This window comes from Sceloporus occidentalis, unplaced genomic scaffold (genome assembly GCF_023333645.1).
Source record: "Sceloporus occidentalis isolate IW3139 unplaced genomic scaffold, rSceOcc1.0.p SCAF_2, whole genome shotgun sequence".
Classification (NCBI taxonomy): Eukaryota; Metazoa; Chordata; class Lepidosauria; order Squamata; family Phrynosomatidae; genus Sceloporus; species Sceloporus occidentalis.
The window spans coordinates 59,150,832-59,222,920 of NW_028316982.1; the positions used below are offsets into that span (position 1 = coordinate 59,150,832).

General features: G+C 43.8%; 1 protein-coding gene across 4 annotated transcripts; it reads left to right on the plus strand.

Moving 5' to 3' along the window:
- The first annotated feature begins 1,893 nt into the window (after window positions 1–1,893).
- On the plus strand, window positions 1,894–58,961 carry CRTAC1 (cartilage acidic protein 1). Of its 4 annotated transcripts, XM_089509638.1 has the most exons (16): window positions 1,894–2,056; window positions 10,770–10,972; window positions 21,933–22,129; window positions 25,138–25,268; window positions 25,862–26,018; window positions 27,148–27,282; window positions 28,193–28,338; window positions 28,807–28,943; window positions 29,653–29,735; window positions 31,450–31,550; window positions 31,701–31,869; window positions 33,008–33,156; window positions 42,986–43,028; window positions 43,276–43,419; window positions 56,878–57,003; window positions 58,574–58,961. In XM_089509638.1, exons 1-16 carry the CDS (start codon window positions 2,000–2,002, stop codon window positions 58,702–58,704), a joined length of 2,109 nt encoding a protein of 702 aa, XP_089365764.1. In that variant the 5' UTR covers window positions 1,894–1,999; the 3' UTR covers window positions 58,705–58,961. The 4 variants fall into 4 exon arrangements, with proteins under 4 accessions (XP_089365764.1, XP_089365766.1, XP_089365765.1 ...); XM_089509640.1 differs by lacking the exons at window positions 56,878–57,003; window positions 58,574–58,961 and adding an exon at window positions 45,264–45,587; XM_089509639.1 differs by lacking the exons at window positions 56,878–57,003; window positions 58,574–58,961 and adding an exon at window positions 44,689–45,257.
- The last annotated feature ends 13,128 nt before the right edge of the window (window positions 58,962–72,089 follow it).

The window sequence follows — 72,089 nt, forward strand, 5'->3', positions numbered from 1 at the left end:
AAAAAGTTCCTGATAGGACACACTATTCTTTATTCCCCCCCCCCCCATATTCAAAGCCCCCCTCCCCACCAGCAGCTTCTTGAAATGGCGACTATCTCCCCTTTCCATCTTTGCCGAAACTTGTGAGGGCAGCAGTAGACGCAGCTGGCCAAGAGGCCACCAGATGGAAAGATGGGACCTCACAAATCCAATCCATGCTAGTTCACAACTTGTGTCCTAAACCTTGTATGGGGGGTTATTTGAGACAGAGCAGTGGTTCTCAACCTTCCTAATGCTGTGACCCTTTAATACAGTTACTCATGTTGTGGTGACCCCCCAACCATAAAATTGTGGTGTCTCGGTTTCTAAGACTATTGGAAATATGTGTTTTCTGATGGTCTTAGGCGACCCCTGTGAAAGGGTTGTTTGGCCCCCAAAGGGGTTGCAACCCGAGAACTGCTGAGATAGAGGGTATAAGAAGGTTGATTGAAGGTATGTGCAAGTAGGTTTGAGGGAAGAGGGGAAAAGGGAGTGGAAAGAGAGAAAGGAAAGGAGAAAGGAAAGGAAAGGCTGGTGGGTACAAGAAAGAAGAACAGGAAAATACAAGAGAATAGAGGGACTTTGTGAGTAGCTGATGAGAAAAGAAGGAAAGAAGGCCATTAATGGACACAGGCGCAATTACAGAGGAAAGAAGAATGACTGTAAATTAGAACAATGAATTAAGACTACTGGAAAGGGGAAAGCATGGTTAATATAACATTGTTTGTTTGTTTCTCCCTTTGTCTTTGCCTGTGATGAATTCATTTGTACTTCTTAATCTCCCAATAATAATAAAATTAACAATAATAAAATTGTATCTCTATCCCGCCTCTCCAACAGGATCGAGGCAGCTTACAACAACAACAATAAATTCATGATCTCCAATCCACACTGCACAGATCCTCCAGTTCGACACCGCTTCAACTGCCTTGGCTCAAGGCTAGGGAATCCTGGGGATGGTAGTTTTCTTGTGGCACCAGAGCGCTCTCTCTCTCTCTCTCTGACCGAGGAGGCGAAATGTCTCACCGTTCTCACAATCCCCTATCGATCAATCAAAGCGGTCTCAGACTGGGTTATTTCTGCAGTGCGGATCGGAGCCGCAGCCTCGAGCGAAGCCTGATCCGAGGGATTTGAAGGGAGAAGGCGAAGAAAGGGAGACAGTGAAGGAAAGAAAGAGGCGTTGCCCGACAATCCAGACTGAGAAATTCTGTACGAACTACGAAAGAAATGGGAGGAAGGAGGGAGGCAAAGAGAAAGAGAAAGAATGCACAGTCAAGCGATGCCTTCGCCCTCCTCCTCCTCCCCCAGCCCCCCTCCTTGGGATGCCTCCCTGACTGAGCCCGGCCGCGGGGGGATGGGTCCCATTCCTTGGTCCTTCTCTCGCTCCAAAGCATCTTCCATCTTCCTCATCATCTCCTCTGGGAAGGATGGAGGACGGACAAAGCAGCTGTGAGCATCCTTGCTTAGCCAGGGGCAGCGCTCTGGACTGGAAAGCGTCTTCACTGTGGGAGGAACCCGGTTTGAGAGCGGCTGAAGTGTTTTCGGCTGCGTGCGTGGAATTCTGGGAATGGGAGTGGGTTGTAACTGCCCTGGAGTGGTCCCCCAACCCATTCCCATTCCCAGAATTCCACGAAAACACTTCAACCGCTCCCGAACCCGGGTTATTCCCGCAGTGCGGACGCCTCCTTTGGCCCCGCGCACTCTTCCCCTGCAATTCCAGGTAGTAAATCAGTGCCACGCGGCTCCACCTCCGGGGCTGGCCATTGGCTGCCCGCCTGGCTCTGGCCTCCCTGATTGGCCGCCTCCCGGGCACAAGGCTGCATTTAAAGAGCAGCCCCCGACGCCGGAGAAGAAGAAGGAGAAAAAGAAGGGAAGGGGAGGAAGAAGAAGAAGAAGAAGAAGGGGCTCTCCTCCTCCTCCTCGGCTGGAGAGGGAAGGCCATCGGCGCCAGGGACCGGGGCTGCCCGCCCTCCGGCCAGGGATGGTGCCTGGGCAGCAGGCAAGCATGGCCTCCCCTTGGCCTTCCCCCCTTTGCCCGGTGAGTAGCCTGTGCTGGACCAAGCACTGCCCGATGCCAAGACCGGCGGCGGGCAAAGTTTCCCAAAGAGGCTGGAGACTTCGGGGGAAGCTGGAAGTTGGGACTCGGGAGGGAGCGGAGCGGACGGGAGGGGGGTCCGGACCCAGGTCCAGGGAGAAAGAGAGACCTCCACCTCCCCTCCTCCTTTTCCTCCTGCTCCTCATTCTCTTTCCTCTTCCCCATCCTCTTCCTCCTCTTCCCTCTTTTTTTCTTCTTATTCCTCCGCTTCTTCCTCATCCTCTTTCTCCCCCTTCTTCCTCTTTCTTCTTCCTCTTCCCCTTCCTCCTTCCCTTCCTCCCTTTCCCCCTTCCTCTTCCACCTCTTCTCCCTTCTTCTTCTTCTTGCTCTTCCTCCTCTTCCCTGTCTTTCTCTTCTTCCTCTTTCCCCTTCCTCCTCTTCTTCGTCCTCTTCCTTCTTCATCTTCCTCCTTCCTCTGGGTCGGGGCGGGCGAAACTGGTGTGGACGGAGCCCCTGGGGCCTGGAGTTCGGAGGCGAGAAGGGCGGCCAGGGCTGAGGATGCCCGGGAACCAAGGAAGCGGAGAGAAAGTGGGCATCAGAGAAGGAGGAGGCGGCGGGTGCGGAAGGGATGTTCCCGGAGAGATGGCCTTTCGGGGCGCCCAGCTTTTCCATTTGGGGCTCTGCTGAGAAAGGGAAGCCGGGAGTTGCAGAGGGCTCCTTGCCTTCCCCTTGCAGACCTGCCCCCAGCCTCGCTAGAGGAAGATGCCAGCCTGCTCTCTCTGGGTGTCCCAAGGGTGGCAAGGTCCCTTTGCTCTTAAGGTGACTCCTTGTTTCCATCTGACTCCGCCGGCGGCAGTGGAGGCTGCTGCTGCTATATTGGCTTTGCCCCAGGTTTGCTTGGGCTGGCTTTCCCCCCTGCAGTGTGGCCCAGGGAGGGCAAGGGTGCCAAGGGTCTGGAGTACAACTCCATGGGTCCCACTGCTGCCTCCTGGCCTGGTTCTGACTCTCACAGCTTTTGCAAGGAAGGGAGACCCACTTGCCTGCAGCAGTGATGCAGGTTCTGGGATGGTGCTCCAAGAAGACACTTTCTGTTAGTAAGGTGGCATCAGGAGAGCAAAAATTGAAAACAGTCACAAGCCTAAGGGGCATGTCTCTTGGACCCCTGACTCCTACCTCTGATCATGCCCCTCTTTTTGCCTTGCTGAGGAGTTTGTTTGCACTCAGAGTGTATGCGCTAGCCTCACTTGGGAAGACTGTTGGGTGCCTTCGAGCTTTGCGATGTTCCCAGGCTATTTTGATGGTACCACACTTCATTGGCTCCACTGTTGTGAGATCACTCACTGAGCAGGACGTGGGCATGCATTTGGATAATGGCACTGTGAGCTAGTGATGTCACTAGTCCACAGTAGTGCAGGAAATGTTATGTCACTGTGAGGGCTGGAGGGATAGATCTTATGTGGGAGATGGCAACACTGCTGGCACTGTAACACCATGGAGGATAAATAGCAGGAGGTGTGCATAAGCAACTGCTTGCCGGCATATGACACTGATACAATTAAGTTTAAGCATCTGCTGAGTGTAGTTATCTAGAAATTAGCTATCATTGCTACGTCCCCCTGAATGGAATGGGAGAATTAGTTTGAGGCAGCCTTCTCAATATCTTCACAGTTGTTCATTCACTTGGAGAGGAGGAAATTACAATCAGAGCTGGGGAAAGTTATAAGTTCAGACCAAGCTGCCCAGAATCCCCCAGTCAGGCTGATGAATTCTGGGATTTGTAATCCAAAACATAACACACACAAACTCCAGGATTAATACATTCTGATGCAAACTCTGCTATCTTCCCACCATGTGGAAAAAGTTTTGTTGTCCCACAGAGGACCATCTGCCTCTCCTGCAGACCTCTAACGATCTCTGTAGGTGTTCTAGATTATGGCCACTTCTAATGTATACATGGGTACAAACTGCAGTATAATCAACCACACCCTTCAGATGCATGAAGAGAATGGAATGCACAGCATAAATCAGGTGCTTTCTCCTTTGTCCAAGTTGGAAATAAAGCTCGGAAATAATAAGTTTTCATCCACCTGGTGCACTAGCACCGTTTTATTACTATCTTCATTTAGAGTTACAAGAACTGGGCTCAGGCAAATTGCACCACATGTGAAGCATAAGCATCCGCCCAACATGCTGCATGGGGCAAACTCACAGCGATGCGAGCACAGAATTACCATCTTTGCACACATTGCTTTCTTTGTCCAAGAGGTGGCTGATTTACTGAAATAGAAAATGGTGGTGCACTCAGAGTCATGGAGGGGACTTCCATCAATGTCAGTGGCCAGAACAAGATGGCGACAAAGTATTTTCTTGCACTTGTTAAGGCATCAGAAAAAGTGAATCCATACCATGGAGTCCTAGTCAGAGCTTGCCAAGGTAACTAACACTGTTTTGGAGCTTTGTTTAGATTAGGGATACATTGCCCTTAAAGCTGGGTTATGGCTTACCCAGTCTCTACATTCTATCCTTGGAGCTGACCAAGAGGGACAGAGGAAAGGAACAAACAACCCAGTGTTGAGCAGATAAGGCCTTGCTTAAATTCTGATTCCTCGTTTTTGTACATTTTCTTCAGTCTGTGAACAGGAGGCCCACCCCAGGTTTAGGGAAGGCTCCTCTGCCCTTACCATACTGACATTTTGCTGCCTCTCCTCCCTTCACTTCAGTGAATTCAGTGGGCAGCATATCAAACTTAGAGGGACCAGATTCCTGCTGCAAGATTCCGGACCTAAGGCTGGAGGGTGGGATCTTGAAAAGAGAAGATGCCTGGAGACATCTTTCACTTTTGATTCTTTGAGTCTCCCATTCACTGTTCTTCTTTGAAAGCTCTTTAGTTAGTAAAATGAAAAGAGTAAAATCAGTGTGCCTCCTTTCTTCTGACTCTTTACACAATTCATGCTGGCTAAAGAGTTTCATGTAGGAATGGTGGGGTGGAATTCTTAGGTGTGATCATGACACATAATTTTGTTTTTGGTGCAGGCATTTCCCAGAAAGTTGTATCCAGCTGTGGGCTGGTAGTGTGTACACGCAGTGGGAAAGAGAGGACCCCAAATTATGGGTGACATCATAATGAACTTCCCCGTTCCTCAGTTCCTCAACATGGAAGAACCTTTTCTGTAAAGACATTGAAATATTGATAAGTAACCTTTGTGCCAGAAGTGGAGCAATGAGATCCTGCAAGCTGCAGTGGAAAATCTAAGAGCCCCCAGGTGGAAAAGAAGGGGTTACAGACATACAGCTATCTCCCTGACTGCTTGTGCACAGGTGGACGCTCTGTGGATGCTCCAAGTCTGTGTGTGTGTGGTTTAGGAAGGCAACTTAATTAATGGCCATTTCCCTAATGATCTATCTAGAAATGCTCACTGATGTATGGGTTTAATTAGCCCAAGCCAAACACTGAGAGCCCGATGGGTGGAACACACTGTCTCTGTCGCCAGACACCTGTAACAGTCCTCTGTTTATGGAAACCTGTTTAATGATAACTTAATGTGGGCCTAAACCAGAGGATGGTGTCAGCATCCAAACTGTGTGTTCCCTTTGATGGATGGCTTCAGTGTGGCTGAACATATGGGGGGATGCATTATGTTTTTGCACCTTCTGACTAATTCTCAGGCCTAAAGGAATCTATACACTCATCCCTCCACATTTGCTAGGGTTAGGGGCTCAGGACCCCCATGAATGTGGAGAAACCACAAATAACAAAAACATGATGTTTTTACCTGAAAGAACACCTCTCTAGGACTCTCTAAGTCTTCCAGTGCAACTCTGTGGTCAACATCTGCCAGACATTGACTATAGAATTGTGCTGGAGGAGCTACAAATGCCTAGTGGAGTGTTTTCTCTAGGAATCTCTAGGTCCTTCAGTGCACCTTTTGGTTGAAGTTGACCATAGAGTTGCACTGGAGGATCTAGATATTCCTAGAGAGAACATAATAATGCAGTTCATGAATAATCAAAGCCTCAAAAGTCAAAGCCGCAAATGTGGAGGGGTGAGTGTATTCTGGCCACTGTCTTCTTTATGTTGTGCCTAAGGTCAGAAATGAAACTTTGCTTCCACAACAACATGGAGCATGATGGCTCCTGCCATGGTGCAACATAACAGAAAGCATGGTGCTTTGAAATAGGTGCTTGTCTCCTATATATCATGCATACACTAAAATCTTATTTCTGTGAGGCTTTTAATCTATTTGGTGTATATTATGTAGCCCTTTTGCTACATGGCCACATCATGAATCCCATTTGCCCCTAACTGTGTCATAGAACACAATGAGTGATATAAATCCCACACAGTCTACCCCCAGAGAACAATCCTCAGCACATGGTGATTCAGACCAGGGCCTTGGACCTAACAGGGTCTGGCTTCCCCTAGTCCAGGAGATGAATACATTTCAAATTGCATTTGTTTTGGGCATCAAAGTGAGTCCTTGTTATCTGCTGGGGCTTGGTTCTAGGATTTCCCGTGAATAACAAAATCCGTGGATGTTCAGGTCCCATTAAATATAATGGCATAGCAAAATGATGTCCCTTATATAAAATGGAAAATCAAGGTTTTCTATTTGGAATTTATACTTTTTAAAAAATATTTTCAAACTGCGGATGTTTGAATCCGTGGATAAAAAAAATCTGTGGATAAGGAGGGCCAACTGTATATGCCAGCTGCTGACATGAGTGAGTGAATCAGATACTTCGAGGTGGGTGCTAGCCCACCTCTATATCTTCTAGTAACCAAATGGAAAATATAATTGTGGAAGAGGCTGGAACCATAAAAAATGTTTGCTTAGCTGACCCCCAAAAGAGTAGCCAAGAGGTGGATATGGAAGAAATCTCAGCAGATTTGTTTGTTAGAATTTAGAATGTAAGGTCCTGCTATAAGAGGTCAAGGAAGTCCCAGAGGGCCAATAATGGAGCTAACAAGGCTTTCTCTCTGTAGGAATCTTCACAAGACAGATCACATATTCCATAATGCACTTTGGCGACCCTTTTATTCACATGATCAAGATGGATAAAGCATGATGAAAGGGTGGGTTTCTCTCCCGCCACCCCTCCCAAGAGACTTTAAAGACAATATTGATTCTGCCCTACAGCAGTGATTATAAGAATACTCCAAGCTGACAGCCTTTGGTATGATGAGGAAATGCTGATTAACATAAGATATAAGAGCTTCCACAAGCAAGTGCTGACAGAATAAAGAACTGCATCCTTTACCAGGGAAGGCCCATTCATTAGGGGACTGCCTAAGGTGGCAGAAACTGAAGGGGAGGTATGGCAGCCGCCCTTCATTTTTTTTGGAGCCCTCCTCCTGAAGTTCCCTTCTGATGTATATATGTGTATGTATGCATGCATTTGTGTGCCATGCACCTGCCTTGCATCAGGTAAGATAGCCTCTTTGCTGCCTTCAGGTGTAATAGAGGCTGTGATCCTGTCATCATGGTTGAAATAAGTTTCAGCTTTCTCTCTCCTTTGTCTCAGGCCAGCTTTGTTCTTCACTAAGATTTGACTTCTTTGATTGAGTGTACAAAGAAGGGTGGGGTTCACTCTTTTAAAGATTAGCAAGTCTAAATGGAAAAAGTGTCTTTCTGCTAGGAGAGTGATCCTCAAGTGAGAGAATGGCTAAACAATATGTTGAACAGTGTCTCTGGTTTAGAACACCTTGTGTGCCTTTCCTTTCCTTGTGGCATTATTCACTGGCTGCAGATTAATATTCCAAAGAGCCTGACTTTAAGAACAGTTTAGATTACTCTCACAGAGGTGGTTTTACCATTAGGTAGAGTTAAGGCAACTTCTCAAGGACAAACAATAACAACATCCTACTCCTTCCCAACAGAAGGAGAGGGGTGTATGCCATACATGTTGTTCATTACCTTCTGAAGCCTTTCAGTTTGATAAGAGGACCTTCTCTTATTAGTCATATATTCATCTGCCAGTCCAGTTGACATCTGTATGTGGTGAGGGGTAAGGCCAGTGCTTTGCCTTGAGCACCAAAATGTGGTGAGATGGCTCTGGGCTTGCAATACATGTTAGTATTATGAAAATCAAAGTTAATGTGCAATACATCTTTTGAAAATCCTTGCACACGTCACTGGATATCTATTTCCTGATACACACAGGAACAGGTGTCACCTCCTACAACTGAAGAATATCTTTGGGTTATTCACTTGTTGTGGTGGGTACTTGGGGACTCCATAACTATTCAGTCCAAGGAATATGGCTGTTTTCCTTAGTACTGTACTCCAAATGGAGCCTCCTTGATAAGGGATAGTATTGACTGCTTGCTAGAGGCAAACTACAGGATAGAGTTTATTGCATCATATTCTGCTTGTTGGTGTCCTATAGCATGTGGTTGGTCCCTGATGGAAGCTGACTGCTCAATTAGCTGGATTATTGATCTGATCTAGCAAAGGGAGGGGAACCTTTTTCACAATGAAGGCCAAATTTCAGGGAAGTTCTCAGGGAATGTATTCCAGTAGTGGGGAAGGCCAAAGACAAAAAGGTGAGATAAAAAATAGCAGTCTATTTTAGCTCAAAACTTTTCGTGCCAGTATCTAAGCCTTGGGAGAGACATTTCAATCTTTTAGACTAGGAGAACCTCTGTACAAAAGCTGGGATCTTTTATATATACTGTATATACTTGTGTGCAAGTTGACTGCATGTGTAAGTTGAGGGAAGGTTTGAGAGCCAAAATAATGGATTTTGATATGGTCCGTGGATAAGTCAAAGGTAAAACCCAGGGGCATGTAAAAAAATAAAAGGAAAAAACCACTTTCCTCTCTCTTTCTCCCTGTCAGGGCTTCTCTTGGCCACTAAACACCACTTCCCTGGTGCTAGAGAAGAAGGTTTTAACATCCGATAAGGGAATGATCTCTTTCACATGCACACACATCCTCCCTGCCTTGGCAGCTCTTTGAGGCAAGGAGAGTGGGGCATTGGGGTGGTACTTTTTTCAGAACTTTCCTGAGTAGTATTACTGTACTGAGCCATAAATAAGTTGACCCAGGATTTTAGGGTCAATTTTTGGGCATAATATTTGACTCAAGTCAAGTATATGCAGTAAGTTCACAATCAAATGACTGTGTTACGGAGAGAAGAATGTGAGAAGACCAGATTGGGGACCAAAAGGGCTTGATTCATTCCGGGGATCTAAAGTTTCTCACTCATGTTGTAAAGGGTTTGTGTTAGGAGGTATTCAGTCCTGTCCAGTTAAGAATCTTACTGTAGGGAAGATCCCTTCACCTCCTTAGCTATTCTAAATTTCTGTCCATTGTGTCTATGCATGATATAGTAGTATATTAACTTGCTACTGTTTTGCTTCTGGTCATGATTTCACTTCATATCCTCCACAGGAAAGATATAAATACTAACTTCTTTAGGAATCACAAGACCTCAAACTGAACATAAGCAAGAGTGTGGTTGTTCTCTAATGTTCTTTTATAGTTGCTCTCCTTCCCTCCTCCCATAACAGAGGCAGAGTCATGTGCTTTCTGTTTGATGCAGCCAAGGGAGTAGAGATGGGTCATTCTGCTTGAAAGAATATGGGACCTCTTCTCTGTTCCTTTCAAAGTTCTGAGGAGTGAAGGGTAAATGTAAGGTCTAATTCTTCATCCTTTTGTTTGTCTTGTTCAGGCAGAATATGGAACTCAGGAGCAAGCCTGGTTTTGCATCCCAATGTGAATGCCATGAGACAGCTGAATTCACTTTAGGTCACAAAATCTAGACATTTTGCATCAGCTTTATTCCTGTTTCTTTGCTTTTGGCAAATGTGTCAGTCTTGCATTCAAGAGCTTTCTTCCAAGATCCAACAATCCGAGAGGATTCAGAAACACAAGCCCTGTGCACAGAGCTTGAGAAAGTTACTTTTTTTCAGCTACAAACTCCTAGAAACCTTCTGCTACACATCATGCTGGGTGGGGATTTCTTGGCTGTCCAAAAAAAGTGACTTTCCTAAGTTGTGCATCACACGGACAGAGGAAAAAAACATACACATATAACTCCAACAGTAGTTGATCAATAGGCAACTGGTAAACTGTGCACACACACACACACACACACACACACACCCTCTGGGCCATCCTGTCCACAGCCATAACCTTAACAATAAGTCTTAGCAATAAGGCAGGCTACACCAAATCCTTGGTAGAAGCCGTTTCTAAAGAACATAACAGTAAAATGACAAAATTGACTGACAAAATCATAGGGCTGGAAGGAAATCAAGGACTATCTAGCCCAACCTTCTGTCATGCAGGAACACTCTGAAGCACACCTGAAAGATGACCATTTAACCCCTGTCCAATAAAAAGAATCCACCACCCAACAAGCCAGCTCATTCCATTGATGGGTAGTTTGTACTGTCAAGAAGTTCTTTTTTAAAAAAAAAAATATTAATTTTAAAATTCTGTCAGTAAGTTCTTAAGGTTTAGATTTAAATGAAAATCTGGAGAAATTCTGAAGTGCCAATACCTCCTGGGCATCCTCTTTCATTTCTAGATGAGAAGGGTGTGTCCCACTCCCCAGGATTTGGTCACATATGTTGTCACTGTATGATCAGGAACTGATATGGGCACAAGTTCAGAAACAGGTCTCAGTATTTGTGCATAGTAATGGAATACAGACAGATGGGTGAGAGGAGCAGTGTGACTGACATGGCCATATGCCTCTCTGTTTATAGGTGCCAAGGATGCAGATTCTGCTGCTCTGGAGCTTGGTTCTGATTCGGCCTGGTGAAGGATCCCAGCGTAGCGAGCCCATGTTCACAGCAGTCACAGACCATATCCTTCCCCCGGACTATGACAGCAACCCAACCCAGCTCAATTATGGTGTCGCGGTTACTGATGTGGACCAGGATGGAGACTTCGAAATTGTTGTGGCTGGGTGGGTATCATGGACAATGTAAATTGGTGTGGGAATGGGGATGTTGCCAGTACAATGGGTGTCATATGCAGGGTGGAAAAGGGATTAGTTATGACAAGATGCTGGCCAGGTAAGTTTCTTTTATTTAGGGCTGGAGAGCCTTCAGTGGGAAGAGAAGTTAACAGATTTTCTCCTGGAGCCTTCCATAGAATCATAGAGTTGGAAGAGACCACAAGGTCATCCAATCCAACCCCGTGCCATGCAGGCACCCCTGCATGATGGCCATCCAGCTTCTGTTTAAAAATCTCCAAAGAAGGAGACTCCACCACAATTCAAGGCTGCCTATTCCACTGCCAAATAGCTCTTACTGTCACAGAGTTCTTCCTAATGTTTAGGTAGAATTGCTTTTCCTATGGTTTTTATCTGTTGCTCCAGGTTCTATTCTCCGGAGCTGCAGAAAACAAACTTGCTCCATTTTCAGTATAACAGCCTTTCAGATATTTAAACAGGGCTATCGTATCACCTCTTAACCTTCTGTTCTCCAGGCTAAACATATCCAGCTCCCTAAGCCACCCCTCATAGGGAATGGCTTCCAAACCTTTCATCATTTTAGTCACCCTCCTCTGGACACACTCCAGCTTGTCAACATTCTTCTTGAATTGTGGCGCCCAGAACTGGACACAGTATTCCAGATGAGGTTTGACTAGTGCAGAACAGAGTGGCACTATTACGTCCGTCAATGGATCAGGTGATGTCAGTGAATAGGCCATGACACTCACATCTGAGGGAGGGTAGCACCCCTGATATAAACAGGTTCCTGGCAAAAATGGGTCAGACATGGACCAGATAGGGAATGTCTGCAGGCCTGATTAAGCCCACAGGCTAGGGAGGTAGTCAGTTCTTGCAGTAAGCATTACAGAGTGAGGGTCTTTGTGGGAATGTTTCTGCATGTTCCATTGAGGAAAAGATCACAAGTCTTTCTAGATTATTGTACAAGCAAGTAAAGGTAGAAAGGATGAGCATGTGCATGCATGTATATGTTACACAACATGTTGGCTCAGAATGCAGCCCTTGAAGTCATAGCAGTGTAAAGACTCAGATAGGTGGGTATGAGTGTGCATTTTCAATAAAACTTCCCTTCAGCAGCAGCTTCCTCAAAGCTTACAACTTAACTGTCTCTCCAAGTCGTTTGTCTGACAAACTGTTTTTGCCTGTAGCCCATTCCTCTTTCCCTCCACTTTGGCAATGTGGAGTCATGACCTAGTAAATAGGTACTGGAGGGACCTGTCCCTTTACACTTGGCCACCACTTGTATAGCTTGTCCTGCCCATAAAACATCTCTGAATTGCACTGAGCTGGGAAGAGCATATATCCGTTGGAGAACTTTTTATGTCTATCATTTCTGGGAAAGTTAGATCATATCATATCATCAGCTGAGCTCATTTGCTCCAGAAATTTCATAGCATTTACCCCTGCTTCCTACTATCCTGGTTGTTCATTTGATTTGCTATGTCCTCAGTGCAGAGGAATAAACTTTCTGGTAAAAACTTGGGCTATTAGGCTCCCAGTCAGAGCCTGGAAAATATACTTTTCTACTACAATCTCTAGAACCTCCCAGCTGGAGTCATGGGAGTTGTAGTCCAAATATTCCTTTCTCTGAAATCTGCTTTCCACTTTGGGTGTTCCAGAATTTTCTGTTTCTTTCCTATTGAGCTATTAGGCACCTCCAAAACCATTTCACAGATGTTATGGCCATGCCACAGTATGCTACATTAATAGTGTCCACAGCAATTATAACTGGCTGTCCCTTGTGCCATCCTGTACCTTGTTCCAAATCACCTCAGCCTAGAATGCTTATCTGCCTACATAACCATAGATTTTAGATCTGTTTGTGCATCATGGATACATTCCAAGAGCTAAAAGCATAATTTCTTTTTCTAGTAACAAATGTAGCAGTGGTTGCTTTGTAGTATAGTTGCCCAATTTCTTGTCCAAGCAGCAATATTTAGAGTGAAACCTATAAGTTTGCATTTAGAATAATTCTAGACTATCATTCTTTTTCAATAAAACTCAGTAGAATATGCAACAAAATGCACATTCCATCTTATCCTTTGCCTCAGTTAGCAAAATGTTTTGGTCTAGCCCTGAGTCAATGGCATTACTAGGGGGGTGCAGGGGGTTCATACCGCACCAGGTGACACCCTATGGGGGGGTGACACCACTGCTCCTGAAACACCTACCTTTGGCAGAAACAGGCTGTGGCATTCATCTGCTTCCTTTTAAAATGCTTTGGGAGATGGTGGGAGTGGTGTGAAGCTCAGTGGGAGAAGAAAGGATAGGCCTCAGAATTTTTTTAAATTAAAATTTAAAAAAAAATTATTTTTTAAAAAAATTAAACGTTTTGAAATTTTCATTTTTGTCAACTCCATTTTAAATTTTCTTTATAACCATCACATTTTAACCAAATAGTCACTATGCATATGTAAACACATTTAGGATGTGGATATGATATTGTAATTTGAAGGTGTAATTTTAATTTTGCTGGTTGTTTGAGTGTCAAGTCACAACTATTAGTAGTACAGTCAGTGATATATGGGAATTATGATTTATGAGTAACATTAGTGCAGAAAAGCATTAGTAATGATTCTACATGGTTTGAAATGGGAGGAGGGCAAGGAGGGGTAATACCATGAGTTCCTGCACCGGGTGACACCAACCCTAGTGATGCCACTGCCCTGAGTGGTGCTGTTTTGTCTATATAAGCATTGGCTTGTTTGTGTGCTTTCAAGTCATTTCCAACTTACGGCAATCATAAAGGTAAAGGTAAAGATATTCCCCATTGACAAAGTTGTCAAGTCGTGTCCAACAATTACTAAGCCAAAGAGCCAGTATTGTCAGAGATTACTCTGATCATGCGGCCAACATGATTGCACAGAATGCTGTTTACCTTCCCACCGAAGTGATACCTATTCATGTATTTGTATTTGCATGCTTTTGAACTGCTAGGTTGGTAGAAATTGGGACTAGCGATGGGAGCTCACCTCATCATGTGGCACCCAGACCTTGAACTTCCAACCTGCCAATCTTGCAATCAACAGAGTCAGCGGCAATCGTAAGGGAACCTTATTACAAGGGTTTGTTGGCAAGAATTGGTCAGAGGGGGTTTGCTTTTGCCTTTCTCTGAGGCTGAAAGAGTGTGATTTACCCAAGGTCACCCAGTGGGTTTCCAAGCCTGAGCACAGTTTCAAAGCCTGGTCTCCAACACTCTAATTACTATATCATGCTAGTTCCATAAGCATCATCAATCAGACCCAAAACATCAGAAATAGAATGATTGATCTCACTCACCTTTATACCAAATGCCTCCCACCATGTGTGTTAATGCTAAATTGTCGCAGTGCATATCTAGACTGTCAGACATTGAAACATACTAAAACAGAGCAGGGTGTGTGTGTGTCATTTTTGTACTACAATGTCCAGAATCTCAAGTGCCCATGCTGACTAGGATTCTGAGAGTTGTTACCTAAAAGTAACCCCCTCCCCCCGTCCAAGCTCTGGTGCAAAGATGCCTCTTTATTCTCCTAGATTTTTAGCCTGGCTCCAAGGTCACTAGCACTTATTTTACAGCCTTTTAACTGTGTGGAGGAGTTGGTGGCTCTCCCACTAAGGCAGTATCCTTCCACCTAGCACTCTGGTTGTCCTTCATTGGAAGGGTGACATCTGCATAGTGTCACCAAGCACTCTTTTGCCTGTGTTGGTTGCTTCCCATTCAACCAGCTAGTGGGAGCTGGTGGGTCCCATGTCAGTAGGCCTGTGAATTCAACCAGTTTGGGGGAATAAGGTTCAGCTCCTTTAAAGTGCTGCCTGAAACCTGGAGGGGACTCACTGCTCCACCAACTTGGAAGCTAATCCAAACTATTGTAATCCATCTCCAGCAGTCTTTTGGACTAAAAATCACCATTACAGTGAGATCTAAAAGTCAAGGAAATATATGGTCCTCCAAATATTGAATTGAAATACAGATAATCCCTTATCATTGACAGTGTTGGCTAGGCCTATTGGGAGTTGTGTGCCTTCAAGTCATTATTGACTTATGGCGACCCTAAGGCAAACCTCTCATAGGGTTTTCTTGGCAGGATTTGTTCAGAGGAGTTTTACCATTGTTGTCCCCTGAAGCTGAAAGCATGTGACTTGTCGGTCACCCAGTGGGTTTCATGGCCAAGCTGCAATTGGACTCTAATTTCCGGAATTGTAGCCCAACACTCAAACCTCTTTGCCACACTGGCTCTCCTGCAATTCCTAGAGTGCCACAACATTCCCCAGCCCTGACCTAAGAAAGAAAAATTGCAGGTTAAGACCTAAGGTGAGATCTGCATGATTTGACCCAGAGTTTGGGAAATGTTACCTTTTTTGACCCCAGAGCAAGTTTTCTAAGCTCTGATTTTATATTAAGAAAAAGAGCTTTGCTTGCTCTATTTTAGCAATCCAGCCAGGTCTATCACCAGATACTACATTTGCTAGTTCCCTCCTGAATGCAGGAGCAACTGTTTCCTCTCCATGCTCTCTCACTGTGCTGACAGGCCTCAGTGTGCACCTTGACATTGTGTTAATTGGCAGCAGAATGAAGGAGGGCCCCATGATCTCATTATTGGTAATGTTTTTGGCTTGGAAAGAGTGCACAGGAGTGAGCAAGGCATTCAGCTGTGTACTTAACGTTTGCCCAATCTGCCAGTTCTTCCAACAGTAAATTGGGGGGGGGGGGGGGGGAGTGGAATCAAAGCTCGGCAGCTGCCTCCAACCCATCTCCAATCAGGTAGAAGCAGCACATTTTTGCCATCATGTGGGACGTACATGGTGCACAACATAGGATGTGCCCATGCAGGAAAAGGAAATTGCAATCCAGGAATTTGTGCATATAATAGTATCCTTGAGAGCTATGTCAAGATAACACAGGCAGACACACAGAGGTAACATTATGGGGGCCCCACATAGCCATAACCTTGGTTGTACCAAAGGATCTGCATAGTCTGCAAGGCAAACTCAGCAGTCTATCTAAAGTGAAAGACATTGGCAAACTATTCCCTGGCCATTGTAATGTGATATGATACTTTGCATATTTTCTGGACCAGACATTCTTGTGCTGGTGTCTTCCAGATGATGTTGGATTCCAGCTCTCATCAGCCCCTGCTAGCACAGCCAGAGTGATGGCATTTGTAGCCTAAACAGCTGGAGGACACCAAGTAGGGGAGACTGTTTTAGACTATTAAAGATCCTTGTGGAAAAGTACATGCAGGGCCTTCTGGAAGGAGTTACAAACCACAGTGCATTAATGAAATGAGACAGAAAGCCAGGCGTCATCCCTCATGCAGAGCTATGAGGATCTGCTGCAACTATTGCTGTTTAGCACTAAAATGCAGTGGAACAAATTCCCTCGGAGTGTAGTGGAGTCTCCTTCTTTGGAGGTCTTTAAGCAGAGGCTGGATGGCCATCTGTCGGGGATGCTTTGATTTGGATTTCCTGCATGGCAGGGGGTTGGACTGGATGGCCCTTGCGGTCTCTTCCGACTCTACGATTCTATGATTCTATGAAAACAGGAGTGGGCAATCTGTAGCTCTCCAGATGTTTCTGGATTCCAACTCCCATCAAAACTCACAATTCATTTTGCTAGATGTTGTAATTTCTATCATTCCTGACAGCATCTGAAGGCTAGATTTTAGGCCTCACGAAAACATTTCTTCTGATGCTGATAGTTGCTACTTATCATAGATTACATGAACTGGAAGATTTTAAAGTGGCATCATCAAAATGAACAGCTGTCTGAGGATGATGAGTACTGCAGTACACAGATACCTAGCAGTTGTCAGATTTGGGAAGGATAAACTATGACGTAGTTCTTTTCTAACCAGCAGTAAGGACCCAGACATCCCTGGCATCCTCTCCCCCCACCTGAGATGACTGTTGTCCAGCGAAGGGATGTTTCTGTACCAACACTCAGCAAACTTGCTCATTCACCTGTGTTTGTGTTTCACCTGCATCCATCCATCCTTTTTTGTCCCATTATTACACTGACCTTTCTTAATGGACTAGCATTCCAGCCCCTGCATCTCCATCACTCTGTCCTAGACTGTCATCAATTTATCAGTGTTCTTATTACAGGAGAAACATTAATAACACACCAGTCCGTTGGCTATGGCTTGAGCAGTGCAAAATAGAGCAATTGGGTCTTTCTTCTTAGATATACTGCTTCTGCTAAGGCAGCCTCAAAATAACATTTGTCTGCCTTTGCCACACTCTAACCCCACATTTAGTTTCAGATCCACTTTAACTGTTGCTCCCTACATTCCCATCAGTTTTGCAGCAGAGATTTCCTTAATATTTAGACTTCAAGGCCCAGAATCCTCTTGGTGACTTATGCTGGTGTAAGTAGGTCTTCTGCCAGTATAATCACCTTTTCAATATTGTTCAAGTATATTCTGGTGCAAAACATTTTCCTTGGCTATGCAATAACAGCTGGAGGATGAAGGGTACACCCAAATGCCACCTGGCTGCCATTGTACAACCAGGAAAAAAGAACAGATTTTGTCCTCGGTCCACATAAGTACACAGGGGGAAATTTACATTTGGTCAGTGTCAAATAGGATCGTACCCATGGCCTCCTACAGACAAAGCCTGGAAAGGTCTTGCTGGATGGAAAATTCTATGAGTTGCCATTCATAAAAATTAACCTTCCCGGTTCTTCCTACAGTAATGTGATTTGCATACTTCATGCACTGAGGGGGAAAGGGAGTGATTTTGCTGCAATACACATAACACACTTGCAGCTTCCTCAATGGATATCATATCAATAAACACCAGTATACCTCCCCAAAAGAGTCAGGCTTTGGATCCTCTTGGCTTGACAATAAGGAATAGATGGGTCAGAGATGGAAAAGAAAATGTAGAACTTTTCATGGGAGACTGGTTGCAACCCCTCCAAGGAGGGAGGAGGGGTATGGCAGTGGGGAGGCCAAGCACTTTTCTGCCTCCCTTCCGTGCCAGGCCATAACTACAAACAGAGGCAGAACATTTCATAACTGCAGGACTGATGCTTGTATAACTTGTTTACCAGCGGCCAGGACATGACTCTTGCTGAGCCAGCTCAGGCAGAGAGTCCTAAGTTGGGATACAGTGCTATTAGCTTTAATATGAGAGTGGCACCTGAAAGCTTCCATAATTAGGGCCAGAGGGAGAACAGAACTTTTTTTAATCCCCTTGCTTATAGGTGTTCTGTGAAGAGAGTTCTTAAAATTCAGACACTTAACACTGAATAAGTAGCACTCTTAGGGCTCAGGGTCACCAGCTGCAGATCTGGAGAGCACAGCTGTAGTTGTAAGAACTCCAGAGTAGTGTGAGACTGTATGCAGCAACCCAGCAGCAGTCCTGTCTCCTCCCAGTCCTCTGTTCCAACTTGCCTGGCAATTACAAATGAAGTGGAAGAATCCCTGTGTCTACACTACTTCACTGCTATGGGGCTGTTAAAGCTTTAGGTACAGCCTCTAGCTCCGAAACTGGGAAACTGACCTGGGCAAAAAAAAAAAAAAAAAAAAAAAAAAAAAGGGGGGGGGGGCTGAGCTGGCAAAAGAACTCTCTTAGTCCTGAGAGCTACAGTTTTTCTGATCCTTGGAGACCACATGGGGACTATTCAAGCCAGACCAACTATCTGCAGACTGAGCTCCCCAAGTTCTGATGGAGCTGGAAACTGTTATTTTCTTTTAATGACAACTCCCACATGTCTATGCTGGAAGTGTTAGTGTGTGTGTGTGTGTGTGTGTGTGTAAATTTCACAAGCTCTGGTATGAGTATGTCATGAGAAGCTACCATGTAATAGTTGCAGAACAGAAAAATTTTGCATTTTGGATATAGTTTTTAGAATCCCACAGCTAGTATAGCTACTCTGGGAGTTTTAATTGAAAAAAAGTACCATTTCCCAGCTCTGGGTCTGACTTTTACACAACAATATTGTCTGAATCTACTTTTTATCTGAGGATGGAGAAGGTATATAAATTGTTCAAAATTGAACAAAATCCATACTTTCAAAGGTGCATTGTATATTTTCTGATGCCAGTCTTTCCCATTTCAAGTCATAGAACTGCAAAATATCAGTACCCAGAACACCAGAAAAATGTGTCAGCACCTCTGATACTTCATAGGTTTGGGCCTTGAGTGATGCTATCATTCTTTTAATAGATTGGTTTCACAAATCCTTTTCATAGCTTAGCTTCCTTTTGGGCTTCCTTCCTAACTCCCCTTAGGTGCAGGAACACATGTTGGTTCCTGCTATATTCTCCAGGACTTTGTAATATTGTCTTCAAGATTTAGCCAAGCTGTATAATTATTCTTAGCTGCTGAGACTCCTCTCCCTCCTTTCTTTCTCCTCTGCTATATTAATTTTCTCTCTAAACTGTGCATTTTCAGCCTTAGCGAACTCCATGCTAACCACATTAGAGTCACACATCATTAGCTGCCAGATGAAACCACTCAGGCATTTCTGCAACTTTGCATTGTGTAATGTTAGCATGGGTGGATGTCAAGAAGAATCCAGTTCTTGCCTTGGCTCAAACAATCAGCTTTCTGTTAGTTCCACAGTGCATCAGTGGAAAGATGCAGTTTGACCTTTTGTAAAATGGGAAGATGTTATGTAAAAGCATTGAGAAAACAGCACGGTGTAGTGGTAGCAGTCCAAGAGATCAGGGTTCAGATCTCTGCTCATCTGTTGAAACTCACTGGGTGACCTTGGGCAAGTCAGTCTCTCAGACTCGGAGAAAAACAATGACAAATCCCCTTGAACAAATCTTGCCAAGGAAATCTTGCCCATGATAAGTTCACTGTAACTCAAAAATGACCTGAAGCCATGCAACAATAGTAGCCCAAACAACAGTGTGGTGTAAAAGCAGTACCACATTCCCCCAAGATTCTAGAATATGGAATGGCAACTTGTAGTTCGCCAAATATTGTTGGACCACAACTATCATCAGAATTCACCATTGATTGTACTTGGTATGGCAGATCAGAGTTGCAGTCCAACAAAATCTACAGGGTCACAAATGAATCAACGTTGATATAGGCTTTTGCCATCTCTGTACTAGAGGTTCCTGCCAATGCTTCTAGCTGCCACAGGTACAAGCCAACCATATACCTCTCTCAATGCAAGTGATCTCTTCTGATCCCCAAAACCAGCACCAAGATATTTCAACCTGAATTTTGTAGACATCAGATCTATGATAACAGATGCTCAGTGCTACAAACAAGCTTCACTCAGATTCTTACAAGCTAGCCTTTATTACCTGGGGAGTCCCAAGAGTGCCTCTCTTGATCTCAAAGTTCATCAAAATGAAAGAGGGAAATTAGAAAAGGAAGTCTGCTTCTGTAGAAGTGGAATGCTCTTCCCTCCCAACCCACCTTCAGATCCTTATCCCTTCACTAAGCAATGTATCTCACCCGATGAATCAAGTTTACTGAGCATAAGATGGATAGTGAAAGAAGATTTAGTACAAGTTGCACAATGAAACAAAATGAAAGCCTAAATTACTGCTAGTCAAAATGTACCAAATTACCTTTGGCTTGCTGATTGATGTGAAGATTTTTCTTCAAAGCCTGCAGCATTTGACACTGCTACACTGACAGAAAAATCCAGCTTGCCTTTGGGTTACCTTGATCTTCAATGACCACAGACTTGTCTACATGATCACCACACACCAAGGCGAGTTCTGGAGAACTTTCCACACAGGTGTCCCTTTTGAACTCACCCCAACCCAATAAATCACAGTACGCACAGCCACATAGCTGTGGCCACTCCATTTTATCCCCCTCCCCCATGCATGCAAATGTACATATTTCTGAACTCTCAGCCCCACACCAACATCACTACACACTTGTGCAAATAGTTGGATTTTCTGCTCAAAACCGGGATAAATCCCCACTATTTTCCCTCTGAATTAAAGCCCTGAGGTGATGAAAAAGCCCAGATTCAACCCACTTGTTCCATACATCATTGGGGTAGTTTGCTGTGAGAACTTGGTGGAACTGTTTTGTTTAGCCCATGCAGGTGTGACCTTTGGTTTGGTCAAAAGACATTACGCCTCCCATCTTCCATAATCAGAAACCTCAAAATCAGAGCCTCTGCCTTTTGGATTGATACATAAGGTGTCTGAGAGAGTCATGATAAGAACTTGTTAAAATTAACCTTTTAAAACTATAAAACTATAACTCCCAGAATGCCCAGTATAGTCCAAAAAGGGAACTTCTCCAAGTTCCAAGTATGATTAATCTGTTTCTCTACAACTAGTGCTGGATTTCATGATGTAGTAACCCTGATATGGGAACCACGCTTCATTACTGAAATCAGTCATACATTATTTTATTTTGGCATGCCTTTTCTCATTCTTTCTCTGCCTGGCTAGAAACATCTATGATAACATTTTATTTATTTAATTTAAGTTTATTTATATGCTGTCTTTCTCCTGGAGTGGGACACAAGGCGGCTCACAAAAAATATTGTTTCCCAGCTGGATTACGTATATACTTTTAGCAGAATATGGTAAAGGAAGATTTGTGTTTTCACTAGTTATAAAGGTCACTGGAAGACTTTGGGTTGTTTCTCTTTCTCTTGTGAGGATAAAATGGATTAACCCCCTTGTATGGTGCCCTCAGTTTTTAGGGTGAAAAAGCAGAATCCATTTGTCATACGTGTATGAATTCTTAAGGTCATCACTATTTGGTTTCAGGCACTGCCCTTGTGATGTCTTTCTCTCCTCTCCAGGAATTGTTTCTGTGGGGTGTATGTGGTTTTTGGGTTTTTTTTGTTGTTTTTTGCAATCTCATCCAGAACCTGCACAAGTAGGAACTGAAAGTCCCACTTTGGGGGGGAAAGACCTAATGGTAAAGGACTGATGCCCTAGGCCACTTTCCATCTCACCTTTCTGTATCTTTTTTGTTCCTTCAGGTACAATGGTCCCAATCTGGTGCTGAAGTATGACAAAGCACGGGGGCGGCTGGTGAATCTTGCAGTGAATGAACATAGCTCCCCATATTACGCACTGCGGGATCGCCAAGGCAATGCGATTGGTGTCACAGCCTGTGACATTGATGGAGATGGACGGGAGGAGATCTACTTCCTCAATACCAACAATGCCTTTTCTGGTGCGTGTCACAGCCACCCATTCCTGACATTCCACTGGGAACCAGTTTAAGGCATCAGATGCTTCCCATGCCAGTCTAGGAATTTCCTCCTCATCATCACCCCTTCTCTAAAATATATCCATCTTTCATATTCAACCCATCAAGTTTTCCTATTTCCCAAAGATTACCTTGCTATAGCTATCTATCATGGCCAATCCCTATCACCTATACTCCACATCCATGTTGCAACACCCATTAAATAAGGGATAGTGAACTTGCATCCCTCCAGATATTAATGAACTCCTATGCCAGTAATCCCTCACCACTGGGTAGGCTGGGATAGTCTTGGGAGGGCCTGTGGTGTGCCAGCTCTGCCTTAAACCCCCTGGTGGCAAATCATCAGCTCACATTTATTCACTGATGCCAACCAAAGAATGTTGCTTTGGTTTCGCTAGGATAGACTAACATGGCTGTCCCTTTGAAAACTACCCTGTCACAACAATTGGTTTAACTCCAGGCAGTTTCCCGCATTTATTTATGGCACCAAGAACAAATTACAAAAGCCATGATTGTGATCTATAGAGATAGATGGAGTGGCACAGGGAGGACCTGGGTATCTGCCTCACTAGCTCTCTTTTCTCTTTTGATATGCCAGCAGTGCAAGCTCTCTGGATGCACATAGTTTGCTTTGGGGCATCTTCACTTACTAGCTGGGAGCCACTGATTCCAGTTCCCTGACCTTCACTGGCCACCAGGGTGGGATGTTTCAAGGCTGGAGTTAATTTCCCAGTTGAGTGGTTTTGTCGATTCTCTGGCAGCAGCGGGATGTGGGGAGGGAGGAGGTTGGTTGCTGACTCAGTGCTTTGCCACATCTCTGGTTGCCAGCAGGGACTGCAGTATAGGGATCTCTGGAAGAAGTGCCTCTCTGAGCAAGGAGTCATTCCTTGAGGCACATAGGCTAAGACAAACACAGGGGAAGGTCATGAACCTCTGCCCCATCTGTCTTCCCACCCATTTCTACAACCTTTTCCCTTTCAGAGGGTGATGCTGTAATTCCTAAGTTGACACCAGAAGACCCCACGTGCTGTTGCAATAGCAAAGTATGCATCAGTAACCCCAAGGTATATGCTTCCAGCCTTGTTCCAAAGTTTAGCCCCCTTCCTTGGGGTTATATAGGAACATACCTTCTAATTGTGCTAATTTAACAGGGACAGTCCTGATTAATCTTCTATCATTCCACTTTTTCATCAGCTTTTAAATATCCCAGTTTTTCTCTCCTATTCCACTTTCCCTCGTTGTTCTCTGCTTACTTCCATTGGTGATAGCTGAATCCAAAATGCAAAAGTAGTTTGCATCAATTAAGTTCGGCAGGGTGGGTGTGTAAAATCTTGCCCTTCCCAGTAGATGCAGGCAAAAGCAAATTGTTGTAGCCTCTTTTAAATTGTGTGTTCTTCCTCATTAATACTTTTTGTCACATTGACCACATTCTGAAATTTCTCAACCCCATGTGTCCCAATTTTCATCAGTGAAATGTTGGAGGGTATATATAGTTGAATTCAAGTTAACAGCCTTTCTGCTTGTGGGGTACCACATGTACATGTAAGAATGCTTGGGAAAACTTAATCAGGTTTGGCCATCACCATATAATTTTCACTTGCCTTCTGAGTTCCATGATAGATATTACAGCAGCTTCTTGATTCTTGTGAACTGGGATCAGAACTTAAGAAAAGTACTTTTGCTTGTCAAGACTACGACTTTTAAAATTCCACTGACCAGACAAAAGCCTTTGCTCTTAACCAGGGTTGGGAATTGTAGGGCCCTTTACATATTGTCTGACACTGAGGCAATCTGGTTAGAAAGGGGCACTGCTCCCACCCACATGCATCCAGAGTTGGGCTAGGTCCCTCACCTGCATCATCAACCTACTCTTGGCTCCACTTATCTGTCTTCTTGATACACCTAATTACTGCCTTGCAGATGCCAAAAACTTCTGTACCCTAAATCAGCCACTCACATGGGTGTTGGGGCCAGGCCAGAGCCTGCCATTGATTTTCCTTTTTCCCTTTATGATGTACATGGCTCCAAGCTGCTCTGGCACAGTTTACCTTAATGAGTTTATTCTTTTGAGCCTCCCTTACCAACCCTTAAGCTTTGCTGGGTTGCTGCATTCATTGTAGTGCAGTCCTGACCACCGCTCTGCAGTACCTGCTGGTAATTAGGCATGTGCTAAGGTTATCACAGAGAGAGGTGTAGTGGTTTGAACACTCTGGAAACAGCTCTGGAAACCAGGGTTTGAATTGTTGCTTGGCCATGGAAACCCCTTCGGTGACCTTGGGCATGTCATACTCTCTCAGCCTCTGAGGAAGGCAAAGGAAACCCCATCTGAATAAATCTTGCTAAGTAAACCCTGCCTTAGGGTTGTCATAAGTTGAAATTACTTGAAGGCCCACAACATCAACAAAAGATATCAGAGTGAGAGAAATCCAAAAGCTGATGAACCAAAATGGGTGTCTTATCAGCAGAATGAATGGGATCCACATGAGATAGCAACAAGGCTGTAGTCTGAATCAGGGGTTCAGTAAATGCACATCTGCACCCACATGTAAACATATACTTATGCATAGGCAGCACTTTCTACACTACTCAACATGATGGCACTTTAACTGCCATGGTTCCATCATAAGAAATCCTGGGATTCATAGTTTGTGAGTAACTTAGAATTCTGTTCTAGGGAACTCTAGTTCACTGCCCTAAACTATAGCACCTGAGTGCTCTAGAAACCCTCACTAACACTCAGAGAATGCGCCATCTGCAAAATGCCATGTCTCTGTTTATGTGTCCATTCACCTCCATTCTTTGGAGCCTTAGTGAGGATCCATTGCCCCAAGACACAGTTAGTGTTCTATAAAAGTCGTTATAGTTGTTCAAAAGTCCAGACTGGTTTCCTGTCTTTATAAGGAGAAAGCAGCTATATCTAACACATGACTGAGATACTGCAAAATGCCTGATGCCATATCTCTCTTCCCCAGGTATAGCCACCTATACAGATAAATTGTTCAAGTTTCGCAATGGGCACTGGGAGGACATCTTGAGTGATGAGGTGAATCGAGGTGTGGCAAGCCGGTTTGCTGGGCGCTCAGTAGCATGTGTGGACAGGACGGTGAGTACATGGACAGGGTGGGATGGGACCACTGGGACTATAATTTCAGGACTGTGAAATTTAGGAAAGTGGCTGTTTGAGAACTGAAGAGCCTGTACAAAGAGAGAAAATGGTTTTGGAGAGCCCTTGCTGTCCAGTCTCTACAGTGGACAGTCTCTGCCCCCTCCCTCCCAGCTGTCAGGACTCCCATCAGGGGCTGCAATGCCAGGCGGGTGCCGTGCTGCTGATAAACACCACCTGTCTGGGTGATTTATGCCCCTGTCACCTGCGCTTTCTTCTCCCTCTACCTTGCGTGGTTTGTTTTCTAATGATTATTGCTAAATCAGGGTGCCATGGGAGAACAATGGGGGCAGGGTGGTGGTTGGCAGAGAAGTGAGGGGGATGCAGGGGGCATGAAGAGCAGGAATTTTTCTATGAGAAGCCTACAGCCAAGGTAAAACAAGACTGGACTTGGTGAGCTTTTCTGCTTGCGCTCAGTCATCTGGCACAGAGATTTCCTTTAAATGGGGCCAGTATCTGAATGTTGAGGGGTAAAGTTACCTCCATGGAAACTCAGGACTTTCACTTGCTACCATCTCTTTTCCTTCTTACAGGGCTCTGGCCGCTATGCCATCTACATAGCTAACTATGCCAATGGGAGAGTTGGCCCTCATGCCCTCATTGAGATGGATATAGCTGCCAGTGATCCAGAGCGTGGTATTGTGGCCCTGAATGATGTGGCTGCAGAGGCTGGAGTCAACAAATTCACAGGTGTGATAGCAAATAGTTGGTGTTCTGAAAGTTGGTCAAAGGAGGGGATATGAAATAGGTTTTTCCCAAATACTTGTATCATGAAATTGCTATTGGGGGCTATCTCCAACACTGGGGGCCCTCTTCATGGGCCTCTTCTTTTATGGCTGCTCCCCTAGAGTTTTGGTAGGAGAGCTGTCTTATAAAACAGGGGACCAGCAAGCTACACACACACACACACAGTGACAGAAACTGTGGTAGAGCTTCTTTGGGTAATATACTCCCTTTAGGCGCGCGCACACACAAACACACACAATACACGCAATATCTCATCTGCTCTGTGGGACATCGTCGAAAACATTGTGGGAAAATCAAAATGGCAGCTAACAAAAAACATGGTACTCTCTGCTGGCTTTTGGTATTTTGCATGGATGAATTCCCATGTTCATTGAAGCAATGATGCAATATCTTGGACTAATGTAAGGTCTAGGGAAAACGCAGCCTATAGACCACTAGTAGTCCTTGGTGCTATATTGCGCCCCCCCACCCACCCCAAAAAAACCAGATCCAGTTTTTAGATTATTTCTAATGGGTTGTCAGTGCAGACAGCCAAAAACAGCACAAACCCAACCCAAAAAATGTGGTGGTTTTGCCCCAGAACATCTCCTCTTAAACTCTTCTCCCAATTCCCCCACCCCCAAAAAAGTCAAATAATAAAAGAAGTGACATCATGTTACTTTTGGTCAAGTTTGATGCAGCATGTAAGGAGTTGAATAGTCCTGGAGGGATGGTTTGCCTCACACAAAATTCTGGCTAGTCTAGACAACACTGAATGGCCTTAGCCCTGTTCCCAATCTGCATGGCACTGCTTTGCCAATAATTAGTTCTGTAGTAACTGAGATAAACTGATTACTGTTGATGAAGAGTAAACATCTCTGTCACAATAAAAATCAGTATCATTCTGGCTCACTAAATTTGAAGAGAGATGGGAAGGCATGGGATGGTAAACCAACTGGTAGGCATGTTTTTGGCTTGAAACAACTATTCTCCCTCCCACTCCTCATCATGTCAGAGTGCAGCTATTCTCCCTCCCACTCCCATATTCCTATGAGAGCAGCATGTCCAGAGCTTTCACTTTCCTCTTTCTCAGGGGGCCGGGGTGTGGCTGTGGGGCCTATTCTCAATGAAGCTGCCTCTGACATCTTTTGTGACAATGAGAATGGAGCCAACTTCCTTTTCCAGAACCAGGGTGATGGTACCTTCATAGATGTAGCACCCAGCACTGGTGAGTATCTGGTCAGGGTGGGGGCTTGGATGTTAAGCAGACAAATGGCTATGTTCGTTGCTGTTGTTGTGTATATTCAAGTCATTAACTACTTATGGCATCCCTAAGGAGAACCTATCATGGGGTTATCTTGACAGTTTCTCTTGGGAGAAAGGTGGGATATAAATCCTTGAAATAAATAAATAAATACTTCAGAGGGGGTTTGCCATTGCCATCCTCTGAGGCTGACAGAGTGTGACTTGCCCAAGGTCACCTAGTAGGTTTACATTACTGAGCCAGGATTCGAAGCCTGGTCTGCAGTGTCATAGTCCAATGCTCAAACCACTACACTATACTGGCTCAAATGGCTATGTAGTAGTCATTAATCTGAACGGGGTTCTGAAGTCTTCCATTTCACTTTTTACCTGTTGCTGGTGTGTGTGTGTGTGTGTGTGTGTGTGTGTGTGTGTGTGTGATGAGTGCCTGCAGCTCAGCCAGTGGTAATTTAGCGTCTGGCTGATCATTGGAGTTTAACGAGGTGTCAGGGTGGCATCCATCACTGTGGTGCTGCTGATGACACCTGTTCTCTTTAGAAACACTCCTTCCTTGTCTGCAAGAGAATAAGAAAAGAGTGGCTGGGAGAGGGAAAGGGAAAAATTAGTGAGTGTGGTTTGCCAGGTTCAACGGACCCTACTTTGTGAGTAGTTACCCCACCATACCCTACAGCCTATTGCTCTCACTGTCCCTGCTCTCCTGTGGCAGATGGAACTTGAGCTATTATATAGCTCTCTTTGTCTCCTCTATGTAAATGTGTGGCGCCCAGTTCTTTCCCTGAGCCCCATATATTCAGAAGGGGGAGCTCAATAAAGTTTGGAGAGCTTGCTTGCCTTTTGACACATAGCTCCACCGACTCTTTTGCCATCATCTATAGGCTTGGATGATTCCTATCAGCATGGTCGTGGTGTTGCATTGGCTGACTTCAACCGTGATGGCAAAGTTGACCTAATCTATGGCAACTGGAATGGACCACACCGGCTCTATCTGCAGATGAGTGCAGGTGGGCGTGTCCGCTTCCGGGTAAGTGCCTCTTGCAGGAGGAAGGACCCAAGATGGCATACAGCAAGGATATGCTGGGCTGTGAGCAAGGATATTGGGTGGGCAGGGAAGGATCCAATAGCTGAGGAGTCTGAGAAAGAGGGGAATACATCAGTTACCTCCAGTCACCAAGAAGCAGATGTCTCTGCCTCCAGCTGGGTTGCCAGATGTTTCTTGTTTTAAAGGTTTGCCTCATATTTCAGGTCCGTAGCAATGTAGATCTGGCACCTTTGTTTCCTTCCTAGTCATTGCAAGAGCAGCAATCCCTGCAAAAGACTATAGTATCTGGACTATTCCCCCCCACCCCGACAGTAGGGTTATCATGCTCCTCAGCTCAGCCCAGCCACAGCTCCTTCTGTTCTGCCACCAAATAGCATCCTTAGACGTGAGCTTCCTCTTGGCCCTGCTCTAGCCCAATCCCTGCCCCACTAATCCCCGTCCTTCCCCCAGGACATTGCCACGCCCAAACTGTCCATGCCATCACCTGTCCGCACCGTCATCGCTGCTGACTTTGACAATGACCAGGAGTTGGAGGTCTTCTTCAACAACATCGCCTATCGTGGCTCGTCCGCCAACCGCCTCTTCCGGTGGGTGAGAGCCACATGGCCGCCAGAGACTGGGGCAGTGGGCTCCCCATCTTACTAGGCTTTGGGCACTGCAGGAAGGGCTTCCCCACACCAGAGTCTGGGTCACATCCCTAATGTCTTTAGAAGGACCTGCATGCTGCCTGGGAGTATGGGGAGGAGGGAGGGCCAGATTCTTGATCCAGAAGAAAGTGACATTTAGTCCCCTGTGCCACAACAATACACTGGAGAAAAGTGACTCCACTAAAATTTCATAAAATGGGGAGGGTGTGTCTTCTTCCGTTCTGTTTCCCTGCCTCTCACCTGCTGGCCAGCCGACAAAACTCTGGCTGCAGCCCTTTCTACATCACTACTCATACAGGCAGTCTGTTCTGCCTAGACTACATCCCTGGAGGTTCCAGCTTTCACTAATTAGCACTTATGCACGGTTCCCATTAATTGTAGGCAATCAATGGCTCGTTAAACAGAGCCGCTTACATTTCTCAGGCTAATAAAGTGATAGCAGCATGTGGCAACTCCAGGGAGTCCATGCAGAGACCTGTCAGTCTACGTGTGAATAGGGCCCCTTCTAGAGAGAGGAGCATTGGCAAGAAGGGGCTTAGTGTGTGGATATGGGGTAGCCCTCAATCAACAGTAGGTTCACCCCACTGAGGGTACTAGTATGGAAGAGGAGAGTGTCCACTCTTCCTGCTACCATCTCTTTCTGATGCAGGGTCACCCGCCGGGAACATGCTGACCCAGCCATTGAGGAATTGAACCCTGGTGATGCTGTAGAACCGGAAGGGCGTGGGACAGGTGAGTGTCTACCATGGAACATGACAGTGTGGCTACACTGACCAAGATGTGGAGAGATGTAAATGAGATGACTGTAACTGGTGGAGTGTGTTGAGGCTGAACCTGTGGTAAAATTCAACCAGAGCTTTGGCTTTGAACTTCCAGAATGTCCAGGCTGAATGTGTGGCCATGCAGGCTGGGGTAATTCTTGCATTTGTATTTTTTTTTGGGGGGGGGGGGTTTCAAGCTCTGAATCAAATTCTCTGCTGGTGACCCTTTTCCTGGACTCCTACTGCTCAGAATGAAAAGATATTGTGCAGCTATTACTTTTTTTTCTTAATGGATTTTCTTTGGTAAGAAAAAAAAGGGAAGAAGAAGCAAAAGGAAAACCCTGGGGGGCTGCAAGTGAAAGATTAAAAACATTTAGAAATCCTTGTAAGCCACCACAGATTAGGCTTTATGGTTGCACATTTTTTGGGAGGTGGAGACTTCTTTTCACTCTGCTGTGCAGAACTCCAGACATCTGCCCCAAAGTCATGTTCTGATGGCACCACTGCTGTTGGCATTATTCATAATCTATAGGAAGTCTGAATACTGGCCCTAAAATTCAGAACCTCCTTATGTCCCAAGGAGTCCACAGTAGTGCCTGTGCAGCAGAAACTTGAAAAAAACACAGGGAAGGGGTCACAGATCTTGCAGCCTGGACTCCTGGGTTCACCAGACCTTTCTAATTCATTTCAGGTAGAACATTCACTTAGCCAAAGCCACACATTTTGCTTATCACAAAGTAGGTTTACCGTGGTTAAAACATTGGTAAAACATTTGAGAAGCGTGAAGATGTGATAGTTGGTCACGCTTCTGAAGCATCATTGAAGTGTTCCCTCTCCTCTTCTGTCCTCAAAGCATTCACAGAGCAGCCATTTCTTCGATAACGAGAACTTCCATTATGAAGAAATGGCTGCTCCGTAAACGCTTTGCTGATGGGGGAGGAGAAGGGATGCTTCAATGACACTTCAGAAGTGCAACCAGTTATCACACCTTCACGCTTCTGGAGATTTTACTGGCATTTTAACCACGGTAAACTTGGGTGTGATAATCTCCATATCTCTTGCTTGCTTGGTTGCTTGTATGGTCATGTATATTTACATCCTGCTTTTCCTGCAGTGAACTCAAGGTAGCATATATGGCTCTCCTCCTTTAATTTACCTTCCCAACAACTTTATGAGGTAGTTTAAGCTGAGAAACAGTGACTAGTCTAAGGTCACTAACCGAGTTTTAGGTGGACATTTGAGCTCAGATCTCCCAGCCTGACACTAAAGCACTATCAAGGAAATCCTTTATCACCGACAGCACCGTTATCTCCTTTCTGCTGAAGAATTCAGAATGTTGATCAAGAATTCAGCATTTGGGCTGAACTATCAAAGAAAGGTGGTCTTTGTGTGTGATTGCCATCCACAGCCCAGATGGTGAACTCTTGATTGACATGCTGAATTCTTCAGCAGATGGGTTAAAATTGCTGTCAGTGACAAAGGATTGAGCAACAGGAAGAGGAAGAGCCTCTTGAGCAAACAGGCACATGGATGGACAGTGTCTCTGCAGGCAAGTCAGGACTAATTTGGGAATAACCAGGGGGCAGAGTTGAAAAATGTTTATATTCCTTGACCAGCTGTGATTGTAGAGGAGGAGGAAGAGGTGCTGAAATAAACCTCTGATTAACAAAATAGTGTCATTTCAGGAGGGACTGTGGTGGATTTTGATGGTGATGGCAGGCTGGACCTGATCTTGTCACATGGCGAGTCCATGGCACAGCCACTCTCCGTCTTCAAAGTCAATGAGGTGAGGTGGGAGATATGTTCTTCATAATGTATTTAGTTTGATGGCCCTTCCACCTATCAGCAAGTATGATCCCATCAAACTCTCATCAGTTTCATGCCCACCTTGTTTGTTTGTTTGTTTGTCTGTCTGTCTGTCTGTCCATCTCAACAGGGTGCTGACAACAACTGGCTGCGGGTGATCCCACGCACACGCTTTGGGGCATTTGCTCGTGGTGCTAAAGTAGTGCTCTTCACACGGCAGAGCGGTGCCCATCTCCGCATCATTGATGGAGGGTCTGGGTATTTGTGTGAGATGGAGCCTGTTGCCCATTTTGGCCTAGGTGAGTGAGTGAGGATTAGGAGCAAGAGCAAGAGGCACAGGAGGAAACATGTCCTGTCCATCCTCTAAACTGTCATAACTACATGGTTTCTCTCACCCTGCCCAATGAATAAGTTGGAAGTTTTACTCTTTTGGGGACTACAATTTGTAGGTTCCTCCAGCTGGCATAGCCAGTGCCCATTCTGGCTGGGGAGCGGGGATCTGGGAACCGTAGTCTGAAAAAGTTACAGTACTAAGTCTGAAATCTGTGTCTCTTTTTGTACTGCCACAATCCTGAATCCCTCTGATTCTGTTACTGTCTCCACTATAGATTCTGCAAAATAAGGAAGCTTTACTATCCACAGCCCTTTTCCTTTCAAAATGTTTGGAAAGTCTATTTCCCTTTCCTCAAATAATCAAATGTATGAGGAGCACAGGCGTCTGAATCTCCAGAGAGCATGTCTTGCCAGGAGGCACTCTGGCTGCCCCTTCCAGCTGTTCTTGCAGAAGGCACTGTGTATCTCCACACCTCATTACTCTTCCACAGCCCTAAGGTGGCTCAGTTTAGTGGGGCATGGCCAGGTTAGATGGAGGACGAAAGCCAAATGGCTCAGAAAGTCAGAGGGTCTACACGCCAGAGTGCCCCACGACCCTGCTCACAGCTGGCCTTGTGCCTGGGAATTGTGCTGATGGGGATGGGGGCACAGAGTGGTTAATGAGAGAACATGACCTCCATCACACCCCTAATTCTTTCATCTCTTTGGAAGAGCTTGGAAAAGTTATTTTCTGAACTATAGGTCCTGGAATCTCTCAGCCACCATGGCGGTGACAGAGAGAAGTTATTAAAATGGAGAAGCAGGATAGGATAGTATATACCGGTACTCTCATGGGTTCATACAATTAGAAGGGACCATAAGGACTATTTCATCCAACTCCTTGCCACTGAAGGAATCCACAGATAAATTATGTCTGTAAAATGGCCATTCAACCTGTTTAAAAACTTCCAATGAAAGAGAGGCCACTTCCTTGCAAGGTAATAAATTCCACTGGTGAACAGCTCTATCTATCAGGAAGGAATGGGACTGTGACAGTGATCCATCACATGAATGAGCTGCACTTTCTTTCCTTGTTCACTTCTTCCTTGCCCTTCTTCCCTATAGGACAGGATGAGCCCAGCAGCTTGGAGGTGGTCTGGCCAGATGGCAAGTTTTTCACTCGCACTGTAGCAAGCACCGAGATGAATTCTGTGCTGGAAATCCCCTATCCTCAGGACACTCCAGAGTCTCCCCCTGTAATACCTCCTCTTGAGGTGAGCCCACCTTTAATCGCTGCATGTAAGTGATTTGGAATGGATCCTTCCCAAAATTCCCCACTTCAAATCAGTTTTCTTTCTCCCAGGAAAATAACTATGTAACATCCCAACGAAAGCTCCATGCCAACAGAGTTAAGGCCTTTGTCCCATTAGTGAGGCAAATTGCCAACCTATGCTGTGTTTCTTTCATAAGCAATGTAAGGAATCATCACAGCCTTTAATAAACAACTCAGCACCCTGTGCCAAAAGAAACAGAGCCAAACAAGGCCACCAAGAAACAAAATGGCAGAAGCGTGTAGTTTAGGAAAAATGCAAAAGAAGAACCCCCTGAAAAATAAAGCAACAGTGGATAAAGAGCATCCGTTCCAAATCAAGATGAACGAAAAAATGAGCTTTTTCAGGAATCAACAGCAGCTACAAAATATTGCCCAATATATTACACTGGGGATCCATATTGTAAATCTCTGCCAATGCGGGTACACACTGAGTGTGCTACATGACCTGACCCTTGTGTTGAATGGTAATGTTGTACAACTGAATGCCCAACTGAAAGAGTGTTACAGCCATTAAAAGCAGGAGCAGACACTACATATTGACCAAGAATGTACTTCTGCATGTGCAACTGAATTGAGGCTATAGAGAAACAATTCAGTGCAAGAGCCTGGCCATGAATTTAACTGCCTGGTGCAACAGGTAATGTGGCATGCACACATGCTATTTCATATACCGAAGCTGACTAGATTAGGATTTGATATTTACATCAACACTAGCAATACTAGCCTGAGGGCAGCAAACTACTTTAAGGGATGCAGGAAAAACTGTATGACACAAAGAGCTTTGCTAAAGTGAGGTAAGGGGACTCAGGAGGAATCGGTGTGAGGCTGCTTCCACTGCCTCACAGAGTCTGCCACCTGAGATAGTTGCCACATTCTGCGTACTGGTAGAGCCAGCTCAGCAAAATCCACATTTCTTTCAAGTCCCTCTAAGAGGCACTCAACCCTGGAGAATTTGCTACCAGTTTCGAAGTAAAATGGGACAACTGTACCTATGATACTGATTGAACTTGGAAAATTTATTCGTTTGAACTATAGCTCCCAGAATTGCATAGTCAGCATATGTGCTCATGCTGGCTGGCAGATTTGGGGAGTTGTAGTCCCAAGGAAATAATTTTTCCAAGCTTTAGTGGATTCTCCATGCTCAAGGAGCATCCTGGGTATACCGGTGTACATACATTTGGAGATTCTAAGAAAATTATAGTTACCCCTCCAACAAAACAAACCTTCCTGACAGGAACTGGTAATCTTATGCAATGCTAGTGCCAGCTGAGCCTACAGAAATACAGAAGTGAGCAGAGCAAGGAGAACAGTAAGAAGAAAGCAAAAGCTAGGCAGACAGTGTTAGTCTATCAATTAAGTTTCTCGGTGAGAGCAGATTGGTACAGGAAAATCTGTGAGTCAGTTGAAAACTCAACCTGCGAAAATGGAAGGCTGAGGAAGAAAGGAAATTGATCTGCTCAAACTACTGACATCATATAATAAGTATCCTGGAGAGGAATTAGGGTTGGAGGGATGCTCTTTCCATTTCCAGAACTGCATGCCCCCAGCCACCCTGCTGCCTAGCTGTAAAATAGTCCAGTTTAAAGCTGTCAGCCCTCTGCTTCTAGTACTAAACAGCACAGTGAGTAAAGGCCTGAGGTTGGTGAAGAATAAAAAGATAGCCTTTATCCTTCCCCAATCCCTCTCCTCTGACGTACCTTATGGCAGGTGGGGGTTGAGCGGCATTACTTGAGAGAGCTCTGAATAGGAGGACTTCTCACAGGGTGATGGTGGCAGGCATGGCTTGATTTGTCACTTCTTCTTTCCAGGAGACCTTTCACACAACCATTATGGCCCTGTGATTCCACTTAAACTGCCATGGCTCAATCCTGTGGAATCCTGGGGTTCCATGAGGGATTTAGGATTCTCAGCCAGAGAGCCTTAATGCTGCATCAGACTACAAACCCCAGGATTCCACAGGATGCAGCCATGGCAGTTAAAGTGGAATTCCAGCATTAGAACTGAATAGTGTGTAGTGCATATTAGGAACTGCATAACATTTCCAAATCCCCTGATAGTTTTGTCTTTAGACCTCTTAAAAGGAGAGCATAAGGGGAAGTTCATCAGGTGTCAGGAAGAAAGGGGCTGGGCAACAAAAACACACAAAATGCATGACGTTTAATAAGAGTTTTAGAAAAGAAAAGAAAAAGAAAAGCAGATATAAGGAGAATGGAACCAGTAACTTAACCCCACATGTAATTTTGGAATAAATTATTGCACAGTTTAGAGCACTGTGCCCCATTTTCACTGCCATGACAATATCTTATGGAATTCTGGAATTTGTAGCTTTGTGAGGTCTCTGGCTGACAATATTAAATACTTCCCCCTAAACTGCAGCTCCTAGGATTCCACAGGATGTTGTCACAGAATCACAGAATCCTAGAGTTGGAAGAGACAACAAAGGCCATCCAGTCCAACCCTTTGCCATGCAGGACTTCACAATCAAAGCACCCCCTAACAAATGGCCATCCAGCCTCTGTTTAAAGCAGGGGTAGGCAACCTGCGGCCCGCGGGCCGGATGCGGCCCGGCAAGGCCTTGGGACCGGCCCCAGCCCGGTCCTGCCGCCGATTGCTGCCGGGGCCTTTGGGGGGCAATTGTCTTTAGAAGCCTCAGAAACATGCATTTATATTAACATTTTTTAAAAAATCAGCAATTTTTTTCGTGTGTCCTTCATTTTTTTTAAAAAAAGTGTCTTCCATTTGAAAATTTTGTCCTACATTTGTCCTGGTTTATTTATATATTTAATTTTTTTTTAAAAATTATTTAATTATTTATTTATTGGCTTTGGCCCCCCAGTTTTCTGAGGGACAGCAACCCGGCCCCCAGCTCAAAAAGGTTGCCTACCCCTGGTTTAAAGAGTAGAATCATAGTGCTATAATTCTTTTACCCAAAATGGGAATTTTAATAGCTCAAGTAAAGCTACTGAGAAGGCTTTGGACAACTAAAAGCAGAGATCAAGCCTGTGTATACCATTTCTGAGAAACAGAACTCCAGAATGCAAGGTCTAAATGTGGGGCCCGTACAGACAGGCCAAAATAAAACTGCTTTGGGTCACTTTGGAGGTATGCTGTTTAAATGATGCATACTTCCTAAGAGGCCAGAAGCCATGCCAAAGCTACGCTCCAGTCCTAAGGACCACAGCTTTGGCACAGCTTCTGGCCTCTTAGGACGCATGCATCATTTAAACAGCATACCTCCAAAGTGACTCAAAGCAGCTTTATTTTGGCCTGTCTGTACGGGCCTGTAGTTTTATTTATAGATCAAAGGGACTCACAAAAAGCACCCTTATACATTCACATTCAAGAACTAACATAGAAGATGGTAGCAGGACTGCAGAGGATAATACTGTACCAGTTCTAGAAGTGGAGTTTCCAACTGGAGGTAGAAGGTTCTGTAAGATGGAAGTGGCTTATCAGCTGCTAACAATGCTGAGGAGTAAGATGGGATACAGACAGAGGAGATTATCGCATGCCCAAATAAACTGTCCTTTCCCCGATGGGATAAGGTTGCCTTACTGGTTGCTATTGGGTGTTATCGCACACCAAAACACTGCCGATGCCACTGGGTGACTACAACCCACAGGCATCCTATCTCCCAGCTACACTTAGCTTGCCAATTTTGTAGTATGGAAGCTTTCCATACTTCAAAATCAGTGGGCTAAGCACGGCTGGGGAATGGGTTGTAGTCACCTGGTGGCATCGGCAGTGTTTTGGTGTGCGATAACACCCGATAACAACCTGTAAGGAAACCTTATCCCATCAGGGAAAGGACAGTTTATTTAGGCATGCAATAATCTCCAGAGTGTCTGTCTGATCTGAAAACAAGACCAAATTGGTGGTGCCTTGGCAGGCATGTTATAAGACAAAATGTATCCCGGGGCAGATTCTGGGGTTAAAATGAATTTTCCAGGAGACAAGAATAAGAATGGAACTTATGGCCAGACAATCAGTACAAATGTCTCTGGAGTATTTCCTCCAGAGGGAAGTGTACTTCAATTTCTGTTTATTTGTAAGCACAAGGTCTATTACTCATCATCACTCCTATCACCGAAGGGATTATGTAAATTCCTATCTTAATTGAACTATCCTGGCTATGTGCTTTTAGCTTTCTCCTCATGCTGAACCAGTGGGGTTTCCTTATATCATGCCTAGTTTCCTTCACTGGGGGTGCCCTCTCAGTTACATGCCTAAAAGCATCCCTTTTGAGATCAACTTGATATTGAAAAAGAGCGGGACGGTGCAGATTGCCAGCCCTTGGGATAACAATCCTGTAGTGTGAAAGGATCCCTAAAATACATTCAGATCTGAATGTCAATATATATATTGTTAAATGTGTAGCTGCATTATATTAGGGCATGTACAGTTAAAGGGATTCCATGAGAATGACATCCAAGCCTCAGGGAGTTCTACTTTTGCTTCTCTTGCTCTATAGTGTTTCCTTTTCCAAAACAACCTTAAAACTGATCAGAGTGAGTGGTTGTAAGTGGTAAAACAGTAAAAAGGGACCTTGATGTCAGACAGATAATAACTAAAGTGTTGTCACCACAAAATGTGCTTTTGTCACCCAGAGGGTTTCGTAGCAGAGCAGGGACTCAAACTCAGGTCTCCTCCTGGGGAGACACCAAAGCCCAGCACTGCAGGGCTACTGAACAGAGACTGGCATCGAAGTGGCTTTTATCCCGTGGGCTTGGCTGTGGCAGCCATGGTGGCTGTCAGCCTGTTGCCAGTTTTCCCAGCATGGCCAAGCCCATGGGGCAAGAGCCCCATACCAGCAGCTTGAGCTGGAAGGGGCTGGAGGAGGAGGCTCAGGCGGGCACTTCTGGGATTGTAAATTTGCTCCATCCCCTCCCTCTTTCAGGGATGTAGCCAAGGGGGGGGGATCTTGGGGTCCGGACCCCCCCCCCTTCCGTTAGAAAAATGAATGGTGTGTGCTGCTGCGCCGCCGCACCCAAGCCCCATTATAATGGTGGCACTTAGTCTGGACCCCCCCCCCCCTTCCTAAAATCCTGGCTACGTCCCTGCCTCTTTGCTCCCTCCTGCTCCCCCTCAGCAGTGGGAGTTTCTGGGCTCTCCTCAGGCGTAAATGTGAGGTAAAATTGCCAGGCACTGCTGGCTCCCCACGCTCCCTGCCCCACTGGATGGCTGCATCCCAGTGTGAAGGCTGGTGAGGTGCGAGTAAACCCTGTTAGTGGTGTTACTGCTCTTGTTGTTCAGTGTCTTCAAATTGTTTCTGAATTATGATGACCCTAAGGAAGGCTTGTCACAGGGTTTTCTTGCCAAGATTTATTTAGAAGTGGTCTTGCCAGTGTCTCCCTCTGAGGCTGAGAGAATGTGACTTGCCTAAGACAACTATGGGTTTCCATGGCCAAGCGGCAGTTCAAACCCTGGTCTTCAATTCACAAATCACTCCACCAGACTGGTTGTTTCTTGAAGCCTATCACAGGGTTTTCTTGGCAAAATTTGCTCAGAGGGGGTTTGCCATTAACCTTCCCCTGAGGCTGAGACAGTGTGACTTGCCCAAAGGCACTCAGTGGGTTTCATAGCAGAATGGGGAATCAAACCCAGGTCTCCAGAGTCCTAGTCCAACACTCAAACCACTACATCACCCTGGCTCCTATTCCCATGTACCAATACGAAATAATTGCAGACTTTTGTTGTTGTTCTTATGTGTCTTTCCTTTCTGATTTATGGTGAACCTAAAACAACCTTATGGGGTCTTGGCAAGTTTCTTCAAAGGGGGATTGCCATTACCATCCTCTGAGGCTGAGAGAGTGTGACTTACTTGGCCACAAATTGTACATACCCCAGAATGCATCACCCAATATATTGGCAGTCCTTCCCCCCAACACTCTCATTTCTCTCCAACCAGCTTATAGCTGAGAGATGGAAATAATTTTTAAAGCAACATTTAAATCTTGACTATTTTTCAAAAAGTAAGGTCCAGAACACACTGCAGAAATAATCCATTTTGAGACCACTTTTACTGCCCTGGCTCAGTGCTAGGGAACATGGGAGCTGTAGTTTCTTGTGGCCCCTGAACTCTTTGACAGGGAAGTCTCACAAATTACACTTTCCAGGATTCCTTAGCATCGAACCAGGGCAGTTAAACTGGCCTCAAACTGGATTATTTCTGCAGTGTGTTTTGGACCTAAGTGGCCCATATGCTATTACCATTATTCAGTTTTGTAGCTGTTATTATAAATTGCAAAGACATAGAGTGCAAACTGCTCAAGTATACTTCTCTTCTGGAGTGAGATGTGCTTTTCCAGCTGACTCTCACCTCTAAGGTGGGGGCTGCCAGGTGGATGAGGGGTGTGTGAGCACAATAGCATAGGGGGGTATTAGGAGGGGTTTTGTGCATTTAAATTTTGTGGATTTATATTATTGTTTTTAGCTTTTATTTTGTAATGGGATCTATCTTTTTCTTGAATATCCTACATTTTGTGGTTTCTTCCCCTCCGTTCTGGTTATGACATCTGGTCTCTGTGCTCAAGGCTCCTCCACTGCTTGGCCTTCTCCCAAGAAAGAGCAGGGTGGCAGCAGCAGAGGGTGGAATTAATAGTATTAATATTAATTATTAATAGTATTAATATTATTAATAATTAGCCACTAGCAATAATTAATTAGTAATTATTAATAATTAGTGGTTGATAATAATTAAAATTAATTAATTAATCAGATATTAATACTGTATTATATAAATACTGTAAATAAATAAACAATAATAACTAATATTTACATTGATTCATAACAGTAGCAAAATTACAGATATGCAGTAGCAACGAAAATTTTATGGTTGGGGGTCACCACAACATGAGGAACTGTATTAAAGGGTCCTGCATTAGAAAGGTTGGGAACCACTGTTCTAAAGCATAGATCTATACATCTGGCCACAAAAATGGAAATCATAAAAACAGCAAAAACTTGTGAAAGAAAGAAAAAATCCCTGAATGCATTATGGAGACACCTTTAAGTGGTCACTAGACAGTTTGTTTATCTGGTCATGTGTGCATATTGTTAGGGTTTTCTTTTTTAAATGGGGAAGCTTCTGAAATATGTTGAACTGATCTTCCTTTTTGTGGTGTAGGAAGCTATCTCCATTCTGCATCATTTTATTTCTGCCTCTGGTACAAATTTTCTGGTAAAGAAATAATGTTTAGGAAGACATCTACTTTGTTAATTGAAGTATACCTATATAGGAAGTGGCATTACATTGCCATAGGCAGCCAGCAAGGAATGGTGTAATGAAAAGAAAATAATCTCAGCAACAAGTAAAGGAATGAATTATAGCTAAATGGGGAGAGAGAGAAGCAATTCTGCAACACCTTTCCACCTGTTTTTTTAAATGAAGGAATAGATTATGCACATAAAATTTGTCATTATTCTATTTTATATATTTTTATAGTTTTGTTTCAGATATTCTTTCCTAAAATGATTCACAGCAATAAAAAAAGCAAAGAAATATAGATCCTTCCCTCAGGCTTACAAACCCAAAAGGTGTGATACACAAGAGAAAGGCAGTAGAAGGGAAAGATACAGGAAAGAGGTCAATATGACAATTCTGGGACAAAGTACAGGTTGAGTCTCCCTTATACAAAATGCTTTGGAACAGAAGTTTTTCAGATTTTAGATTTTATTTATTTATTTTGGAATACTTGCATATACATAATGAGATAACCCAGAGATAGGACCAAAGTCTAAATATGAATTCATTTATATATACACATTATAACACATAGCCTGAAAGTAATTGTATGCAATATTTTAATGGTTTTTGTGCCTGAAGCAAAGGTGTCACTATCTCAGCAACCCATTAAAATGTTTTGGATTTTGTGACATTTTGGTTTTCATATTTTCACATAAGGGATACTCAGACTCTAGGGGGATGTAAACAGGCATTTGTATCCAGTTGGAGCCAATGTTTTCTTGCTGTTGGTCTTCCTGGATAGAGATGCTGCAGTTGGCCTTGCATCCCTTTATCTTCTGCATGGAGGAAGAAACAGAGCCCAAAGTGTTCTTCTCTTCTACAACCCAAAGACGGGTTGAAATTGGAGGTTGAGGCTGCTTCCTGGAAAATAAGGAAGCTCCCATCAAGCTGCTCCTTCTCTGGAGGACGCAGGAAGGATAGTAGCCTTCTTCCCTTTGCCATGATGTTTTTCCTGGACAACAAAGGGTACAAGCTCCCAGAAGTCCTTCGTCCCCTTAATTTTGGCAGTCCTAAGGAATGTGAAGGCAAAGGCTTTCATGGCCAGCATCCATAGTTTTTTGTGGTTTTGGGGGGCTATGTGGCTGTGTTCTGGAAAAGTTTATTCCTGACGTTTCACCAGCTTCTGTGGCTGGCATCTTCAGAGAAGATGAAGATGCCAGCCACAGATGCTGGCAAAATGTCACGAATAAACTCTTCCAGAACACCACCACATAGCCTGAAAAAGCCACAAAAAGTATAGTCCTAAGGAACTTTTGTTTGCTTTGTTGCCACTACATGATCAGTGGTATAGTACAAGAAGGGATTTCAGGGTCAAAATGCTTGCATTTCTTGGTTAGCTGGGTAAATGATGTCATCTGCCAGCCAGCCATCACTCACGCTTTGCTGTTGCCTCTGGTAGCTGCAGTCCTCACAATAGTAGAGTTAAAATGAATTTTCAAGTATATAAGATTGAACACACCACAGAAATGGCACATCAATGTATTGACACAAACACTGTCATCCCCACTAGTCCTTGGCTATGTTTGTCAGTGCCACTGGTGTGTGGCTAAATCAAAAAGACCATGAAGCAGTAGAGTAGTGGAACCAGGACTCACAGTATTGAAGCACTGTGATTTTTTTAAATGTGCAGAGACAATGGTATGGTTCCCCACCAACACAGTCTCCCTGCCCCATTTATCTGTAATTCTCTCAGTAGCTGAATTTCATTTTCTCCCAAACAATACATTGCTGTGAGCCTATGGTAATGCAAAGTATTTAGAGGTGTCTTTGCTTTAAATTGGCAATTAAAACCCATTTGTTTTGTTGTTTTTAAATGACTTGCTCCCATTGGAGCTGACAACTGCTAGAATTGATTTGTTGATAATGGATCAAAACAAGCTACATGCATTTTTGGAGTCTTCTTGGAGGCACAGTTGTCGGGACTGTTGTGATGCATACTTGTACCATAAAATTTATTACACCCCTGTGCATGATTATAGTCAAGACAAGAGCATCACTTTTTTGACTACTGTTATTTCTATTTATATCCAATCATAGGTACCATGATGAGATTGGTCAGTGAAATAAGAATTACATATACCAGCAAAACATGTAACCTTTTTCATCAATGATCTTAGCATTCTGGAGTAACAACCAACCTTTTTTCCTTGAGAGACAGTGAAATTGCCCATCACAAAATACTGAAAAGAAATAGGTGCATAGAAGCAAAGAAATAGAGGCTGTGAGGAATAACTGGAGAAATAATAAGATCTTTTGAGTCTCGAATGCCCTGTTCCCATATTCCCAGTAGTTTTAAAGCACTTGGTGGCAGGGTGGGGGTGGGCTTTCAGAATTGACTGTCTGTTGAAGACACTGAAAAGTGGGAGCTACCACATTAGTTACTATATGGTCTGAAACAGAAATTGCAGCCATACAAATTCCTCAGCTCCATGAAAATGGCATCTTAGAGTAATTCAAGGTAGAGAGAGATGAGCCAGAGGGGAAAATTAAGTGCTGATGACAAATTTCTCTTGTTTCTTCACAGTGTGGCCAAGGATTCTCTCAGCACGAGAACGGGAGATGTGTTGGTGAGTCACCTGGTGAGGTAGCCCAGAGAACAGCATGCGGGTGCGATTTTTCCTTTGCCTGCAACTGAGCTCCACAGGGTGGAATGCCGGCTTTTTGGTATTTCATGATGGCAATGTGGTTGCACTGTGAGAATAAAGCATCAGACCCACTGTGGTGTTGAGCAGCTATGTGTCATTAGATTCTGTGCTGGGCCTGCATCATGCTATCTTTCTATCTCTCTATTTCTCTCTGTTCTCTTCTTCTTAGATATGGATGAGTGTGCAGAATTTCCCTTTGTCTGTCCAAGGGGCAGGCCCGTCTGTGTCAACACATATGGCGGATACCGTTGCCGCAGCAACAAGCGCTGCAACCGGGGCTTTGAGCCCAATGAAGATGGCACAGCTTGTGTTGGTGAGTGACTGATCGTTTGGGCATAGTAGCAAAACTTATTACTCTCAAAACTTGAACTTGGGGCTTATTTCATGACATCAGCACATGGAAACATGGGCTGAGGAACACGCAGTTCCTGGATCAGGTCAGGGGTGTAGCTATGGGGGAAGTAAAATGAGGGCAATTCCCCCCACATAAGAAGTCTGCACACACACATCCTATCCAACCTATCAGTTTCCAAATTTCTACCATTGCAGTAACTTAAAATGTCAGTTAAGCATTTGGAATTACAGCTTAGGCATTTGAAGCAATGGTACAGGCACAGTTAACAAGGGAATGTAAACCCAGCAAATATAAGAGTTCTAGGTATGAACACTCTCTGAAGTGCTAGAAATTTAGGGACTGAAACAAACTTTCATGGTGAATTCTTATTCGTGGAATAATTTGTGGAATTCTTAGTTGAGGAGGGATGCCCTCATTTTGCCCCTCTGTAACTATACTCCTGGGTCAAGGAAGGGACATTTTAGATGAGATTGTATGTGGGTGTGCAAATGGGAGCAAGGAATGAGAAAAAGCAAAGGAGCAACTGAAGACTTCAGTTTTCAAACACAATCTTTTTTGTGCTGACTAATGAGAAAACAGTGTTGGAACAATATAGCACTTGCTTCCTATTTTGTATTCATTGCCAAGGTAAGGAAGATATCAATGGATTATTGTTATTGTTGTGTTCATTTCAGTCATTTCTGATTTATTGGAATCCCAAGACAAACTTATTATAGGGTTTTCTTGGCAAGATTTGTTCAAATAATGTTTGCCTTGTCTGTTTTCTGAGACTGAGAGAATGTTACCCAAGGTTACCCAGCAGATTTCTGTGCTGAATGGGGATTCAAACCTTGGTCCAGAGTCATAGCCCAACACTCAAACCACTATATCATGCTGGCTCAGTGAATAGGAATTGAAAAAATATATTTCTGTGCCAAAATAGATGTTCAGCATCAGACCTGGAAAAAGTTAAATGATGATTGAAAAATTGTAAAGCAGTGAAACGAGGAAGGGGGGCAGGGGAGGAAAAGGATACTTAAATATCCTCCCACCTGTTCATTTCCCTGATGTTCCTGTCTTGCAGCTTGTGGTTGGATACCACTGAGGTTTTGAGATCTATTGAGGCCACAAAATATCTTGATTCAGCCTCTCTCAACTGCACTAAGCACTTCTTTCTCACTTGTTTCCACTAACTGATGTTATGTCCTTTTCTTTCTTGTGTTTCTTCCTCTTTCCCTCTCTGTGCAGCTCAAGTGGCCTTTTTTGGAGGATATCCTTCTTCAGGGACCTGGTTTGGCCCCACCTTGTCCTCAGCCCCACTCCTTTCATTTTGCCTCGGACTCTGCTTTCACTCCTATGCACTTTAAGCCTTGCCAATAAAGCAAGATGTAGCCTTTATGGATGAACTGGCCTCCCCTGTACTCCTTCCCTCTATTTTCTCTCATCCAGCCTTCTCATGGTGGCCCCTGGGAACATGGACTGAGGTGGGGACAGCCATCTTTGCAGAGAGCACTACTCAACCTGGCTGATGACACTGTCAGTAGTAACACACCCTTGCATGTTTTCTGAGAAAACAGACAAGGCAGAGGCCTCACCACTGCTTTGTCTCTTCAGTATGGCTGCTATCTTCCTAGGAGTTTGCCTTTAACCAAGATGGCAGTTCCTGCTGCAACTGCCATCTTCCTTGGAGCTTGCCTTTACCCAAGATGGCATCTCCTGCTGGTAGTTGCTTGCTTGGTTAAAAAATATCAGTACAGTTACCATGTGCCTGCTGGTTTGGCCTGTGAGATTATTGCTTCCCTTTTCTCCTCCTCCTTCTCCAGCCCGACTGGACCGGGATTCACCTCTGATCTTGTTTTACCAATATGTGTCTACTGTTTGAACCCGCTCTGTCTTCCAGCTGGAGAATCACCCTTCCTCACACACCCAATAAACTGTACACTGTCTATAAGCACCTGCTTGCAAGCTATGCTTGGGTGTGGCTGGGGTTGGTGACAACCACCCATATTCAGAAAATGAAAAGAGGCCAGGGTGATGCAAGACTAAGGTGTACGCCTATTTCCATTTACAAGAAACTTGTAACTACCTAAGGGCAATGACTAGATAAAGAATTAGCAGGGCAGTGAGCTGGAAACATTTCCATGAAATTGTGGCCACATAAAAACAGTACAATTAAATGATTTTTGGCTCTTAACGGGTTTATAGTCTTGTGCAAAATGCAGCATGCCAGTCCTTTTTATATTTGGGCCTTGAACTCCTGTACATTATGTTAAGTGAGTCCCTGGACTTCTGTCCTAAAGTCCTGTCCTGATGGCATCATTGATAGGAGGAGGTTCCAGTCTGGAAGATGGATGAACTTTACCTTTCACCATTCTTTGCTCAAAGCAGCACGGTGACACTACTAGCCCAAGCCTCTGGATAAAAGCAATGCAAGTAGTTAAAGCATAAAACTAGGCATTATTATTATTATTATTATCATCATATTAAAAGTATTTCTTGCATTCCCCCCTCCAGCCCACAAGGGCTCCTAGGGCAATAAACAAATAAATACAAATTAATACAGCAATTTCAAACACTGAATGCCTTCTGGAACAGCACTGTTTTGGCTACCCACTGGAAGCTTAAAAAAGATAGAGGCCGCCTAACCTCCTTGGGTAGGAGGTTCCATAGCTGAGGTGCTGTTCTGAAGAAAGTCCTATTATGTGTACCCACCAACCTAATTTCATGAGATGCTGGGACACAGAACAAGGCCTTCTCTGAAGATCTCAAATTTCTAGCAGACTCATATGGGAGGAAGCAGCTTTCCAAATCTCTTGGCCCTGAGTTATTTAGGGCTTTGTAGGTCAATACCAGCACCTTGGATTGAGTTTGGAAGTAAATTGGAAGCTAGTGGTAGTTCTTGCAGGACCAGTGTTATATAGCCTCTAAAATGCACACATGACACCAGACTGGCTGCAGCATTTTCACTAGCTAAAGCTTCTGCACATTTTTCAAGGGCAACCCACATAGAACACACTACAGTAGTCTAATTGAGAGGTAGCTAAGACATGAACCATTGTGGCCAGATCTGCCTTTCCCAAGAAAGGGTGCAGCTGGCACACCAGTGGAAGCTGAGCAAAGGTGCTCCTGGCAACTGCAACAACCTGGCTTTCAGTGAACAGCACTGGCTCCAAGAGTACTTCCAAGCTACAAACTTGATCTTTCAGAGAGAGAGGGCAATCCCATCCAGAACAGGCTCCAAATCCCAGGCTGGTTTTTCTACAGAGTAGCAGGATTGGTCCTCTTGTCTGGATTAAGTCTCAATCTAATTTAGAAGATCATCACTATGCATTGCAAGAACGAAGGAGGAGTGAGCAAAAAGTTCCATGAGAAGTTTGTTGGGAAACCAAGGCAGATACATTCCTAGCTTTTAGTGATCACATGGTGCACACATTCCCAGAATGGCCATTGTTTGTACTAGAATAACCACCATGATTTTAAAGGAGACAGGCATATTTGTTAACACATAAAGGACACAAGTTAGGGAGATGTGAGTGGCCAAGATTTCTACTTGTTTACAGATGTGTATTTCCCATTCAAAAACATTTTTGCTCCTGTTCTGATACACTGAAAACATATTTTCTATGAAAAGCATGAAGTAATGGAACCTCAGAAGGCTCAAGCACAAGACTTGTAACAGATATCCATGGAAAGCGGGCAGGAGGCAGAAATTCCTGAAGGTATTGTCAATGTGAATTGATGGTAAATTCCTTTCCATGCCCAAATACAAAGTCTTAGTTTATGAGTGTGCAGGAAAGACTTGTCTAACAATCTTTTCATGGGGTCAATTTTCATTTCTTTTAAAATTTGGAGCAATAGATCCAAGTGTTGCCTCTCCACAGTTTGCAATACAGATCCACATGGTGAGAGACAAGTGTTGTGACTCTGAAAGTTCTTTGTATCAGATAAAAACCCAAGCCAGAGAAGAAATTAGACATCTTCCATTTCCTTGCCTCCCATCTGTCTACCCACCATCTCCTGGTCCTTCTCACACTTTTGCCTTTGTGTGGTCGAAAAGTGAAGGTTGGGGAGAGAATGTATTTTCACTCCTGGCTGATGCTTGGCACATTATATGCCAGATGTGAAGAGCACTTGGAAATGTAATTTTGCCACAGTTATTGACCCATTCCAGTAGTTTTGGGAAATGTCATTTTCTGGTACCCCCTGCATGTGACATGCAGCCATAGAAGAATGCTAGGAGAGAAAGAGACCTCCCCCTTTCCCTTGTCTGTGTGGCTGGAGTAACAATAAAGTCTGGACGCCTGTTAAGGACTTACAGACATTTAAAGTTTCTCTACAGAAGCACCTGGACCTGATATGGAACCTCTGTATTCAGTTCAAGGTTACAGAAGTAGAGTTGTGTATGCTCTACTATTGTGTATGTGGTACCATTGTAGAGTTGTGTATGCTCTACTATTGTGTATGTGGTACCATTGTGCATTGAACATACATGTGTGCATTGCACACTGCAGACATGCATTTCATAATGCGCACATCCAATTGTGCAGTGTTGCAGTTCACCAATGCACAATTATCATCTAACTCTTTCAGTGTAAAGTTACAGTCCATCTCTTTGATTTATGATCTCTGCCAAAAACAATTGCAGGGAGGAAGAGCCTAGGGAGGGTGGCAAACAGGTGAGCAGATAGGCAAGAAGGGAGTCAGGGAAAGGTTTAGATCCTAACTGTTTGTCAGTGGCAGACTTATGGGCAGAACAGAGTTTGAAATATAATTGAAATTGCATTCAAGGAAGCTGAACTATTTTTTGAATGGAAAATATATTTTGGGTTTTGTTTTTGTTTTTTGCTCAGTTCTGAGCTTAACATGAAGGAGTTTGGGCATCATGTAAAGCAGGAGTGGGGAACCTATGGCTCTCCAGGTTCTGACAAATTACTATTGGCATCATGCCTCATCACCAGTCAAGCCAAAGGAAGTTTAAGCCAGGCTCATGTGGGCTTGGTTGTAGCTTCTTCCTTTATGGTAATGCTACATATAGCATTACCGTAAGAGAAGGAGCTACAACAATTTTCTGATGGTGCTAGATGAAGAGAAGGGATTCATAGACTTATGGGTGGGACTGTTCTTTCCAACTTGCATTTGGTCATTGATGATGCTTCTCAAGCAACACCCTTCTAAATCCATTCCCATTTGCCTGATACTATTACTGTTCCCAGTTCTAGTGATACAACTGCAGAATTTCATTTTTGAGGTTCTTATAAATCTTCATCTTATCTACGGTCTAAATGTATTAGTGGAAAACACAGGTGTTTGCTATTTTATTCTTTTACATTGAAACAGCTCTCTTTACACTATGATGCGTGTCAAGTTAAAACATTGTGAGTTCTTTTAGTGCACCTCTAGAGCACCCTTCCCCAACCTGGTGCCCTCCAGATGTGCTGGATCATAGTTTACATCATCCTAGCCAGTACAATACCTAGATTGACAAAACTTGCTCCAAGTACTCTGTTACCTACAGGTTCTAGTTTGTGTTGGCATTTCACTCATTTCAGGCATGATCTGCAGGTCCCACATTCTGCTGGAAAATCCAGCCAGCCTTATAGTGATGTGGAGCCAATATGATATGAAGCAGAGTTGCTTTTTTGCTCTACAAATGGTTCAATTATACATAAGGAAAAGATAGGTTTAACAAAAACAAACAGTCCTGTGGTATGCCTCTAGGAAATTTATCATACTAGGGAGATCCCGCTGGAAAACGATTTAAACTGGATTTGAATTTTTAAAAAACCCGCAAATACAGGAAGTTTATCACACTGGATGACACCTTCCCCCCCCCCCCCCCAAAAAAAAAGTGAAATAAAATGAAGTTAAATTGAATGCAAAGCAGAGAAAATGAGCAGTTTTTTATTTTCGGGTATTTCCAAAAGTAAAAAGCTACCGGTTTTCTCTGCTTTGCATTTGGTTTAACTTCACATTATTTCACTTTAACTGCGACATTGTCTGATAAACTTCCCACATTTGGGGAGGGGGGGTGTTGATTTAAATCTCTTTTAAATCCCGTTTTTCTTCGGGATCTCCCAGTGTGATAAATTTCTAGGATTGTTTTGCCAAGAGTAGGGTTGCCATAACTGTCAACCTCCAAACCAGGACAAATGTTGAAAAATTGTAGGACAAATGTAGGACAAAATTTACCTCCCAAATGTAGGACATATTTTTAAATGGAGGACACGCAAAAATGTAATAATTTTTTAAAAAGTGTTAATATAAATGCATGTTTCTTAGGCATGATCAAAATGGAGGACATTTTGGCAAAACTGAGGTGCAGCATCCCTTGCTAGCGGCTGCTGCTGTGGCTGTTCGCGCATGCACTGCCTCCAGCAGCCCTTGCTAGTGGCCGCTCCAGTTGGAGGCAGTGCATGCGTGCAACAGCCACTGGAGCGGCTGTGCTCAAGGGCCATTGGAGTGGCCGCTAGCAAGGGCAGCGCAGCAGCCGCTCGCAAGAGCAGCCGCAGCAGCCACCGCAGTGGCAGCCACCTGACCCGGGGCAAACCCAGGGCAAATTAGAAACCGGGACGGGACCTCCCCGACCAGTTAAAAACCATGAATGTCCCACCCCCAGGCCGGACATGGCAACCCTAACCAAGAGACATCTGAATGCTAAGACCCACATTGCATTTCTACCGAGAACTCACTTAGTTGTGTGTCCATGGGGCATTTTTGAAGGGTGAAATATTGCACTCAATTTGCTACAGTCAAAATATACTGAAGACTTTGTCCCATGCTAAGCTCTTCCTGTCTGTGCTTATGAAGCACCACTGCCTTCAGTGAACATGTGCATGGTATTTCTCCCTACTCAGCTAGATGGACTGGGGCTTTGGCTTGATATATAGCAATTTCTTGTGTTTCTATAATTTCTTGTGTTTTGGAGGGGCAGGGTATAGGGTATAAGGCGGCTATATGCTGTTAGCCTTAGAGCAGGGGATGCCTGAGGTGGTTAACCCCTGCTCTCTTAATTGCTGGGGAAGGGCGGGTGGAGGTGATGGTTGCAGGGGATGCTTGGGCTGGGGAAGGGAGAGATAACATTTATACGAGCGGAGCTCCTATTGAGGTAGTGTGGGGCAGGGGGAGGTATGGCGGTGGGAGAAGGGACTTGCGTTCCAGGGGAAGGAGAGATCGATGCATCATATCTATCTCCCCTTCCTGTCCCTCTCCCAACCAAAGGGACCTGAGGGTCACTCCAACCATGCCACAAACCCTGTCGCTGCTCCTGTGCAATGCCAGGTCGATTAATACCAAGACCCACATCCTCCACGACCTGGTGGAGGACAGAAAATGCGACCTGGCTTGCATTACCGAGACCTGGCTTGGGCCTGAAGGGGATGCTGTGTGGGCTCAGGCCCTGCCTGCCGGGTTCTCGGTGAAGGACCAGCCCAGGTTAGGTGGGCGGGGGGGGGTGTGTGGCCTTGATACATAGGAACACCTTGTCCCTCACCAGGAACCACATCCGACAGACGTCCTATATCGAGTGTATTTACCTGACCCTAAATGCTAGGGACAGTCTGGGGATTCTGTTGGTGTATCGGCCACCCCGTGCGCTAACGGACTCCCTTAACGAGCTGACACAGCTGGTCGCGGAGCTGATGCTGGAGACACCCAGGCTACTTGTCCTGGGTGACTTCAACATCTCCCTCACGGCCAGCTATGTTCCACCCGGTGCAGCTCGCGAATTCATGGACACCATGGCGGCCATGGGCCTGTCCCAGCTGATAGAGGGTCCTACGCATTGTGCGGGTAATACTCTTGATTTGGTCTTCTGTTCGGATGCGGAAAATCCGTGGGCGGAAATAATTAATATTTCCCCCTTGTCATGGACGGATCACTTCCTGGTGGAGGCAAAAATCAAGGTCTCTACCCAGATCCCTCCCGGGGGTGGTGGACCTATTCGGATGGTCCACCCTCGAAGGCTGATGGAACCTGAGGGGTTCCAAGAAGCCTTAGAGAGGTTCATGGTTGGAAGTGACGGCGATTCTGTTGATGCCCTGACTGGTATTTGGAATACCGGTCTTTCGAGGGCTATACACAGCATCGCTCCCAAGCGCCCTCTCAGGCCCGCTTCCAAATGTAAGCCCTGGTACACGGAAGATCTCCGGGCAAGGAAGCGGGAACTGCGACGGCTAGAGTACCGTTGGCGGAAACACCTTCGCTTAGACGACAAGGCTCTCCTAGACCAACTGTTAGAGGACTACGGAGAGGCAATACGAGCAGCAAAGAATTCGTTCTATGGTGCTCGTATTGCATCCGCAGAGTCGCGTCCGGCAGAGTTGTTCAGGGTGGTTAGGGAGCTAACTCAGCTCCCTCCCGCCCTGAACCAGATCCTTGAACCTTCTAAGGCCTGCTGTGACCGATTTAATGACTTCTTTGCGGATAAAACCTCTCGGATAAGCGAAGGTCTTGATGCCGACATTCAAGCAGAACCTAGAGTAGAGGTATCCAGAGCCTCCGTGGACTTTATTAAACTGGATCAGTTTGAGTTGGTAAGTACCGATGATGTGGACAAGATCCTCCGAAGTATCCGGAAGACAACCTGCTCTCTCGATCCCTGTCCCTCGTGGCTTGCGGCCCAGGGGGGACCGGCGGTAACCTTGTTGTTACGCCGGATTATTAATACATCTTTGAGGGAGGGCCAATTTCCATCAGAACTTAAATTGGCCATCATAAAACCTATCTTAAAAAAGCCCTCCCTCGACCCCCTGGTTCATAATAATTATCGGCCAGTTTCGCTGCTGCCATTTTTGGGAAAGGTGATCGAGAGGGCGGTTGCAATCCAACTTCAGGCGATCTTGGATGAAACGGATTATCTGGACCCATTTCAAACTGGCTTCCGGACGGGTTACGGGGTTGAGACGGCCATGGTCGCCTTGGTCGATGATCTCCGTCTGGGCATCGACAGGGGAAGCGTGTCCCTGTTGGTGCTCTTGGACATCTCAGCGGCTTTCGATACCATAGACCATGGTATCCTTCTGGGACGCCTGGCAGAGGTGGGAATCGGGGGCACTGCGCTCCAGTGGTTCCGGTCCTACCTCTCTGGGAGGTCCCAGATGGTGCAGCTGGGAGACGTGTGCTCCGATGAGAGGCCCCTTAAAACTGGGGTCCCTCAAGGAGCCATTCTGTCTCCCATGCTATTTAACATTTACATGAAACCGCTGGGAGAGATCATCCGGAGACATGGGGCGCGGGGTTATCAGTACGCTGATGACACCCAAATCATTTTCTCTATGTCTCCGACTGATGCAGTGACTGGGGATGGCGTCTCTCCTCTCGTGGCCTGTCTAGAGTCAGTAATGGGCTGGATGAGGGAAAACCGACTCAAGCTGAATCCAGAGAAAACGGAGGTACTAGTGATAGGTTCTCCTGGTCCAGGAATGGCGGTGGTTCCACCTGTCCTGAACGGGGTCACGCTCCCTGTGAAGGACTCCGTGCGCAGTCTGGGGGTGCTTCTTGATTCGTCGCTTCACCTGACTGCTCAGGTGAATGCGACGGTCAAGAACACCTGTTATCAGCTGCGGCTTATTCGCCAGCTGCGCCCATACCTGGCCCAGAGGGACCTAGAAACCGTTGTACATGCTCTGGTAACCTCGAGATTGGACTTCTGCAATGTACTCTACATGGGGCAACCCTTATACCAAACCCGGAAACTACAGATGGTGCAAAATATGGCAGCCAGGCTGGTCACTGGTACTTCCAGGACCAGCCATATAACACCGGTGCTGAAAGATCTTCACTGGCTGCCTATCTGCTTCCGGGCCCAATATAAGGCGTTGGTGATTACCTATAAAGCCCTAAATGGCTTGGGTCCAGGATACTTGAAGGACCGCCTCTCCCCATATATTCCGTCCCGCACCCTCAGAACATCCGGGCAGCTATTACTGAAGGTGCCTGGGGCTAGGCTTACTTCCGTCGCAAAGCGGACATTTTCCATCGCCGCCCCGGCCCTTTGGAACATGCTGCCCGTCGAGCTCCGCTCGATTACCTCCCTGGCCCAATTTAAAAGGGAGTTGAAAACCTTTTTCTTCCAGCTAGCATTCCCCGCATAAAAAATCCTGTGGACCTCCCTCCTCTTCCGTGGCTATGAGGATGGGCTACTGAGGCTTTAGCTGGTTTTATTTTAATTTTATTTTTGTATATTGTATGGTGCTGTTTTTAACCATTGTACGTGTATTGTAATTTTATGTAAACCGCCCTGATCTATGGAAGGTGCGGTATATAAATAAAAGCTTTATTTATTATTATTTATGATGAATTTGAGGTAGGTTTTAAGGCATCCACTTTTCTAGCTTCCTATTTAGTCCCCAACTACCAAGTCAGCAGCAAGGGAAGTAGTTAGCTGAAGGTGGTTTTGGAACCATAAAGACACAATTTTGGTCATGTAGCTTCAGGTATGTAACTGAGAACAGTTGTTACCACACAGGCCATTTCAGATAAGAATGGATGGACCCTTTTTAACACACAGGCAAGGCTTTAAACTAACACAAGAGACAGGATATATAAGAGATAGGGAGAAAAGAGGATAGGAAGTGGTCCGAAACACAGCAAATTAGGAAATTATTAAATCTTCTGTTTAACTAGCTTAAAGGCTGAGTTCTAAAGACTTCTTGACTATACAAGGAAACACTAGATGCATTCTTTCTGGGATAATTTATATATAGCCTACTTTATGTTGAGGGTGGTGGTGATGGGGTTGGTTTAGAACATAAGTGACCAACTGGCAGTCAATGATCTCTCAATCCTAGAGCAAAATAGGAGCACACTTTAGAGCAAGAGTGGAAAACTTGTAGCCTTCCATATGTTGTTGGACTCCAGCTCTCATTATCCTCCAGAATTAGCCATGCCGGCTGGTGCTAGGGAGAACTGGAACTCAACAGCATTTATTGGGAACCTGTATTATATAGAGGTCCTTGAAGCACCCTCTCATTTCACATCAGAAAAGACACCTACCAAATCAGAAGAAATGTAGTGCTTCCCCCTTCATCACCTGTTTTCAATGACTTAGGCAACATATATGAGATTCCAACATTTTTCTATCCTGGCAGGTGAATTTGTTGGCATAAAAGCTTATTTTGATATCTGTTTGGTCTCACAAATCATGTGGGAGGGCAGAAATTACTATCAGGTTCTTTAGAGTGGAGGATGGGACCTATCCAACCTGTTCAAATGCAGAGTGACATCATCACAGGGATAGAGCTTCAGATGAAGAACAGTTTGGATGAATTCAGGACCCATTCAAGTTTCAAAAGATCACCTATTAGATGGCCTAAGATCAGTTCTTTCCAGCTGTAAGATTCCGTGCTTCTTCCTTAAGCTACTACATGTTGAAAGATTCTGTTCTGTAGCTACTCCCCATATATGAAGAACAAGAGCAATGTGGTCATAGTTCTTGAGATAGGATTGGAAAATCATCTCATATGTCTGACTTATATCAAGGAAAATGGAGAGAGAGAGAGAGAGAGAGAACCCAGCTACACTAGGGAAGGTAAAGGAATGATCCTTATAAAAACAAATGAAAATGTGACTAGAAGCAAAGTGTATATCATGGCAATATACTATAATCAAATCAAATACCATCTGAGTAATTAGCTTGGAAGGATGGTTAGCATGAATGGACCACATTTTGAGTGCATGCATGGTGCATACAAAGTGTTAAGATATATTTGCCATATCATAAAAGTTCTGCATGTATGCCTATGCTATGCATATGGATTGTATGCCATCGCCACAGGGATGGATCATCAGAAGAAAAGCAGCTTGGCTGCCTAATTCCAGAGGACTGAGCTGTTGGGGGACTTTTCATTCATCCTGACCTAACAATGACACTGAGACACCGGTAGATGGAGTGGATGCTGGAATTCTCATATATCACATCAGTAGGTTATTTTGCTGTGAAAAAGACACAACAGAGCCTAGGATGGAGCTTGGAAAACATCATTTTCTGAATTCAAAGGCATAGCCATGTTACTTTGGAAAACCAGTATGGAAAGGGATCTTGCAGCACTTTTGAGACTAACATGAGTTTTTGTAGCTTTCAGCATACTTCCTGAGATGCATTTTTATAAGTAGCTTTTCCCATATTATGCACCAGGGATGCTCCATGAATCAGTTAGCAAGGAGCAGGTCACTTGGCCAAATTGGTGCAGCAAGGCAGTCTGAATGAGGGGACTTGACCAGATCATGACTTGTGACTTCCACGCTACATGATACCAGACCAACAGATACTAGCAGCAATATGGTATGGTGCCAATGCCCTCTAGAGGGCAGAATTAGAATCAGAACAACTTCTGGTTGTAACCTTACTGCACAAGATACGGAGTGTGAGAAAGAAGAGGTGGGAGAACTTGTGGCCCTTCAGATTTTAAGGGTGAAGAAAATATAGTCCAGCAATATCTGGAAGGCCAAACATTTTCCCCACATCCAGTAACCAGCTGATACTAGGATTGAGGGTGAGGAGAAATGTAAACAAGGGAGAATACAACCTTTTCAATAGGGAGTTGGGGCAGATAATGTCAATCTTGCGGTGTAATTTGCAGACAATAACACAATAGCAAGGCTAAAAGCATCAGAGTGGATGCCCTATAGCTGTCCAAGTGAGGTATGTTGTCCATTTCCATCCACTCAGCCAGCCATTAAAGGTGGTGCTAATAGTGGTGATCGTCCTTTTGGCCACATTTTTCCAAAAATGACCCTGAGTTTTTTATGGGGTTTTCAGGCTATGAGGCCGTGTTCTAGAACAGTTTTTTTCCTGCTGTTTCACCAGCAGCTGTGGCTAGCATCTTCAGAGAATGCTGCCAATGACCCTGAGCATGCAATCCAGCCAGGTTTCCCAACATGGGATAATGTCCCACTCGGGCCCTCCGTTCTGGTAGTCAAGGTCTGCTGACCCAGCGCAGGATTTCCTCTGCCCCATCTCGGATTCACCCCTTTTCACTCGCTGCCCCTCACTCCTGGAACCTTCTTCCCTTGTGAGCAAGGGCCATCACTTCTTTAACCAGCTTCAAAACGGAGTTGAAGACCATCCTGTTCAGAGAAGCGTTCCCAGACATTGTGTGATTGTCACTTGCTATCTGATGTTCTTTTTGTTGCCTGTTTTATTGAACCATTTCCTGTATTGCTATGTGTTTTATTTGTATTATCCTAATATTTCTTAGATTGTACGCCATAGGTAGGTTTACTCTTTTATATTTGTTGTTTTTATGTACAGCGCTGTGCAAATCTACAGTGCTATATAAAATAATAATAATAATAATAATAATAATAATAATAATAATAAGAAGAAGAAGAAGAAGAAGAAGAAGAATGTGGCCAGTGTAGTCCTTAGAGTGAGGGTTGCCCATGTGTTTTCAGCTTACTGTTCACAATATCCATCTTTCATTCTCTTCTTTTGCCCAGACATAGATGAATGTGCCTCAGGTTTGCACAACTGCAGTCAAATCTGTGTGAACACTCAAGGTGGGCATTCCTGCCAGTGCCACCCTGGATTCAAGGTGAATACCCGTGATGCCAACAAATGTCTGGGTAAGTAACCAATACTGACAAAGTAAAACAGTAAGTGGTGTTCCCAAAGGTTTGTAAGGAATGGATTGGATTAGGTAGCCCAGGATTTGCCCAGTGTGCAGCAGGGAATGATATGGATCATCTCCCCTGATCACTGCTGGCACAAACATATGAAGGAGAAAGGTTGGTGACTGCCTTTTATAGAGTAATGGAGCAGGAATGAGATAAATGTTCCAGAAAATAAATGGGGGTGGATCGTGGATGTATTTACTAGGTGTCAGAGCTTGGAAACATTGGTGTGTTTTTTTTTGGGGGGGGGGGTTGTTGTTGTTAGCAGAGCAGCTATGTTGATGCAGATTGTAGAATAAACACTTTTGAAACATCAGACTGGTTGGTGAACATATTTTCGCTGGGGTACAGTCACGTTCAGTCTGGAATCCTATTTCTGTTTCATACATGTGTAAATGTTTGCACATTTTTTGAAGATGCCACATTCAGTTCAAACATGTGGAAGCAGAGTTACACATATGGTACCATGGCACATGTGGGATACACATTCAGATGTGCAATTGGTTTGATTTTGATTAAACATTCAATTGTGCATTCAGTTGCACAATGTTGCCATTCAGCACAAGAACTACATAGCAGAATCAGCACATATCTTCACACATGGAGATTTATACTACACAATGTCCATATGGCATCTCAGTCTGAGACTCTTGGCTAGGGGAAAAATTAAACTAACAGTAATCAGTTATTAAAGGAAATATATTAAGATGGCAAAGTCTTAATAAATCACAACTAAGGTGAAGAGGAAGGGTATCATGCTTTCTCCTACCTCCTGGAACAAAACCAAGATGTCTCCTCTCCAAGAAAAGGTTGAGAAAGAGTCTATCAAGGAAGATGTGTCATCAAGAACCTGAAAGTATATCAGTTTTGTTGAGAAGAATGGAACAGACAAAGAATAGTCTAGGGAACCATTCCAACTTACATTTAAACTTGAATTGATTGAGACCAGTACATAGTTCCCACTATGGAAGCAAATTATTTCAAGAATTCCTTGCTTTCATGTCTTTTTTGACACGCTTGTCGTTCACACTAGCCAATATATCATATGATGTGCATGTAATAATAATAATAATAAAATTTATTTGTATCCCGCCCCTCTGAGAACAATCGGGGCGGCTAACAAAGTTAAAATACAGAACATGTAAAATCCCTAATACCCTCCCCTGCTTAAAAAAATGTGTGTCATCGGTGCCAACCTGGGCTGCTTCCCGGAGCTCCCAAGTGTCCCGGATAGCAAGCAGTCCAGGGGCTCCAAGATCGGGGGTGGGGGGAGATGACCAACATCCCTGGCATGCTCACATGCTCTACTTCTGCCATACAAATCCAAGCATCTTTAAAACCAGCAGGGTTGCATCTCTGTAATCTCTAACACTTTTTTTGGACTATAACTCTGAGAAAACTTTTCTAAGAACTTTAAAGTCATTTTGTTAAAAAAAAAGTTTATTTACAACCGCTCAAATTCCCTTTGGTATTGACTGCTCACACTGGGTGACACGCTCATCTTTCCCCTTCTCTTTTTCAGATGTGGATGAGTGCAGGAAGAAGCCAGCCCCATGTGATCATATCTGCCACAATGAACAAGGCTCTTTCCATTGCCACTGCCAGCAAGGCTTCTTCTTAGGTCCAGATAGAAAACGCTGTTTGCAAGGCTGATCAGTGGCCATAATCATGGTCCATAGTGGGTGCTAGCTCACACCCTCTGTGGAATGCATAGCATATACTGGCTCATATATGGCCAGCAGACAGTGACCATTTGCTGCATGGCACTGGTTATTGTTTCCACTCCCTAGTTCAAGGCTGTTGTTACATTTCCTCCTGGCTAGTATACCATGGTCTTTCTGGAGAACTGAGGTCCCCTCTCCTTGCTTTATGCCCCAATTCCAAAATAAAGCTGACTTGTGTTCATTCCATGCCTTTTGCTGAGAACTTATATTCCCTGCTTTTTGTGTATTTTATTTATTTCATTTCATTTCTATGCTGCCTTTCCCCCAGAAAGGGACTCAGGGCGGCTCACATATTTAAAAAACAATTAAAATCAACTAAATAAAACCAGTATAAAATTACGTAAACATACAGAAGTTAAAAACATAATTAAAGATACACATTGGACAAAAGCCTCCCTGACATGATTATATATAAGTACAGTATCATCCAAAATCCACAAAACAGTGATGCCTTTATTGGAGCAACCAAAATGCATATTATACAAGATGCAAGCTTTCAAAGCTCCACTGATTTCTTCATCAGGCAAAGGTGTTCAAAATGATACAAGAGAAAGAAAATTTTTTTTGTTGCTGTTGATGTTAGTCAAAGCCCTGTATTTGATCAAGATGTTGCTGTTATAGTCCTTAGTTCAGATAGTATGGAGGAATATTGAAGCAAGTGGGCCACTCCTTCTTCTGGACATGTGAGTGCTGAGAGATTTCGTCCAGGAAATGAACTTTAAATTATTTTTGCAAGACAAAAGCTACTGCCCTTGAGATCCAGTTTGTCTCAAATTTATGAGGCCACAAACCCCTTTGTTAGGAAGAGAAATTGAAATGGCTTTTCTCTCCTACATGGCAATGCAGCAAAGCCACACTATAGATAAGTGCTTCTCAGCCTTTGGCCCTTTGTCTATTTTGCACTTCATTTCCTAGAGTCGCTGACCATTGACCATACTGACTGGTGCTTCTTAGAGCTGAGGTCCAAAACATCTGGAGGGCAAAAAGTTGAGAACCACAGCTATAGAGTCATCTTTCTAGGCTCATTACTCAGTTCAGGCCCAAAATAATTTACTGGTGCCAAAAAAATAAATCTAACCTTTCTTTATTAGCTGCATTTATATCTCATCCTTCCTTCAGTGATCCCAAGGCAGAATACATGGCTCTCTTTCTCCCATGTTATCTGCACAACAGGTCAGTCTAAGATAGAGTATCTATAGACCAAGGTCAGCTAGTGAGTAACCAGACTCAATAGCTACAGTCCCAGTCTGGTACCCTAACTACTACAGCCATACTGACTCCATAACAATGACTTTATTCACACAAATAATGGTGGGTGTCCTTTTTGTGTTTTACTCCCACGTAGGTTCCATTATGCCTGTGGTTGTACTTGTTTTATATGATGTAATGTTCATATACAGTTTACAGTTATATATGTTCCACAAGTGTACCAGTTACACATGCAGTTGTGCATTCTTCAGTGTAGGATTCGGTTCACTGGGATTGCAGAAATGGCAAGGACATTCACAGAAGCACAACTGGTCACTCTGTGTTGGTATTCAACTGAAGGGTGGTGTAGAAGAACCATCACTTGACTATGTGAGTAGGTTACACAATGCAAGAATGATGTAAGAGTTCAGTTCTAATTACCTGAGAATAATATGACATAGGCCAGTGTTGCAGTATGCAAGTAATACAAGGTGAGCTACGTGTCAGCAACAAAGCAAGTCAAATCTAGAAGAAGAATGTCATTTGAACAAAATCCTTTGAGACATTCCTTCTCCCATCCCTGACCTTGTAATCACAGTGTCATCTTCATGGAGTAGGACCCAAAGCACAAGCAGTTACCCTGACTTCTGGAGTTAGTACTGCATTCAAATCCCAGGTTTAAATGCTGTCATTATGTTACTGCTTATTTTATAATCAGGCAGGTAATGATGCTTGAATAACACACAATCTGGGGATATTTGGACTTTGGCAAACAGTCTTTCCTTGTTACTCTTACAAGCCAGAACTTCTAAACACCCCCATCACATAACCTAGGCCAATGGTTTAGGCCATAGATCAGTCCAAAATCAAGTGATACAAATGTAGGTTTGCTGGATTTATTATAGAGCTTGTGCTTTATAGATTATAGCAAAACCTTTGACTGCATAGATCATAACAAGCTCTTCAAGAAATGGAAATACCACATTTGATAGTCCTGATGAGAAATCTGTACTTAGGACAAGAGGCTACAGTTAGAACAGAATATGGAGAATGGTTACCAATTGGCAAAGAGGTCAGACAAGGTTGTATTTTATCACCCTATCTGTTCAACTTGTATGCAGAAAATATATGAAGAGCAGGTTTAGATTTGTTGGAAGGAGGAGTAAAGACAGGAGGAAGGAACATCAACAGTCTAAAATATGCAGCTGACACCATACTAGTAGCAGAAGACAACATAGACTTGGAACAAATACTAAGAAAAGTTAAAGAAGAAAGTACAAAGTTAGGCTTACTCCTGAACATAAAACAAAAATAATGACCATGGAGGATTTACATAAATTCAACATAGATAATGAGGGAATCAAAATAGTAAATCAAGATCAAGCCTGAGCTTTCCCTATATAAGCCAATATGGTCAAATTGATGTTGTCATACTCCGGGCACATCATGAGAAGACATGACTCATTAGAAAATACAATAATTCTAGGAAAGGTAGAAGACAGTAGAAAGAGAGAAAGACCATAGGCCAGATGGCTAGACTCAGTCAAAGAGGTCACGGGCCTGAATCTGCAGGACCTGAGCAGAGAGGCTGAGAACAGTGTGTCTTGGGAATGTCTCATTCATATGATCACCATGAGTTGAGGTCAACTCAAAGGAAGTTAACAACAACAGAAATCCCAAAGACCAAAGGCTTATTAATAAAATGTCAATAAATTAAATGATCATACAAGGAGATGATGTGACGATTCTGAACCTTGTGAAAAATGAGTATTTTATTAGTACTTGCCACTTGTGCAGCACTTTTCATACCATCTTAGGAGCCTTTACTATACAGGGGTTCCTACAAGTAGAACCTGCAAAACAATGTTGCAGTATATGTCCCATCCTGTAAAATGACTATTTCTGTTAATTGTTCTATCCATCATGGACAGGAACAGTGTGGTGCTTTACATTTAGACTGGGGTTGGAATTATGTGGCCCTTCAGATGTTGAACTGCCAATGCCAGCAGCCTTAGCAAGCATAGCCAATGGGGAGAATGTTGGAGCTGTAGTCCAGCAACATCTGGAGAGCTACACCGTTCCCACCTTAAGGTGTAGTTTGCCTTAGGCCGCCTATTAAATCCACTGCCAATAGAAGATTTGCACTTTGGACTTTGCAGCTCACATTCTTATCTAAGTTTACAATTACCTAGAATTCCACTATTCATATTTAAGAATATTCAACCAGTATCCTGGCACATAGTTTTCTGAGTTACAGAACACTCAGGAAAAGGCGGGATATAAATTATTATTATTATTATTATTATTATTATTATTCACTGTGGAGCAGGGGTAGGCAACCTGCGGCCCGCAGGCCGAATGCGGCCCGGCGAGGCCTTGGAACCGGCCCCAGCCCGGTCCTGCCGCCGATTGCCACCAGGGCCTTTGGCATCTCGCGCGAGGGGCATGGTGGGGCAATTGTCTATAGAAGCCTCAGAAACATGCATTTATCTTAACATTTTTTAAAAATCAGCAAATTTTTTCAAGTGTCCTCCATTTTTTATTTAAAAAGTGGCCTCCATTTGAAAATTTTGTCCCGCATTTGTCCCGGTTTATTTATTTATTTAATTTGTAAAAAAATATTTAATTATTTATTTTTTGGCTTCGCCCCCCCCCCCCCCCCCCAGTTGTCTGAAGGACAGCAACCCGGCCCCCAGCTCAAAAGGGTTGCCTACCCCTGCTGTGGAGCAAGCAATGTATCTGCTTTGGTGAACACAAATAATGCACACAAAGAAAGGCAAATCTCTAGAATGGATTCTCAAGGGAGTTCCTATTTGGTTAGGGAATGTCAGGTGCTGAGGAAGAACCACAACCCTGATGGACTTAGTGCTCTGTGATGCCTGGGTCCAGCTGCCATTTTTATTTCCCAGCAGTGACCAAGAGTGATGTGACATCAGGAGAATGGTGAAAAATTAATAAAATGGCTAGACTTGGTTAGATCTGGTGCTGATTAGAATTTGTTTGGAGTTTTGTTAAGAGGAATCCAGTGTGGTTGATTTAGATATAGAATTTTTTGTTGTTGATCCTAATGCTATTAGCAATATGCTCCTCAAAATCCTTTTTTGCATCCCTCATATTCTACTTATATTTTCTTTGTTCAAGTCTCTGTTCTTTTATAATCTCCTCCTTTGGACAAGACTTCTAGTTTTTGAAAGAAACCATTTTATCCCTAATATAGATTTCTTCACATTGTTTATTAGCCATGTTGATATCTCTTAGACTTTCTGTATTTCACTTCTGATCTAACTTATGCATGAACTGATCCTGTCAATTTTCCTTGCAACTTTCTTTTTACTAGTTTCCTCTTTTGCTAGTGCGACAACTGATGTCAAAGAGGAATGTATTGGAATCTCCTGACACTTTCTCACTTAAATATACATTGTCTGGCATCCTGTTAGTGATTTATGATGGCATAATTGAAACTTTTTTATGGTGGTGTAAGTCACTTTTTTTTAATCATTGCACAGATCAGAATTCTGCTCTGACCACACAACAATTAAAATCTTTCCAACATAATCATTTTCATGTTGTCAAAGAGCAGGGGAATGAGAAGTGAGTGCCCAGCTATTTCTTTTTTGCTGAGTGCACTACAAGGACATCATCTGCAGGGGAATGTCCCAGTTAAAGGAAAATATCTGGACACATTGTTACTCATCCTCCCCATTCTCCATCTACACAGAACTGTGTTATGGGGTTGCATAGTTTACACAGTGGAGGTTTTTTGGAGGGGAGATAACATCAGGAGATGTAGCTATGTGTGGCACATACATCTGCCAATGCAGGGTTTGGGACATTAAGTTTTATAGCACTGTGGTTGCTGTTTTCAGCTGGTTCAACCACACTCATACCTCACATTAGGTAATTGGAGCAAGTTGTCCTTATTTAGTTATTATTACTAAAAATTATTGTTATTATTACTATTACTACTACTTGTGTTGTTGCTGTTTGCTTTCAAGTAGTTTTTGACTTATGATGACCTAAAGAAAAACCTGTTATGGGGTTTCTTGGCAAGATTTGTTCAGAGGAGGGTTGCCATTGCTTTCCTCTGGGGGTGAGAGTATGTGACTTGTCCAAGATCACCCACTTAAGTACTAAATAGCTTCCTCTCTGTATGGTTCTTCAACCAGCTGTTGTAGGGCACAGTTAATGGAGAATATTTTTTTCTGGGTCTTTTTTTTTAAAAATAGCCAGAGTGTTTATTTGTCCAGTCAGTGTGATGATATTTGAAGTCATCACCTGCTTTTACAATAGTAGCTCCTTTTGATGCCTCCTTGATTTCATTTTCCATCTCAAAACCACACTGAGCATGCTGGGCAGAGGGATAATACCATGTTCTCTGCTTTGAGGGCTTTGCCTTGCCACCCAGAGCCATTCTGAGGAGCGATAAACCCCTTTTAGGATTTTCAGCTTGGTTTTATCCTTTGCTCTCTGAAGAGTAAAAGAAAAAAAAAATGGGGAAAAGCCCTTTAAAAAAAAGCAACTTAAAAGTAACTTCTAAAACAGCATGAGCTACACAACAAGTTACTCCATTAATAATGAGTGGCATTATTGATTTACTTTCCAAAGCAACAAGCAACAAATTGCAAACACTTATCTTCCAAGCTCTGGATGAAGAATCCTGCTGGGGGATGTGAGGTATTGTACTGGGATCTGAAGCTCCTCTTGTGTTAAGAGGTAGTGGCATTGCAGATGCAGCTGAGGTGAGAAATGAATGGGGAATGGCATGGGAAGGGGGGATCCCTCTTCTCTAAAATTCATTAGCACAAAAATGCAACTGTAAAGCTTAACTTGTGTTTGTATCAAAGACTATCAATGATGGAGTGGGTCATGAAAGCAAGAGATGATACAGAGTTGCCCACCTTCTTGTTAACAGCGTTGCTGCTGTGCCTTTGAAAGCTACACAGCAGGTGCAGCTTTCCCTATTGTTTCCTGTTTTTAAACAAAGACCTAGTTGTTCCCATTAGATTAATGGGATTTAATAATTTGAAGTTCACCCAGACTTTTAAGTGTTTTGGTGAGTGAGTGTGCTTTACTTATTTTTATTGCTCCCAGTGGTGTTGTATGCATGTGCACATTTGCTTACCCATGCGGTTGTACTTTGTGTAATGTCCACATTCAGTTGAAGGTTACAAAACTGGAATTATACATGGGTTTCCACTGCACATTGTTGAGCATTGTATATTGCAAATTGTGTATTGTGGCACCATTTCACATGGGGTTGTGCGTGGTTACACGTTATATATTGTTGCAGTTCTTGTTTGGTTATGTGACACTGCAATTCTGTAACAAGATGAATAGTGCAACTGAGACTAACTCAAAGATGTCTCTTCAATGCAGGATCTTTTTTTAAAAAAAAATTATATAGTATGCAACCTAAACATAAATATTCATGTTTTACATATAAAGTCTTGTTAAAGGTATCATGGTTTGGAGCTAAGATTAGTTTGCCAGAAGGAAGGGCCTTCTCTGCTGCCACACCTCTGCTCCCTCCATTTAACAGAGTCCCCAGATCCTCTGTGTAGCATTTCCAGGGATATGGAGGGTTCTGCTGTGGAGAAAAGACGAGGGTAAGAATGTTTACTTTACCCGGTCCAGCTGCACATGTCTAAAGCTACATCCACCCCTGCTGCCAAATCCTTGCCAGCTATTGCCACTGTTTCCTGTTCCTGCTGCCTCTACCAACCATTCATCTCTCACTGCATGGACCCTGAATCATGATGGCATCAGCTTCCTACTACAAGTAACATTGTAACCCCCTCCCCCCCCCCCCCCACACACACACACTGCTGTATTTACCCAGAATGTGGTGCTTATTAAGAGTATGGAGTTCTTGCCACTTGGCTCCAAAGGAGCAAGAGACCACTGTCAGAGTTTTGAGAAGTTTTTGTTAGTTTGTTTGTTTGTCATTGCTGTTGCTGTTGTTATATAGTTTCAAGTCATTTCTGACTTAGGACAACCCTAAAGCCAACCTATCATAGAGTTTTCTTGGCAGGTTTCTTCAGAGGGGGTTTGCCATTGCCTTCCTGAGTGTGACTTGCCCAAGGTCACCCAATAGGATTCCATGGCTGAGCAGGGATTTGAACCCTGGCTTCCCAGAGTCCTAGTCCAGCACTCGAATCACTACATCATACTGGCTCCTCCACCATGCTTTGCTATACCTCCCCAAATCCCTCCCTCAGTCAGCGTGGTCACTAACCAGTGGGGAATTCTGAAATTGTAGTCCAAAGTAGTAGTCCAAAACAGTAATGTTGGGGTGGGGAAACTGTTGTTCAAAACAGTAATGTTTCAAAACTCAGTCCACTATGTTAGATTCCTTACTGGGGGGGAACACTTGTGGGAGCAAGAGAGGGTGATGAATAACTGCGGATGGCAGCATATGGCCACCACTGCATCAATACAGGCTCAGATGACAAAGGGAGTGTGGGTAGGGATAGTGGGTTAGGTAATGCCAGTGTGGACAGGTCAGAGCCCCATTGTCAGCATCATGCCAATGGTCCACTGAAGTCTTAGACCAGTCCTGATTCCTGTGCCTGTTTAAATTGTCAATGTGAGAGACTGCATGAATGAGTGAGCAAATGCTTGTGTGTTTGTGTATGCACACTATGTAGCTACAGAACTTTGATACCACTTCAACTGTCAAGACTACATCCTACTGTAGCCTAAAACCTGTAGCTGGATGAGGCACTTAAAATTCTCTACTACAGAGTTTTGGTGCTGTAGTTCAGGGGAACAGACCAGAGGTTGCCAGCACCAATTTATAAGGAACTCACCCATCTAAAGACCATTGGATTCCATTGTCTGAAGCCATGACAGTTAAAGTGGTATCAAACTGGTATAATTGTGTGGTCTGGGAACATTTAGACAGTAGTGCTATTAGACTCTCTTCTAATTCTCATGCCTCTTCCCTCTCTCCTTCTTAATTGTTCCCCCACCTTGATGTCTATCGAGGATCTTCTGTTGCAGTGGACAGAAAAAACTATTTTGTTGTTGTCTTCAAGTCATTTCTGACTAATGGTGACCCTATGGCTAACCTGTCATGGGATTTGCCAGAATGTAGCAGTTTGAGTGTTGGACTACAATTCTAGAAATCCACTGGGTAACCTTGGGTAAGGCACTCTCCTCTCTCAGTCTCAGAAAAAGGCAGAAGCAAACAAATATTGCCAAGAAAACCCCATGATAGGTTCACTGTAGTACAAGGAGTGGTGCAAACTATAACAGAGTGTCATTGCAATTGCAGTCCCTTTCATTAGATGGTAAATCATTATTGCAAGGACTACAGGAACATACTATAACCCTTTAAATAACACTTAGTCATCTAATGGAAAGAATTGCAAATGTAATGCTATTCTTGTAGTTTGCATCGCTCCATGCAATCAGGTTCTGATCTTGCAAAGAAAATAGGGACATGAGTTTGGGGACAACAGTAGCAGTGTTTTCAAGCAGAATTTCTGGTGCTCACCCAGAAAAGTGGCTTTGCTCTCTGTTGCCTTTTCATATGCGCTGGAGAAACTTCATTTGAGATTCCATGGCCAATTAGATCAATTTCTTCTCAGTGCAGGCCATTTGGTGAGAAAGTTTCCAGTGATTGACAATCTGAGATGGCCCCCATTCAGACCAGTTTATTTTGAGGTATGATTAAAAAGAGTTTCCCTGTAGTTTTTTAAAAGAGTAATACCAGATATTCATAACATAATAATCTCAACCTAGATCAGAACTGACAAATATATTATGCCACTCTCTGTCAATCACCATCACCTCTTCCATTTCAAGCATTCACTACACTGTATGTAATCATTGCAGATACTGACTGCTGATGCTTATGTGTCTGTAAGTAATGAAAATTATGCTGCTGATGAAGCTGATTGTCAGGAAGCTTAAAGCTGGCTGGCAATGACACATCGTATAATGTTAAGACTAGTAGTCCACAGCACCATGCAGAAACTATCACAGTATCTGCAGCGCTCAGTGATTATCACACAAACCATTTCTGTCTGCTAATAGCCAAATCTAGAATCCATTTAAACCAAAACACTTGGATTTAAGCTGCTTTTTGTCATCAGATGAAATTAATGTAACTGGATTGGTCTGAGAAGCTCTATAGGACAGGCATTCTCTGATCCTCATCTCAAATCTGATGAGTGCAGATTCACAATGTTAATACCTTTTCAGGGATGTCACAAAATCTTCTCTCTCTAATTTAGCATTTTTACTACAGTTCTGAGCATAAAATTCTATACTGTGTTTACAAATGACAGGATCATTTGTTGACAGGGTCATTTGTTATCTTATATCTGCCTGCGGTCCCCTTCTCATCTATCTCATTTCCTCCCATCAGTGTGAGCTTTTAGAAAATGTAATGTATATTCAGAAAGGTTTGGGTTACATCATAGTGAAGTTCATCAAAATGGTGCTCCATGGTGCAGGATTTGGTACATTTTTTTTATTGATCCTAGGGCATACATAGTTCCCTGAATCTCCCTGAAACAACTTTACAGTTGACTATGCAAACAGGTTGGCAATTGATTGATGGGAGGGAAGGAAGGAAGGAAGGAAGGAAGGAAAATTATTATGTGCCAAGTTCTTACCTTTCCCTCATCCTGTTGTTTTGGATCCCAGGCGAAAGGTCCCTAGCTTCTCCAAAGTTGATTTAATACTTTCCATTTTGTATAATGTTCATCATCAAGACATGTCCTGGGCTGTACAATTTTCCACAAAATTGTATGTCGCTGAACACAACAGATTTGGCTCTGAAGACCCATGGGTGGAGGGATTAAAAATTAAAAAAAAAACAGGAACAAGGGCTGGGGAAACTGCAGATTTTCCCATCAGCACATGGTGATGGTCTGTGTAATGATATTGAAGGATGATGGGAGTAGTTCTGCCTCAGCATTGGAATGAGGTAAGGTAGGGAAATGGGCCCTATTCTGGAACTTGATTTGTAAAGTCTTGGGTCCCACTCTGGAAGAAAGGTGGGGTATAAATTAAATAAACAAAAAATAAAATAAAATAAAACCCAACATATCCTCTTGGATATGTCAAAAGGGCTACACCTCTCTCTGAGGGCATTGCTACACTGACAGGAAAATCCAGTTTACCTTTGGGTTGTCCCAATCTTGAGCAACCACAAGCGTGTCTACACACACTTAGGTGAGTTCAGGAGAACTGTCCACACCTGTTAACCCATGCATATGAATGTACGTATTTCTGAACTACTCCCCCCTGGCCTCATACCAATGTCTCTATTGAAGGCAGTCCACACGCACGTGTGAATATCCAGATTTTCTACTCAAAACTGAGATAACCCCCCCCCTCTTTTTTCTCCAGATTAAAGCTTTGAGGTGATGAAAAGGCTTGAATTCAGCCCCAGTTGTCCCAGACATCATTTGGACAGCTGTCTGTGAAAACCAGGTGAGACTCTTTTATTTGGCCCATGTGTTGTTGTTGTTATTGTTTCATATTTATTTGTAACCTGCTCTTTTCCCAGAAGAACAAGAAACACACCCTGAGGCATCTGTCAGTGTTGGGTTACCTCTGTCAGCTGTTCTATTACCCTAATGTGAATGCTGTAAACTAGTATATCAAGGCCAGCATTTGATATACAGGCCTTGTATACCCCTCTTATATAGGGGGGTGGGGGTGGTTGGACTACAGCTCCCACAGTGCTCAAGCCAGCATATCCATCTAGTTCAGATGCCAATGACTGAACCTGATACCTTCTGCATGAGGGTCATGCAAGGCCCCCTTCCTTTCCTTAGTCACACATAAAGTGAGACAGCTTAAGCTAGCTGGTCCTCTGATGAAAACTGCCAAAAGCAGTTCTGCCATTCGCAGCAGACAAAATGGGTTGCAGCCTTTTGGGGGATGGGGTTGCTGGGAAATAGGGAAAATAAAGTAACAGCAGTCATGCCCAGTGCTCTCACTGGTGCAAGAGTGAATGGAGTCAACAAGAAAGCCTCCCCTGGAATGGTGAGACCTAGGGTGAATCTACATCAGGAAGGATAAGAGCATTCCTCATTTATTAAATATTTTGATAGATAAAGAAAAATTATAAGGGGAATTTACACATGCTTATTTGTCATTTGACAGCTCATTACTCATGGGGAGCACTGGGTGACCTACTGCTAAATGTATGGTCTGTTTTCATTGCATACTATTGCAGTGGTGACTTTAGGTAATTTGAATGTTCTGTTGTGTTTGATTTGTTACAGTGATGACCATTGCACATAATGTTGTCATTTGATGTTGCATAAATCAAGAAATTAGTATGTAAGTGTTAGCGTGTTTCTATAATTGCATTAGAGTTAATTGTAAAGGAAGCAACAAAATTACTTATTTTTGTCTGATAATAATTTTGGAAGCTGTGTTGCACCTACAGAAAGAGAAGCACAGAATCAAAAAGGCAATAACTATCATTGAACAAAAAAGTTCAGAGATAAACGTTAATGAACTGCAGTGTTTTATATTGTTTTCCTTGTATTGGTCAATAGAGAACTGAATCACAGAATGGGAAGATTTATCCAAGAAGAATTCTGAGCTCCCACAGAATTGTAGTATTTCACTGGTCCTCCTTAGATCTTTCACCACTTCACCACTGGAGGGTACTATTACACAAACATGCACCAGAGAAACCCTTAAGACTAGTTTAGAAAACAGCTTTTTTTTAAAAAATGAACATTTAATAATATTCATAGGTTGTGCCTATATTTGTGTAATCTGTACTGGACGATTGGTCCCAGTCCCTCGATTCTTGTGCATTGCAGTCCATCGAAAAAGAACATCTCTTTGGACACATCCTCTGGTGTGAGGATACTGATCATCTATGTGAAGTAAAGGCAGTGGAAAGAAGAAGCATGAACTCAGTCCACCTGCTTCTATACAAGCAATTAATGATAGCAAGTCATTTGACCATGTTCACCGTCTCGCAGGGGATATCTGCACACACCTCATCAAGCAGTGACCATTATGGAAATGAAATGCCAGTGAAGTTTTCCTGAGCCATACCAAGGTCAGAAACAAGCTTCTGGGCTTCATAGATTCCACCTCAAATGAGAAGTGAGCTGTACAAGCTCCAAAATTCTTCCCTAGCCTGGATCAAATGGCAGTCTTTGGGAACTGCGTATCTCGCATAGTTCAAAAATATACCTCCCATAGTTCCTCACACCTCACAATGTCTCCCAACATGAAAGGGCAATGGAGAGAAGGGCAAACACCTGCCTGTTCTTATCCTTTCATGTAGTTCTGCTTGGAGCTACCATTAGGCAGAGTGAGGTACAGTGGGCCCTTGGTATTCACTGGGGTTTGGTTCCATCTGTGGATGTTCGTCCTATTATATATACAGTGATGTAGTAAAATGATGTCCTTTATATAAAATGCCCAAATCAAGCTATGCTTTTTTGGATTTATGTTTAATTTTTATTTTTTGGAACATTTTAAAGCCATAGATGATTAGATCCATGGATGCAGAATCTGGGAATATGGAGGGCTGATTGTAGGATGTTTCAGGTGACTAAGATTGGCCAGAATCTTGCTGATGCACTATACTGGTGATTGCATTTTTTTTCAAAGGTCACACAGCAGTGAGAAGACAAGTCAAGACAACAGCTTCAAACTCCAAGCAACATATTTCTCCAAGGCCTGACTTCCTTCACAACCACTGTGCCCACAATCTTCTTTTGATCTTTTGCCACCATTTCCATCAGCATGACACTGGCATAGTGCACCAACAAGATTCCAGCCAATGGATGTCACAAAAGGCAGGAAATTATTAGTTACTTAATTGGGGGTCTCTGTATCTTTTACTTGCATAAATGAAGAAAGCTATGAGGATTTCCATCCATATGTACCACAACTAACTTGCCTGCTTCATAAGAGCACATACGTTGACTTGGGTAGATGGGATATATCATTTGCTATTCCACCACATTCAGCAAAATTATTTAGACTAGCTCTTCTGCACCTCCTATTGCCATCACAACTACAAGGGACGAAGAGGGAAAGACAAATGAACTGTCTTCTGGGGATGGGACAAATGGAAGAAAGATTTTTAGACTGGAGGACAACAATTGACATGAATAAGTTTTTTCTTCT

Coding starts and splice junctions, on each gene's coding strand:
- CRTAC1 (XM_089509638.1), top strand. CDS start 2,000: ATGGTGCCTGGGCAGCAGGCAAGCATGGCCTCCCCTTGGCCTTCCCCC. Junction 2,057..10,769: donor GGCCTTCCCCCCTTTGCCCG/GTGAGTAGCCTG, acceptor CTCTGTTTATAG/GTGCCAAGGATGCAGATTCT. Junction 43,029..43,275: donor CGAGAACGGGAGATGTGTTG/GTGAGTCACCTG, acceptor TCTTCTTCTTAG/ATATGGATGAGTGTGCAGAA.